This window comes from Erpetoichthys calabaricus, chromosome 4, assembly GCF_900747795.2.
Source record: "Erpetoichthys calabaricus chromosome 4, fErpCal1.3, whole genome shotgun sequence".
NCBI lineage: Eukaryota > Metazoa > Chordata > Cladistia > Polypteriformes > Polypteridae > Erpetoichthys > Erpetoichthys calabaricus.
The window spans coordinates 172,989,723-173,061,811 of record NC_041397.2 but is presented as its reverse complement, the minus strand read 5'-3'; the positions used below and the strand labels follow the sequence as shown (position 1 = coordinate 173,061,811).

At 36.0% G+C, this 72,089-nt stretch overlaps 2 protein-coding genes across 2 annotated transcripts; one reads left to right on the top strand and one right to left on the bottom strand.

The window, feature by feature from the left end:
- Nucleotides 1-20,791: 20,791 nt before the first annotated feature.
- zic2a (zic family member 2 (odd-paired homolog, Drosophila), a) lies at nt 20,792-24,703 on the bottom strand. Its single transcript, XM_028799954.2, has 3 exons — nt 23,586-24,703; nt 22,182-22,345; nt 20,792-21,834 (listed from the first exon to the last, which is right to left on the bottom strand). Exons 1-3 carry the CDS (start codon nt 24,559-24,561, stop codon nt 21,640-21,642), a joined length of 1,335 nt encoding a protein of 444 aa, XP_028655787.1. The 5' UTR covers nt 24,562-24,703; the 3' UTR covers nt 20,792-21,639.
- Nucleotides 24,704-30,642: 5,939 nt separating this feature from the next.
- zic5 (zic family member 5 (odd-paired homolog, Drosophila)) lies at nt 30,643-36,380 on the top strand. Its single transcript, XM_028801299.2, has 2 exons — nt 30,643-32,109; nt 34,674-36,380. The coding sequence occupies exons 1-2, from the start codon at nt 31,074-31,076 to the stop codon at nt 35,117-35,119; spliced, it is 1,482 nt and encodes a 493-aa protein (XP_028657132.1). The 5' UTR covers nt 30,643-31,073; the 3' UTR covers nt 35,120-36,380.
- The last annotated feature ends 35,709 nt before the right edge of the window (nt 36,381-72,089 follow it).

Below are 72,089 nucleotides of genomic sequence, written 5' to 3'. Positions count from 1 at the left end.
TTGATAAATACACAAAGGAAAGAAGAAAAAAAAACAGTAGATAAAGCAATAATCACTATCATGCATCTACTGTACCTTACTAATAACTATGCATATGCACAACTTTGCCAGGAATGATTCAGATTATAAAAAAAAAAGGAAGACCAATACCATCGCATCACACACTATTGTTGTGCAGACTATTGTTCTTTACTGTATGTGCTTGTACAGTAAAACAGTTTTGATTTTAATATCAATGATAAATAATAATAGTAAAATAACTAATATATAGTTTATTTTTCAGGAACTTTCCCAGAGGTTCATCTGTGCTCTTACAGTCTGCTGCCAACCACATAAAGTATAATTGTCCACTCACTAGTTTTAAATTTTAGTCCTGCATCACAAAAAATTGATTTGGAACCGGCGGGAATGCAGACTTCTAATCTGAGGCATGGGAGACCTTAAGGTGAGCAGAATGTAGCACAAATGGTTGCAAGCCCAGATCATTGGTTATAAGAGCCTGGTATTGACACTGCTGTCCCAATTCGACTCGATCTGATTCACAACACCCCAATTTGATTTGATTCCAATTTACAATGTCCTGATTCTGTTCAATATTTATTTTATCTTGAATGAATTAGCATGCAAATATTTGAAGTGGTATTTTTTTAGAGATTACTTAACTATTAACGTAACATTAATGTAATGTGACAAATTTCAGTAATACTTTATTTGAAGGGTGTCTACATAGTGACTTCATAACATATGCTTAAGCAAGGAATGACATTTAAGAAGAAATACTTTATTAGTAACTAGCAAAATACCCGCGCTTCGCAGCAGAGAAGTAGTGTGTTAAAATTTTTATTAAGAAGAAAAGTAAACCTTTTTAAACTGTGGCTTCGCCTCTTTCGCTGACGTCGCCTGTCCGCTGTTTTATAAACGAACGCCATATAAGGCCGTCCTTTGTCCTTCACAGTCAGTTCACGTGATTACGTGGGAGGCGTGATGACGCGATACGCAACCCCCGCAACCCCGCCTCCCACAGCCAGTGAGTTGCAGTCCATTACTGTATATGGCCAAAAAAGAGGTTCCAGTTATGACCGTTACGCTTTGAATTTCGAAATGAAACCTGCCTAACTTTTGTAAGTAAGCTGTAAGGAATGAGCCTGCCAAATTTCAGCCTTCCACCTACACGGGAAGTTGGACAATTAGTGATGAGTGAGTCAGTCAGTCAGTGAGTGAGTCAGTCAGTGAGGGCTTTGCCTTTTATTATTATAGATGAACACTTAACATCAGCATTTGAAAGATGTGGAGCAAAATATCAGTGCTCTTTAAGAAAGAAGAAAAAATAAAAAGTTTTCACAGCACTGCGCTCATTCAAAATTCATTATTATTTACCTAACATACAGTATGTATTGCCACACCAGAGTCCACACATTTTATGTGGGGGCTCCTTGTTTTAATACAATGGAATGGCATCTACTTTATAAAACATCTATATCATCTTGAGAATAATATTATTTTAAAATAATGAAATATTGCTTCTTAAATAATAAATGTTATTCCTCTTCCAAACCTATTCCTGTGTTATGAATCTCCATGTAGACACCCTTCAACTAAAGAGTTATTCAAATTTATTCCCCTAGTGGACATTTAAAATAATCTTGAATTAGTCAAAATTAAAGATACAGTGGAAAGACTTATGTCTTTCTATAATTCTACAAGTTACACATATCTTCATTTGCTCACATGTAGCAGTCACGTTAATCAGTCTTGAAAATGCGTCCTCACAATTCCTCCTCAGACAAAAAGGAAGTGTTTTAAAATGAGGATCTAGTGCTGATGCTTGTTGACAGTGTCATTGGCTTAATGGAACATAAAAAAAAAGAACCGGCCATTGTGACTGAGAACTCTGTTAATATGGTCTTTGTGGTACAACTTATGGAGATGCTTCACACTGGCTGCTTTATGTGTATGCTCACTTTAGTATCAGAGTCTGCTCCGAAAGTTGCAACAACTGCCCACTTGCTTGGCCAGGTGAGGCACATTGCAAACTTTTCCCACTGTAGCAGTACAGTTAGCCCCATGCTTAAAGAGAGCAAACGTTTATCGGCCAGCACACAAACTTGTGATTGATGTAGTCATGCAATGGATCAGCACATTGGAAATCCTAGAAAGGTTTTTGGAATGACAGCTAGCCATCTCGGCAGCTCTGCATACTGTATAGGCAGAGAGGTTACTCCTGGTGTGACTGGCATGCAGCACACTTGTCTGCAACACAACCTCAACAGTTTCCATGTTGTTCCTAATGTAGTGACATGGGATTTGTCATGTAGGAGTCTGCTGCTCCGGATGCTCAACTGTTAGGACTACTATCTCCAATGACCTAAGAGACATGGCAATGTATTGCTTAAGATCTTCATAAAGCCTGGTTACAATATCTTCATTTATTTGCTTTCTGGCTGGTACAGCATACTGCAGTTTGAAAACCTGTATTGTTTATTGAAAGCCCTCATATTCTTACAAATAAAAACTGCTATAGATTGTTATTTTTTGAGCATGAGGCGAATTAGAGCTATCCGCCATCTCCAGTGTAGATTGTTTAGGCTTAACTTGTTTGGATGTTGACTAAGATTATGTTCATGGGTAAGGTTGGGATAAATGATTTCTCAAATTTGTTTTGTTACAATACTTCTGAAATACACAGCTTACATATGGCTATGCTTTTATCCAGTTCTTTATCGACCTACAGTTTGAATCCGTAGGAAGTCCACACATCTGCTTTAAATGTCTAAGGCACTGATTTCAGTGCAGGAGGACCCTTCTCATTCTATGTGAGGTAGTAAAGTGCTTTTTCCGTAGAAAGCCTTAACAGCTGTATTAGTAACATCTACTGGATTGTAAGACAAAAATTAAGATAAGCAAAAATTTACATATAGTAATTGAGCAGGATAGAGATTCACAAGATTGATCTTGAAACTTTAAGAACTGATATTGAATCTTTTAAACAATAAATAACGATTAATCACAAAATCGATATTTTTACCTAGGCCTATTGGCTATTCTCATAACTGGAAACTTATGTTTATATACTTTGGCTGTAACACTTGAAAAATATTGATGAGTCTTTGAATGTTGGACTGCTGATTTTCTTAGCCTCTCAAAGGACAATCACCCTAATGTTGTAATTAAGAAATCTCAAAATAAGAAGCCTCACTCATGAGAAGTTTCTACCTGGATTTTAGATCCAGTTTGTTCCACTTTTGGAACAAAGATACAAATGTTGGGAAAAATAGTAGGCCAGAGTTTTTCAGAAAATGAATGGCATTGGTGCCTTCAGCATTTTCTCTTATGAAAAGAATGCAAGTATAATTTCTCTGGAATCTGTTATTAATGTTAGCTGCCTTACAGGGGGCGGGATATATGACCTTGTGTTAAACATCCTGAATTTTGATGTCACACAAAGTTATTTTGACTATCACCATCTCAGAACTCTTTGTTCTGCAAAATGTGTATGGACTAGGAGATGAAGTTGAAAACCATAAACAGACAGTGGTCAAAAGCCAAAATAACACAAAAACTAAAATGCCAAAGTCCAAATGTCAACCAAAAATTAGATTGAAAATATGGAAGAATCATAGCTTGCCCAAAGCCTTTTGCACTAGCTAATACAAAAAAGATCTTTTACTTGAATCCAGAAACCTAGATGTTACTGATAGGATGCTACCATTCCAGATAGAAAATGGCCCATGATGACATGCAGATTAAAACTTCCGGTCACATGGTGGCAATTACCCAAACAACTGTAAACAACAGAGCTGCAGTCATAAAGAAACACATAAAATGTCAACATGAAATAAAAATGATGCTAAAAAAAAACTATGACAAAGTAAGCAAATGGAAAGAAAATAAATTTAAAATTCAATTCTAAACTTATCAAAACCTTAAATTCATGACAGAACTCTCCTTCCTATGCATGGACTTCAGGCACACCCATCTGGCTTTCTAGAGTGGGTATGATTAAATTACCACAGTAATTTAGGAGTATAAAGATCACAATATGGGACCCAAGAACTGCCTTCATAGCCATACCAATTTCAGTGGACAACATTAAATACCCTAGTATGTATATTGCAAGGGCAGTATCTTCACTGAAAATCATGGAAGTCCAGGAGCCCTAAATTTAGTTTGGCATTGTCATTAGTTTGGCATTGTCGGATTCCTCATAAAAAGGCAAGTCCAAAAAGTACATGTGGTTATGAATACAGGGAGAATAGACTAGTGAAGAAAGCAAAAAAGCAGGTATTCCAAAGTAGCTACTAATCTGCATCCATGCAGTGCAATGGGTTACATGATTTCTCAGACACCTTTATCTAGTGTCATGATCTTATTATTTGTTTTCTGAAATACCTAGTGATTGTGATTGCTTTGAAAGACACTGTATACAATTAAAAAGCCTGGAAGAGAAAAGGAAGTCTTTGTGCCTCTGAACACATTTTCCTTCTTTCTGAGGTGAGAACCAGAAACCAACCACAGAAAGCCACACTGCACTGAGACATAGGACGCTCAGGACACAAGAAATCAATTCATCAGCCCAGTTGGTTTGAGTCATCTGACTTGAACACTGCCTTTTAATAGCACTGCAAGAAGTCTATAATTCAGTTTGTCTTTAGCCAGCAAGGGGGAGAGACTAAATTTTGCATGGCTCTGGGTGCTGACTCTGATTAAATGAGGCTACCATGCTCCTTGGTGAAAAGGATTTGTTGAAAAAAAGTATTTATAGCAGTGAAATTCTCAGTAATAAGATATTCTGGGCATTAAACTCTTAAATTAGACATTGAATTATAGAGATTGTTCTTAAGAACGAAAATCTCTTTGGGAAAAATGAAGTGGTTAAAGGTGCAAATTCCTTCCATGGTCATTCCAGTGCCCAGAATGAAATCTCAAATGGAGTTTGGGGCAGAATGACAAGGATCATAATGGGCACCACAGGATACTGTAGGACATATACTACTGAATACTCTACAGGGAATAAACAAGCTACATGGCCTATGGATTGAACAGCTGGCAGATCAACCATTTGGACCAAAGAATCCTTGGGAACCTTAACCATCATAGGAGAAGACAGGAAAGGAAGGAACATAACCCAAAGAAAGGCTGATGATGGGGAAGAATGACTGGACATCTGAATTGTGCCAGGGGAAGTTAACAGATACAGTATTGTTTATCAACATTTCAGGATAGCTTGTCTCCCATTTACATAGGGTACAGATGCAGTCTATACAAGGAGATGTAACACAGTGTCTTGACAGTGAAGTTAGTGCAGCAATTCACAACTTTCCTTTCAGTGGAAATCCTGAGTAGTAAACACCTGAACAGGAATGCTACATTGGTTCTTTTTGCCTGGCAGAGTAGCCTAAGTGGAACACTATTATGACCCATTCTTTGAATATTATCACAAAAGGAAACTGAGGATAAGTCGTCCTCTGGTTATTCCCCTGATAATAATTTATAACCCTTTTCAAAGGGTTGCTATGATTATCATAGAACTTCCTGAATACACAGCAAGAGACATCAGTACATACTAGTAATCACAAATTACACAATGTGATAGCCTGTGGCCTTTCCGTTGTGGATGGTACTCCCTGGGCTTTTGCTAAAGACAATGCATCTTTCATTAGAAAAATGAAAATGAGTCCAAAAGTAAATGCTAACCAACCATGGCACCTTGTGTCTACACTATTTAAAGAAATTGGGGAAATTACTAAAAATTAGATGCCTTCTCGGTTCCATATATCCTCCACAGATACTTGCTGTCTTGTTGAATGAGATGTTGCAGAAGATGGTGCAAATTGAACAAGAAGAACTGGATAATTGCTCCTGTGTCTCTTGTTATTTGCCAGTAGGGAGATTCGTCAAGCTTCCACTGAGTTTTCAAAATTTCAATTTGAACATAAGAAATTTGACAAACTGGCGGAGACCATTTATTTGCTGTAAGGGAGACCACTGAGTGTACTTTTAGATATTGCAATTGAGATCTGTGTAGCGCAATTAGATATACAGAGGATTTTCATCAACTACTAAACAGCTCTGCCATGTTTTATACTGGCAGCATAGCAACGCTGAACATGACATGGTCATTATGCCTGGTGACCAGTATAGCAACCAGGAAAGCAAGAGAATGAGAATGGTAGTACCCATCAGTTTCAAAATGGCATTGATGTGTAAACAAATAAATACTGAAATTCAGTAAATGAAATAGGAATAATCTATGGAAAAAAAACTGTTGCAATCACCTGAGTAACTTGACAAAGTCCCGGGAAATAGTTGGGGAGCCAACTGCACAACCCCATTTAAAGCATGGATATAAATAGACAAGTGCATAATGGCACTGCATGAACATAAACAAAAAATTCAGAGTATTGTCTCTTTCAAAAGGCCTAGGGCAACCTTTTTTCCAAATATCTCTTCTCTAGAGCAAGTCAATTTTTGAAAGCTCTGTCTTGGTAGTCAAAGAAAAGACATCCTGTGTTGGGGCTGTCTGGCTTTTATGAGACTGTGACTGGAAGGAGTGGGCCCTTCTCTGTGTGCATAATATACCCTCAGTGGGCATCTTCCTGGAGCTGCGGGAGGACAAGATAGACCCGTTAGCGACAGTGCCTCCTTGTGTCCTGGAGTGATATTACCTGCTTGGTTTGAGCCCTGAAGGTGATCCTCAAGTAACCACACTTGACACTATAGAATCTTGACAACTCTCAATGTAAGTTGTGTGATAGATAGGGGTCGCTGTCGCCCCATTGAACCCACCAGACAGATGTCCTTGACACACGTGTAAAACACAGAAGAATAATCTTTAATAATTTCTTCTATAATAGTGCCCAAAGCACCGCACCTTTCACAATTCTTCAATAAACAATACACAATCAATAATAACAACCATCCAATCCTCCAACTCCCAGCAGCTCTGTCTCACTCCCACCCAACTCCGGCTCCATCTGCTGGGGTTTCCCAGAGTCCTTTTAAAGTCTCTGACCCGGAAGTATTTCTTCTCCGGGTCATCAACCAATCTTCTTTTATTAATTGCTCCGGAAGTACTGCGGGTTTCCGTCCTCATGACCCTGAAGCACTTCCGGGTTAACGTCCTTGTAATATCCCCCTGGTTCTTGGTGAGCTCCCCCTGGCGGCACCCACGGCACCCAACAGGGCTGAGGATACGGACTCCATGTCCCATGCTGCCCTACGGGCATCCAAGGAGCCATTTCTATCCAGGGGAGCTGCCATCTAGTGTTCCGGGGGATGTAGTGTCCTGCCAAGTCTGCTTCTTTCAGTTGAGGGACGTCCCTCACAGTTGCTAACACACTGGGAAATTCATATAAAGTCAGAAAATAAATGGCAGGCATATTACATAGTCAAATGACCAGATAAACACAAAAAAGCATTTTTATAATATCAATATTCAATGCCCTTGGATGCCACATAATGCCATTAGAAGTCAGCTTGTAGAAATAGACTAGAAAATCTCTATGACTGGTAGTGGCAGACTGATTAGTAAGCATCAGGTAAAAATAAAGTAAATAAAAAATTGACAGATTATAAAATTTTCAGAATATTATAAGACACAACCTGATTGATGAAGCAACTTAGTAATAAACTAATAGAAACCTCACATAATTTGTGTTGTTTGTGTGGGATCCATACTGTGTCTCTTTCACATGCCAAAAATGATGTGTGTTTCAAAGGAATTTACAAGTAGAAATAGAGGCAAAACCCAGTGTATCTGAAATGCCACACACCATAGAGCTCACCTTGTGACAGAAATTTAGCATTGCGGCTCACTCATATTGCATCATCTTGGGTACCTCTTGGCAACTTGCCCACAATATCACTTATAATGCATCTGCAATCACAGATAATTTGCACATATTTAGGGAAGGATACTGATTTCTATAAACAGTTAGGAAGCTTGTTGATGGATTTTAATTGTAATATATGTGTTGTCAGTAACCCCAATCATATACAGAAACTCACAAATTCAATGAAAACGTTTTTTAACTGTTAGTATGTCATGTTCTACACTTTGGTGAAATAACTGTTTGAACATAGCACACAATGTCATCTTAGCAGCTTACTGAGAAGGTATTAATTTCTAGTGCATTTCCCTGAACATTCTGGGAAGAAGTTATCGTGGGAACTTTATAATTTTTGCATTGATTCTGGTTTAACTTTTTTACAGATGGTTAGAGTATAAATGTTCTGCTTTTTTAAAAAAAATTATATATTTTACAATTCTGTCCTCACTAACCCTATCAATTATATTTTAAACACCTTCTTGTTGTGTATTCTTCTTCTGGGGTATATTGTTCTCTCTGCTGAAGAATTGTTCAATGTCTGAAGAACATGATGTGATCATTTTTTTGTCTGCAAACATAATGAGACTCATACAGATTGAAGTGTTTGGTGAGAAGATTAATGCCTTTCTTGGGCACTTGCACATGTGTCCATCTTTTCAAGAAAGCCAGACAGAGTCTTCCAAAGTCTTCTTATTGGTAAATGTTATTTGAGAAATCTACCCCTTTGTCTACTTTCCCTCTTGGAATGACTCTATAATAAATTTGTGAAAGATTGTACACACCTTAAAGGAAGCTGGCCTTCACATAAACCCTGTCAAATGTACATTTTGACTATAGAGGGTAATTACATGATTATGAAGTTAATGTCATCTCAGCTCAAATGCAGACTTTCTGTCTGAGATGCATAGCCTCATGGTGAAATGACTCAGGTTATAGGGCCTGATTCTGGGAGGGGGAAGCATCAAGGTTTGCTCCCATCGTCTTTGTGATATAGAGACATAGATCACAGGAACAACCTAGGGAAAGGGACAAGGAACTCTTGATGCCTCAGAGTTTTTGTTTTTCCCATAGGTGATGACTAGGAAACAGACAAAAGAAAAGAAAACATTACCCAAAGGGAGACAGTAGGCTCATGGCACAGGTACTGCCCAGGAAGGTCAATGCAATTGATGTGACCTGTGACAGAAAGAAATCCACAAGTGAGATTGCCTCCTTTCAATGAGAGCGACAGACTGATGGATCTCTAACCTGCTGCATGTGTCAGCTATGCTATAAACAAGCTGTCAGACTCCTTGAGGAAAAATCTTGGAAAAAGAAATTTATACAAATAGAAAAAAAGATCTGGAAGATGCATGGTAAATCCAGCATGACAGAGATCCCAGGTATTGAACTCTTAAAGACTAGTATCTTAAAGACTTCTACCATTGAATTTAGAAACTATTTTTACGAACAAAAATTCCTTTGAGAGAAATGAAAGTCCTTTGTTGGTTTATAATGAAATGGCTAAGGCTTGAGCTCCTTCACTAGTTGTCCGAATAACCCTGTTCCATCACAGAATATTGTTTGATCAAGAAACTAAATATAATTGTTCTTACAAAAACTTTTTGGTACGCTATCTAATAAACACTTAGCTCTTTTGGTCATTGGGTCATGTGGTTTTTGTTATTTAACTAAAATTTTCAAACAAAATGTTGAAAAATATTCATCAAGCTCTAAAATGTAATGTATTATTCACACTTTATTTAGAGCATGATTTTATCCTTAAATGCATCAGCACTGTAAAAAGGTACAAAAATAGAACAAACTACAAATTTGAAAGCAACTTTAAAATGGAGCCATGCTGCTTCTGAAAGCACAGATAATGATGATCTTTACAGTGCAAACCACAATATGCACAAAACTGGCTCATTAATGAAATGTATATATTTTTTAACATGAAACAGCACCTTCATTTAATATTGTATTTACAATATTTTTCTGTACTCTTTTGAAAAACTAGAATACTCCATATAATAAGTTGTTTTTATTACTTAAATTCCCAAGAGTTATAGTAATGCAAACTTCCCAATAAAATATTTAAGTTGTGTAATATTTCATACACTTAAATATGGTCAGCATAAGTGTACAATTGTTCATATGAATATCTTTTGAAACATATTTATAAACACTAGAATATCAAGGCTACTTTTATGAAAGAGGATTGGACTAGAGGAAGTATGACAAGTTCAAATTAGCATTAGTGCTGAGTAGAAATATTCACAAATGAAGCAATATGCTGACAGATTACAAGCAAGCATAGTAGTGTTTTGCATGAACCATACAGTGCATCCGGAAAGTATTCACAGCGCATCACTTTTTCCACATTTTGTTATGTTACAGCCTTATTCCAAAATGGATTAAATTCATTTTTTTCCTCAGAATTCTACACACAACACCCCATAATGACAACGTGAAAAAAAGTTTACTTGAGATTTTTGCACATGTATTAAAAATAAAAAAATTGAGAAATCACATGTACATAAGTATTCACAGCCTTTGCTCAATACTTTGTCGATGCACCTTTGGCAGCAATTACAGCCTCAAGTCTTTTGGAATATGATGCCACAAGCTTGGCACACCTATCCTTGGCCAGTTTTGCCCATTCCTCTTTGCAGCACCTCTCAAGCTCCATCAGGTTGGATGGAAAGCGTCGGTGCACAGCCATTTTAAGATCTCTCCAGAGATGTTCAATCGGATTCAAGTCTGGTCTGTGGCTGGCCCACTCAAGGACATTCACAGAGTTGTCCTGAAGCCACTCCTTTGATATCTTGGCTGTGTCCTTAGGGTCGTTGTCCTGCTGAAAGATGAACCGTCGCCCCAGTCTGAGGTCAAGAGCGCTCTGGAGCAGGTTTTCATGCAGGATGTCTCTGTACATTGCTGCAGTCATCTTTCCCTTTATCCTGACTAGTCTCCCAGTCCCTGCTGCTGAAAAACATCCCCACAGCATGATGCTGCCACCACCATGCTTCACTGTAGGGATGGTATTGGCCTGGTGATGAGCGGTGCCTTTTGGCAAACTCCAGGCGGGCTGCCATGTGCCTTTTACTAAGGAGTGGCTTCCGTCTGGCCACTCTACCATACAGGCCTGATTGGTGGATTGCTGCAGAGATGGTTGTCCTTCTGGAAGGTTCTCCTCTCTCCACAGAGGACCTCTGGAGCTCTGACAGAGTGACTATCGGGTTCTTGGTCACTTCCCTGACTAAGGCCCTTCTCCCCCGATCGCTCAGTTTAGATGGCCGGCCAACTCTAGGAAGAGTCCTGGTGGTTTCGAACTTCTTCCACTTATGGATGATGGAGGCCACTGTGCTCATTGGGACCTTCAAAGCAGCAGAAATTTTTCTGTAACCTTCCCCAGATTTGTGCCTCGAGACAATCCTGTCTCGGAGGTCTACAGACAACTCCTTTGACTTCATGCTTGGTTTGTGCTCTGACATGAACTGTCAACTGTGGGACCTTATATAGACAGGTGTGTGCCTTTCCAAATCATGTCCAATCAACTGAATTTACCACAGGTGGACTCCAATTAAGCTGCAGAAACATCTCAAGGATGATCAGGGGAAACAGGATGCACCTGAGCTCAATTTTGAGCTTTATGGCAAAGGCTGTGAATACTTATGTACATGTGCTTTCTCAATTTTTTTATTTTTAATAAATTTGCAAAAATCTCAGACTTTTTTCATGTTGTCATTATGGGGTGTTGTGTGTAGAATTCTGAGGAAAAAAATGAATTTTAATCAATTTTGGAATAAGGCTGTAACATAACAAAATGTGGAAAAAGTGATGCGCTGTGAATACTTTCTGGATGCACTGTATGTTAAATCAAAAGTTGCAACAATACATGTGTATGGGGATAAAAAAGTAGCCATAATATCTTCTGTACACATAATAAGTCAACATGTTCTCCAAAATCTGTAGATAGCCAGTATCAGTGTACCAGAGAGAACATGAACAAGATGTCATTGACCTACTTCTTGAAGAAAGTGGGATGAAGCATCATTATTAATAGGTGACTCAAAGAGAAACATGCAGAAGAACATGAGCAATCATCTTAACCCTCTAGGCCTGAATAAGCAGAATGCCCAGTGCCTCACACAGCTTTTAAAGTGCTTTGTCTCCTTCACCTTCTCAATGAAAATTTGAGTACCTTGAGTTCCCTACCTACACTAACTCCTTTGTTCCAGAATCAACTGTCGTGTGTCATCAGTTTCAAATAAGGATGGAAATGACTTTTTGATTAATTAGTCATCAACATTTTGTCTGCAATAAAAAGCAGAATATTTTATCAAGAGATAAAGAAAAACAACGTAGTAAACTAAAGCATTCACTTTTTGTGCATTCCAGCCACATCAATGCATGCAAAAATGGCCTTTGATGAACTACTTTCATGCATATTTTGAAATTGCATATCTTTTCCCTTCACTGTTTCCCTCACTCACTCCAAAACAATTGAAATATGTTTAAAAATATAGGACCACAACCATGTCTTAAAATCATGGTCGCATTTACCCTTGACTCCATTGTCCATGTAGTTGCAACAGTTAATATTGAAAACATAATGATGGATCAACCCTCAGTATTACTCTTGTTACCAATCGAAGTAGACAACACCAAATATTGTGTTTATATGTATTGTACATTTAATTATTTAAATACATAAACTCAAGGTCATTTGTTAAATGAAATGAAAAGTTTCCTAAAAATGATTGAAGCTGAAATGCAAAGATACCTTCTGGAGAATACAGTTATTCCTCTACTTTTACATTTCCTTAAAAAATAAGAAATGTCTTATCATTCCTGTTCATTTTAATGGTTAATTGAAGTCAACATTATTCTTTCCAGGTGTTGTGTGCACAAAGAAACAGTGATTAGAGTTGGAAAAGCTGTCAATTTTTCAACCCTTTTTTAGGTAAAATATTTCAATATCTGGTCAAAGGTCTCCACAAGTTTCTCAGATCCTAAAATGATATTTAGCATTTTTCTGTACATATTAGTAGTTCACATATAAATATGAACATTCTTGTGCCAGCTCCTTGTCTTCTGTCCTTGTCTCTCTTTTGCTCTTTGACTTCATTTTGCAGTTGATTTCTTTTTTCATTATAATTATACACAAGAAGTAAATCTGAAAGTGCAAGGTCCATGAATTCAAGACTTAAGCAAGTCTGAACAATTGCTACTCATTCCATTAAGTTAGTACTTCTTTAAAGATACTTCATATAAAGCAAAAATTTCTTTCTATAAAATTATTGAATAGCTTGTCTAATTTCAAGCAATGTTGATAGTAGAAGATATATACCATAGGAATTATATTTCTCACACAGAAAATGGAGGAGTGTCTATTTGTTTCCCTTTGTTTCATGGCAATCAGTTCTGAAGGCTTCCAACAAGTTTTGCTGTACTGATCTAATTTCTGCATTCAATACAGAAATCAGATCAGTACGGCAAAACTTATTGAAAGCCTTCAGAACTGATTGTTATGAAACAAACACACACACACAGATATATGTGTGTGTGTGTGTGTGTGTATGTATGGGTTTGCAAAGAGCATTAAAAAATTACCTAACTGTAAATATATGCTATAGTCTCACTGGGTGTCTAAATGTATCTGCTAATTTACTATCATTGTAGTTATGCACTGTTTTACTATGGTATGCAGCTATCATAGGGCAGTAACACAGACTTAGCCTAAAGACATGGTGCTATCTGGTGAATAAAAATAAGCAGTGCTGGCTAAGTAAGCTAAAACATCTCCTTGAATAGAGAAGTAAATAAAAAATAAAACATACCACAGCATAAACTGGTAGAACTGTAGGGTCTGTGTTCATTTTTTTAAAAACTTGTCTTTTCTATATGAAGGTTGAAGGTAGCAGAAGCATGTGGCAACAGTTCTGGGCATTAAGAGCCTGAGTGAGTCTTAATCTTTTGAAGGACTTACATACAAATGGTGTAGTCATTCCTACTAGGCCAATTTTGAGTTGCATGTTAACATGTTTTTTTATGTTTGATGGCACCCATGGAAACAGAGTCTAAAGTGTACAAACAGTACATTTTTGGAGTGAAAATAAAACATGTAGGTTTTTCTTTGATTTTGATAAAAGGTTTCTAGAATGGCAGTTATTTACGCTTGAGTATATTGGCTGGCACATTTAATATTTTATTATTGTTTTGCTGTTAGTTAATGAAAAAGCAATGAAACATTCTAAATTAAAAATTAAGCTAAAAGACGTATGTTCCAATAGCAGCAAAGATTTGTTAGTAATTCAGAAAGAGGCTGGAATGAAACCATACAGCTATTGCAGCCGTTAAGGATCTTAGTATAAAACAACTGATTTGTGGAAGTACTTCAGTATGGGAACAATTTTTTCAGTAAAATCTTGTGACTTTAAAACATATAACTATTTATACACCTTATGAAACTGCTGATAATAACCCCTTCTAAAACATCTGTATCCCATCAGGTATCTGGCACATTCCTCTGTGAATGATAATGTCCATTAAACTATAGGGTTAAAAACATCAATATTTCTGGATGCTTTACATAAGCAAAATATTTTTTAATGGCATCAAATTGAGCATATTATGAAATAATCATTTATTTTTTTGTCTGTAAAAAATGAAATATGGTAAAACAAGCATTCATTCAGTTCGGAATATTTACTTTTGTAATATCTGTTCATCCATTTTCTGAATTCTTTTATACTACAATTTTTACAGTAAATTATAATGTAATAAGATAACTCATTGTAACAAGTGTGAAATATAATTTAATTTTTACTATGATTAAGTATTATTTATAATGTTGTTTGTAATACAGTTCATTAAGAACATCCTTTACCCCCAGTCAAACTACCAAAATATGCTTTCTGCTTGTAATTGCATTTTATTGTGGTGCTCACCATTATAAAAAAATACACATTTCATGCTCACATTTCTTGCCAGTGTAAGTCAATAAAAATTGTTGTTAGACTTGGCATTTTTGATGAGGATTTTTCAGATTTTAAGTATGGAGCTGTCCAGCTTTTATGTCAGCTGACTCTCGCTTAGCTCTTTTTGTAGCAGCAGGCACCGAGTATACTTGGCACATAAACAGTATCAGAATATAAAGTATATAATCTATTAATTTAAGTAAGCTAAATTCTGTGTATAGTAATCTTTGAAAAGGCCTGGTGTGATGTTTTAATTTTCTAAATTTATTAAAAGAGTAAAGAAGTATTTTCACAAACATTCTGATATTTCAACAAAGTTAATGCATAATTAACGTGAAAATATGTTTATTTCGAAAATTAAACAAAATCAGGAATACTGATTAGGATGAACTGTAGGACGAACATGCACAACTAAAAAAGTTAACTTATTCCAAGCCTTTATTTATTATAGTCATGAATGCTTTCCTATTTTCAGTTGAACAATTTTTTATTTTATTTTGTTTTGTTTTGCTTTTTATTTATCTCTGTTCTAAGATAATTAGCCAAACATATTTTTGTTATTTCAGCACACTGAATATTCAGTCATGGGTGCTTCAAATTAAAACGTAGCAATACTTCTAATAATACATGAAACAATCATTAAAACTTAATTTTTCATTCATGGTAGCTTTAGATTATTCTCGGATAATGAAATTTGGACAAAGTATCTTCTTTAAAGCATTGTGCAAAAGATATGCAATTAAATGTGCATTATTTTCGTAAGATATTATTCCCTTTAGATATGAAAAAATAAAGTTACATTTTCTGTACCTTTGAAAAAGTGTCCATGAGGATTGCAAGATTTGTAATATATACATATCTGATCATATATGGTATTAATGATAAAATACATGTTTGTCTAAGTGATCAATCGTAGAGAGCTTGGAGATTCCAGTGTATTCCCTTAACATTCTTCTTCCATTGTGATTAACTGGTTATAACTTTCCTCCATATTATCGTTTAATTCTTCAAAGGAGATTTCTACCTTCGATAAGAGGGGATCCTAAAGTGTCATTATTCAATGTACAATTGCATTTCAAATAAGTGTCTTGCTGTCTTTGTAACCTTTTTGTCCAATAATATTTTCAAATAGACATGCTTGAACGTTTCATTAAAGTCTTCTGATTTTTTTTTTCTTTTATTTAATTCCAAAGCCTGGACTAATTTCTGCTGTGACATACACGAATAAACTGTATTTCGTAGCACAGAAACCAACGCTTCTTGAGTTAGGTTCAGCTTTAACGTTCCTCATGTCTTTTGAGACTTCAACGGAATAGTTTGTATTTATTTAACGCAAAACTGTGTTTTGATAAAGGTTTTGTAGACGTCTATAATAAGTTAAATTGAATTCAGCAATCCTTTGCAAACTTTATAGATTTCATTAACTAAAAAGTATCCATAAAATACACCTACTCATCAGAGCATGACATGACTAGTCAAAGTTAAACGAATATCTTTATCTTCCGTAGAAATTGTTTTTAGTAATAATCAAATCACAGTATTCTCGAACATTCTTCATTATCAAGCATATTCGGGTTTTAATAAAATGATATCCGAACATTTTAATACAGAATTCCCATTTAAGTCAAAGGTGAAGCCAAGACCTGTGTTTGGAATGATGCTAGTTAATAATAATGAGTAAGAAAAGAAAACAGATTTCAGTTTTTTTATTATTTTTTATATAATGTAAAAGTTAATTCAACAATAATATGTACGTCATGGCTCAGCTTTCATTATATAATTCATTTAAATGAGGTATACTAGAGTAGTTCATTAATTAACGTACTCAAGTCTTTATAAAATTTCGAGCATTTTTGATAGGCACGGGTCTTTTCAACCTATTTGGATTATTTGGATTTTTTTTTTCTAGTTATCATAAAGCAAAATTATTGTAACATTTTTTGATAATCAATATTTTATTTAAACAAAGACTCTGTGGGGTAATATATATATTCTGATAATAATCAGAAGACTTTCAAAATATTTCCTAATTACTACGATTAGATTATTTCGTAATACTTAAGCAACCTGCATACGTGCTTAAGCTGAAACGACGAAACAAACAATTCATGAAGTCCAACTACGAACTATTTTAATACAAAATGCAAACTTTCAAATAATCCCAAGACCATCCAAAGACGACGAGTCCTCCTTTATGTTTGTGCGGGGTGCAAAAAAGAATAACGGTATTTCTTTGAACTTTTAAGTGTTTTGTAACATATGTGAGTTTGTACTCGTCTTGTTAAATCATAAAATAAACGCATACTGATTCAGTCAATTGTACATGTAACTGTTTTTCAGTTAGTTTTTTAATAGCTTAATCGCGAACAACTAAATTTTAAAATGGCTTGTATTTATCGCCATAGACATTACTATAAGAATCAAAATTTATTATTCGTTTGTGACATTATTGCACGTATATTTATAATTTTGTTCTTTATGACACGTTGTTTTATCATACGACAGTAAGAAACACTATTTTACCCGTTTTCAAAGTGTAATTAGCATGAGTTTCAAGTCTTTTTTTAAGTAGTTACGTAATTAATTCACTTAGCTTTTTGTTTGTTTTTTGTTGACATTTTTATTGTTACTGTAGTAAGAGTAGAACGCTCGAAGCTAGAAAACATTCCATAAAATAATGCAGAACAATACTGTGGAGATTAGAAGTGAGACCCTCAGCTGCAGGTAAAAAAGAAAAGGTTATAGTGTCAAGTGTTATGGTACCTACCCTCATAATTCAAGCCATAAACTATGCATCCTTAAACGTACCCAGACAATAAATCAGTCTCGAGAAGTAAATCTACAAAAGTTATTAACTGTGACCAGTCTGTTTGCTGAATGATACGTTTATCACGAGCTAAAATGAAATTAAATCGGGTCCCAATAAAAAAGAGACGTATGTCTAAATTTATATGAGTATGAAATTAGTTTTACACCAACATGTATCAAGTGCTGTTTTCTCCTGAATATTTATAGTCGATGTGAACATGTTTCGTTTTATATCAGTGATGAATTTTTTATTTAAAAAAAAGTAACTACTCATAACATAATGCAGCAAAAGAAGACGAAAAACGTTTTTTGCACGGTTAATAATTATGCAAATTTATGAAACCAAGCGTAAGAACTTACAAAAACGTCAAGGTTTCAGACTGGACACATTTTTTGCAGAACTCTACGAGACTGTACTGGTATTGTGTTGCTATTGATACGCTTTCGGTAATTGTAAGGAAACCAGTTACGGTACTTACAAGAGTCACTCTCAAAAGTTTATACCAAGTTGTATGAATAAATGAAAATGCTCAAGATTTAAATAAATGTTAACCCAAAAAGGTCTTCATAATTACTATCCAGAACCAATTCTAATTGGTATTCATGACAAACGGCTCTGCTTTTTATGTTTATCTTGCTTGATGGATCAATATCATAACAGCATGTGCCAGGAATGAACAGGCATCTAGGCACTGCATGGTGCTGACCTTTCACTCTCTTTTCACAGGTCACATAATTTCCATCCTAACATGCAGGCCAAACAATCTCCTGCACTATCAGACGGACACAAGCTTAAAAAGTTTCGTGCACTGACAGACAACTCGGCAGTGAAAGGCCACAGTTAAAATGAACGAAGACTGAAAGGAGAAAGATTACATTATTTCATCTAAAATGAGTTCTTTAGCAATATCAAGTGCATGCGTATAAGTTTATTATATCATTCACTAACTGAATGTTAGAATGCAAGTATAGTCATTTTTCCATTAGTGATTGACTATTTCGTCCAACTGTAGAAATAACATTCATTAATAATAGGTGAAATTTATATTTCTTTAAATTCAACTCTGTGTAAAATGAGATTCGCAAGAGATGTAAATGTACAGACCATTGTTTAATTGAGACTAAGGGCACAGCCAGGTGATAGCGTTAGAAAAAAACAACGTGCGCCATGAGATTTATTTATTTATTTATTTTCTCTTTTGTAATCACATTTCAACAGGAACTGAAACGACATATAGCTTTTCAGCATAAGAAGCTTCAGGAAAGAAAATATTCTGAAATATTGCAATTGTACTTCATTTTAGAATCGTCGAGTACAGAAGTGATGTACTGACTAGCGAAATGTATTTCCTCCAGTTCTTACGTAAACGGCAAGTTATCCAAGAATTGACATTTAACAGCGACGATTCTATCCTTTGATGACGGTAAGTTGGGTTCTTCAATGTTGTCATCGTTTCTATCCCTGCTATCCCATTCGGTTTACTTCTGAAAGTTCTCTTATAAAGTAAGATTGCATTGCGGAATCTCTATTTTAAAGGTTAGCGAAGACTGACCAACAAATAGTTTAGCATTTACGTGTTTCTTAGCAAACACAAACGTACTTTGACTTTTACTTGGTAATTAATAATTGTCAAACCTGTATAATCTGAAATAAAAAGCCTAAATCCAATGAAGTCTTTTGAAAAATATTACAACAGTTGAACAGCGTATCGAGTTGATTAATCTTTTATTCGCCTCCATCTTCAGTAGGCCAAGCCTGATGGTTAAATGTTGTAAGAAGAGTTGCGACGCACTGTTTCAGCTTCAAGTTATAATATGTTAAGTCTTGTGTACTTATTTAAACTGCGTCAGTTGCTTTAAAAATGCAGCATGCAGTAAATGAACTCAGTGATGAGAAAGACAAATTCGCAATTCGTGTCCCTAGCATGGTCAAGTTCAAGATCGACTGATTTGCTCAGTTCACTCATCACTGTTATGTTTATGGTTTAGTACTAGTATCCTAAATTGAATGTCCTTCCGCCAACCTGACATTTAGTTCACCACAACTTAATGTGCTGAAAACGTAGGACATTTCCCTTTTGAATCTTCGGCTGGAAAGTGAACAAAGAATCCAGGGATTGTACTGTACTTTAACACACTTATTCTGGCAGAGGGTGTGTTATTGTTTTCACAACTTCCTAAAAGCCACTCAGGAAAATGCAAAAGCATGTGGACACCAATTTTTGTTTCACAAATGCTAAAAGAAATAAAGCGCACACACACACACACACACACACACATATATATATATATATATATATATATATATATATATATATATATATATATATATATATATAGGAAAGAGGTAGTTTGTCAGATATCACGTATGTAAGTCGTTAGGGTTTGCATTAAGGAAGTGGTCCATGTAAAAGCTAGCTATTTTTCCCCAATTAAAATATTCAGTTGTGTAAGGAAACTTCGTTCATTTAAATCTTTTTTGCTGATATTACGAAGCACGTGTTTTATTTCTGAACTGAGCAGAGAAAGCACACTGGTTTGGTTGAAGAAATACACCCTGCCCTGTTTAACCACGACAGGGCGCTAAGAGTCTTTCTCAGTCCTCCAGGCATTTTTTCGGTAGATACCGTGACGATATTTAAATAACGTAAAATCATGCCTTTCTTGAGAGAAAATACCTGATGCCGTTTTATTAATCTATTTTTAGATAAGTTCAATAAGGTCTGTACGAGTATGCATATATTGCTTGGAAATACGATATTTACATTTGTGACTTGACGCCCAAATGCGTGATAAATATTTGTTCAATGTCATTACGTATTTGTCATTTTATTGTCTGAAATCGAAACAGATCATTCTCCTCTGGCTTATTCACTGTCTTTCAGCCTTCAAAACCCCAAAACTATAACATAACGAAACGATAGCGATATCTTTATATTGATTTTTCTCAGGTAATATGATTCCCTTAAATGTTAGTGATTCGTGAATGTGATTTATTATATAAAGGTTTTTTAGAAACAAACTATACGTTAGGACCATATTTCCAGTGGTTGTGAAAGGTTTTGAAATTAAATCTAATATGTACAATTCCACAATTTAATGTGAAAGAAAAAAATGGTATGAAATTTGAATCGTGATAACACATAATTGGAAACAACACGTATTCAAAAAAGTTTACAACGAACAAGCAACTATAACAAAAACACTTGCAACACATTTTATTATATTTCTGTAAGCAGTAAAACTCTGAAAACTCAACACATGAAATGATGAAAACACGATTTAAACTTTGAAAAATTAAAAAAAAAAGCATAACAGTTCGAGTTTAAATCACAATTGTACATATTTATAGTTAAGAAACGTTTTATAAATATTGTTTCATCTGTAGCAAGTAAATACCATAATTTAATTATAAGTGGATAAATATGGCAACGGTTATTTACAAAAAAGGGCTGAGATACAGAAATTTAAACGACACAACGTTTACTTCTCCCACAGTCCTCCGACAAGTGTTCACAATTCGGACTGGCAAAGCACACACAACCACAAGTTAAATCCAGCTAACAAAAAATATACATTCACAAGCAAGTACTGTGTGTCTGAGTTAAATGCGTTAACTTTGGCACTGTTTCCAGTTAATATCTGCGCTGCTTACAATCAATTTGCCTTTAAACTGAACCACAATATTTAACATCATAATACAAAAGAAATAATATTTTCTTTTAGGGTATGTGCACTACTTTAAGAGTCCAGTTAAAGAATAGCTACCATTGAAGGAACATCGATACACCAAAATCAACAGTCCATTACAACCATACTGGAAATTAAAAGTTCTTCATTTACAAATTTGCCTTGATTCCCAGTAGATGTTTTCCTCGGATTTATCTTTTAGCTATTCGCATACAATTTTTCACCATTTCAGTCGCATTGTTTCTCGAGCGTCCAGATATCGTTATTTTCCATCTCTTCATGAACTGTTCAGTTTATTGTCTAATAAAAGTCTTGGAAAACGGAAATCTCATTTTAAGAGTCTGCCCCATTTAGACGTACCATTCACTGAAATTTGAAGATAGGCCGGTGTGACCATTGTTACTGTGCACTGCTGAAGCTGGTGAAAGATTTGTGTTGGTTTGAGTTTCTGTAGATGGGGAGACTAGGCCTGGGGGTGTCGAGGATTCGTAACCAGAGCTGCCTGCAGGCGAGGACTCTGAGCCTTGAGGAGAAGATTCGTGGACCTGAGGAGACGAGACCAAAATTGTTAGCACTCATGTATAACTGCAAAATAGCCAAGAGTGTATGTGTACGCACATATGATACAAATAATGTGTGAGGCTTTCCTACACATATTCTACGAGGCATATCTGTAATTTTCAACTTTCTGCGCATACCTCGATTTTATTTTTTAATGACTTACTTCCTAAACACAAATTAATGTGCCTTTGTACATGAACCTATGGTAATGTCATTGTTAAAATTCTTATTGTTCAAACATTTCGACGTGAGGTAACTTGATTCATTTAACAACACGTATTTGTACAGATACAAGTATCTTATTCTCATAAGAAGACTAGCAGCTACTTACCTTCATATGTTTTCTTAAGGAGCTTGGATGGGTGTAAGACTTATCGCACATTTTACACAGATATGGTTTGTCTGAAGTATGGACGTGCATGTGTTTCTTCCTGTCGCTGCTGTTTGCGAATCGTCTATCGCAGCCTTCAAATTCGCACTGGAAAGGCTTTTCACCTAGTCGAAAAAAAGGAAATCAGGCAAAACAATTAAGAAACACCCCAAATCCTCAATTGTAGACACTTTATTAAAAGGCAATGGCCACATGTTGAAAATTAACACAGTTTTCAAACGAGTGAAAACTCACACAATAAACAGACCAGTGTAGTAAATAAATTTTAAATAATAATTAGATCTGAAATGATATTAATGAAATTTCCCGCCAACTTCATCAGCACAGAGGGCCATTAAATAAACTCGCAAAACTCGAATGTTCAAAGTAACTAAAGCAGCCAGATTTTTTTTTATCGACGTAGCACTGGAAAAATGCAACGGTGAAAAGCGCAGTTCGGTAAAACTTTAAACACTGCTAATTATCAGTAAACCGATAAATTAAATGTGTCTAATTGATAAATAAAAAATGCACGCTCTTTATCATTACGGGCTTTGTTTCATTAGCGCGATAAATCGACTTCCCCCATTCCTGAAAATGCGCGATTCGTCATTTATACAGGACAATGTAACAACATTAGCACCTACGTTGTTTTAAAACAGTCATACCGAACAGAATAATTGAACTGAGCAAATAGACCTATCCATTTTAAAATGTTGTTAATGGCTCGTCTGGCACCTCCGAGGACCCTAAAGTGCGAAGAAACCGAAAAGCTCTTTAGTTTATTTTTTAGTCCTAAAAAGAAAATATATCTAAAATTGCTTTTTTTCTAACAAATTTATAAATGAAACATATATATATAAACAAAAGCGTGGACGTTAGATTCCTATTTGGATTAATGATAATTGGGAATTTTTCTTTCTTAGTCTCCCATGAAAATAATTCCTCGTATTCATTTGACCAGCCTTTATAAAATACAAGCCGACCAAATACTCCTGAATGTTTTTGTAACTGTTGCTAAAATGATTGATGTATGCTTAACTAACATAAACGTTATTTTAAATGAACGATTTGCAATTAAATATAACTTCCCAGATTATAGATTAGTTTACCCTTTTAATAAAAATAACCCATCAGCGTCCATTTTCATCCTGAATCTATTTTATTTTTAAACGCCTTCAAATAAAATGTGAGTAAGAAAAAGACAACCAATTACTATACACCACAAGCCGCGACACTTTTAATATAAGCCGCGCGGGGAATGAAAAAGAATACAGACGGATGAAGTGAAACGATTAGGTAGATCTTACTAGTAATAGTAACAATATCCCCACCACTAATGTTAACACAAATGCTAAATCTTACCTGTGTGGGTTCGCTTGTGAATCTTTAAGTTTTCCGATCGGGCGAAAACCTTTCCGCATCCAGGAAAAGGACATGGGAAGGGCTTTTCTCCAGTATGAACCCGAATGTGATTTACCAGTTTGTATTTGGCTTTAAACGGTTTGCTTTCTCTGGCGCACTCTTCCCAAAAACATACGTGGGTTGTCTGCTCTGGTCCCCCGACATGCTCGACAGAGACGTGGGTGACAAGCTCATGCATGGTACTGAAAGTTTTATTGCAACTCTTCTTCGGGTTGCTGAGCTGTTCGGGGTCGATCCACTTGCAGATGAGCTCTTGCTTGATGCACTGTTGCCTCATATACCTGAAAAATGCACCAGGGTGGTGGTGATGGGCTGCCATATTCATACCCATATTCATATTCATGGACCCATATTGGTTGTGCAGTTGGGCTGCTGAATACGGATCGGTCCTTGGACTCGAGACCTGATGATATTGATCCGATCGCCCGAAAACTTCACCCGGTAGTCCAATTCGCATTTGTCCGTTCAAGACGTTAGGAGAACCATGGGACCCGTGCTGATCGTGGATCCCGGGAAATAATATATGGCCTTGAGTGTCTGTATGGGAATGATGCAGAGACCCTGCTGTGGGGCCGAATATTGTGTGCTGGCTGCTGGCCGGAGAGGAGTCTCCGAAGCCGCGACTGCGAAAAAGAAAGTCCCTGGTAGAGTTGAAAGGCGAACTCGTGTAAGAGGTAACATGTGCTGCATGCGCACCCAAAGCAGCCGCTGGATAACTTGGAGCTTGAGACGTAAAAGCCGAGCTCTGTCCTGGAGAAAGATCGTGGTTCAACTTAAATGCCCCCATGTGCGCTGAGTCGACGAAGCTGTTTTGCGCTAAACTCAGGTCTCTGTCCTGCATTTCGCTTGCTGAGTGATGCCTGGCAAAAGAGCCAACTCCTAAGCCGGGAAACTGGTGACCAGCGTCCAACAACATGCTTTCTCTGTTATGATGCTCCCTGGCGTCTTTTCTTCCCAGTCTATCTCACGATCAACCACTACCAGAAGTCTTTCAATGTGTAGACTGAACAACTTCAAAATTCTAGAACCCAAAAAGAAGCAAAAAGAATACTGTAAATAATTACCTATGTATACTGTCTTCGAAATTCACAAAGTAACACATTTAGCTCATGAGAGTCAGTCTGATCTTCGTTTATATCATATTAATTGCCTCTGCTCTTTTTGGAAGCTGAATAATTCATTCGCACAGTGAAGTTGCAACTCCGAAAGCCCGTGAAATCATTGTCTGTTCTTTTCTTTAAAATCGTTCTGCAAAAATCAAGAATTTTCTTGTAAAACGTTCCAGTTTTAGAGAGAGGTTCCTCGTCGCATCTGGACTTGTTTTCGGATACTAGTGTTTATTTCTCCTCCTTGTCTCTGTTTATTTCTGAGAGTCTCTTTCTGAGTGAACTGACAGTACCTCCTCTAACGCCCCCTTTAACTGGAACCCGGTCATTCTTATGTCCAGCTCCTATTGGCTAGTTAGTCTCATCAATCCCAGGTACCCCTCCAATCCCAGGTATTCACTCGCCAACTAGGCTTCATACGCCATTTTCCACTTATTATTACCGCCTACTTTTTTGGGGTAGGGGATTTATTTGGGGAAAATACAACCGATCTAGATCGTTTCAAATCGGATTTTAAAGCCTTTCAAGGACACTTTTCCAAATCAATGGTTAAAACTAAAATTAAAATCTAAACTATATTTTTGGCGTCTGTGTTGGTCATATATTGTACACGCGGTTTAATAGTAATTGTAAATGTGTACGATAACATACAATGCTGTAAATCGCTGGTCATTTTTCTTACGCGCTTTTATTCCCTTAGTAAGTGTTGTTAATTAAAAGTGTGATATGTTTAAGTATACATTTTAAGTGGTCTGATTTTAAAATAGAATTTGGGTTTATTAAAGAGAAACACTTTTTTATTAAAATAAATTTAAACAAGCGTATGAGTGTGTGTTTAATATCTATCTATCTATCTATCTATCTATCTATCTATCTATCTATCTATCTATCTATCTATCTATCTATCTATCTATCTATCTATGCGGCAATGAATAAATTGTAAAACTAACGTATCTAAAGGATTAAACACAAAATTCTAGCATATACGATATTGCTTTTTGGGGGAAAAAATCGTCGTAGTTTATGGTGCTGTTTATTCGACCCTTACCGTCTTTATAAATTAACTTACGTCTTTCTAAAACGGCTTATAAAATTGCTGCTATCAAAAAACTATTAACACACCATGTTGTTCTGTTCTATGGAAATAGAAACAGATTTTAATGATGGGATTTTCATGCATTTATCTTTTTTAACCAAGCGTTTGAGCAGTCCACGCGTATATTCATTTGTAAACAGTGATTTCCGTTAATTAAATTAATATCGCACACCGAGCCGTCACACACAAACTCGTATTTGTATGCTTATAAATTGCATTTAATAAAGATTACATACTATGTAATAACATAAAAAAGAACATAAAAAGAAATGTTTTAATTTTGATTGTTAAATGTTACTTAATATTGTAAATATCTATCTGACTGTGCATACAATCAAACGTACTATATGTACATAATTTTAATTTAACGTATAATACTTACCTGGTATGCATTAGAAGAATTATACATTAAATTAAACATGTTAAATACCAATATTGCTCTATATTACTATCATATGATATTAAAATTAGGCTAATGAGCAATATGAACGTTTAACACCATAGACAAAATATTGAACAGTAAGGCAGTAAATTGCTGGTATGAACGGCTTAATTTGTTGTAGTATATAATTGTATCTATGGTAGTATAGATTCCATTCATGGAATATCGTTCTTTCCTTTACGCTGTTTTCTGCTCTTCTTGTATACCCGCTACTTTTTAATGTTTTCTGTCTGTTATGTTTGCAACTCTGGACTCCCTCTGTTCTTTCAGGACTGTGCTCTACCCTCTCTGCTGGAAACATAGGAGCTGATCCAAGTTCAAAGTCACTTCTGCCGACCACTCTAACAAGTGCTTTCTTCCCCCTGAAAACCACAAAACCCTTTTCCTCTATGTCACTAGATGGAAAAAGAAAATGGAGTGAAAGAAACTGCTAGTCGCCGTTTTAACAAGTAGTAGAAATTCCTGTTTCTGTGGCTTCTTGGAAAAAAGACAGAAAAAAAAGCTACAGACTACCAATCAAAGTAGCAGGGTTTCTAAAAAAGGCAGGTTAAAGGATGTGAATACAGTATACTTCCAGCCTCAGATGGAGAAACCCTCTTCTTGTCTTCAAATATGGTAAAGCGTGTTACATTTCTCGCTTACATGTAATCTATCTATCTATCTATCTATCTATCTATCTATCTATCTATCTATCTATCTATCTATCTATCTATCTATCTATCTATCTATCTATCTATCTATCTATCTATCTATCTATGCCTTTGTTGAAAAAATGATTCAAGGTGAGAAACACCGACAGTGTATCCTGATGCTCGAAACAGCATTATTTACTTATCGTTTATTAATTTTTACTGTCACCGGCTGAAATTATAGTTGAGTTTTGGTTAAATAAATGTGGTTAACTGGGTCTTAATTACTTCTTTTACACAATTCGAAAGAATACAATAACTATTAATCGTCTTTTACAAACTCATAAATCCAGCAAGATCATCAACATGCTACTGCTTTGCATGTTACTTTGATGCCCTTGACCTAGGAAACTTCAAGGGCAAAAGACCTGTGACCCTCGCAGGACCACATATGTTGCCGCACAAAGTGTTTGGGTAAAGCAAACTTTTGACAAAAATCTATTCGGTACCGCGGGTATAAAATCTGTCTGCTAGCGCAGTCACTAGTAACCTATATTAAAAGGAACAATGACATTATGTCCACGTAAAGCGGCATAGCATTATGAAATCTACGTTTAAAGGTTGTATGTTTTAATTCTCACGATAAATGTAGCTAGATAACATTAAGTGTTTACTATCTGTTCTAAAATGATTTACATATACCACTGTTTTATTTTAAAGAAAAAGAAGATGCAGATGACTAAAAATACATCGTTTTTGCAAATAAATTTATGGTTTTGAAGAATGCCTTAAAATAACAGAGGGCTAAAATTCGTATACTATTAGTTACACTTTCGTTTGATTTGATAATCCGATTATTAAACACATATAATGACTTATTAAGAAGGATATTGAAAATTATGTGTGATTTAAGTTTAAATGATACATTTATTAAAGCATCTATAAAAGAATTTCAAGGGTAGGATTTGACGAATAGGTGGTAGAAATCACACTGATCATCTAATAGCTTTATGGTGAAAAAATGTAATGTGATATCAAAATGTAAAACTGAATCGGAAGATTGTTAACCAAATATGTGTAGGGGATCCTGTACATTTTTGTGCTGATATGTACAATCTTTTCCTTTTTCTTATGAAATGAAGGTTTATCTGAAGTGATCCTTAATAGGAGAACGCAATCGGAGATATCCGTCTCAACAATACTACTTTCGTTTAGTTTTGTGATTAAAAAAAAAACAATTTCAGTCAATTTTAACAAAGGTCCGATGATCGTAAAATAAACTCTAGTTCGTTTACCAAACTCAACAATTGTTAATTATACATTTATAAATCCCGATACTGGTTCTGGTTTTCCTAATCCTTATAAAAGTTTTATATGTGCTCATTTTCAAAGTTGGACTGATTTAAGTTTAATCTAATCATAATGTGCAGTATTTATACCTCTGTGTGTTTCTTAATGCGCTTTTACATTGTAGGCTGCCCCCCCCCCCTTTTTTGGAAATAAAGTATAAACAAAATTCGAGAACAATAAATCGTCACTGTAATACTAAAAGGTTTAGTTAAATTTAAACTTTTTTCCTCCCTAAAACAACAGATTGTAAAATTTATATTTTTGATGTTTGTTTTGTAAGTTGAACTTCATAATGAAAACAGTGCTTGTGAGTAACGGTAGCGGTTGTTACTTCAATTTATTTCGGTACTATAGTTCTCTTTGACATATTTAATATGTTTTATCAATTACGATTTTGCAGTTTGCCTTAATAATACCGTTGTGCAAATGTAGAATGTGACAGCTATTGTGAGACAGAAGGTCAGTTCTCGGGAGAGTACGATAAGCTTTCGTTAATGGCAGTTGGATAATAAAGGAGATCTTCAATCCTTCATTAAAAATTTAAAAGGTAAAAGCGAATACTTTCGTATATGTGAAGTACTTTGGACATACTTTTCATTGTTGCCCAGTCACTTATAAAATACAGGTTATTACGGCATATATTAACCAAAACGTCACTTGTTATTAGAATTTAGTTTTCGCGAGAAACGTAGTTTTCTTGTCATGAGTTCTGAATGTAATGCGTTTATGAACGTTCATTTTTTTCTCTGTACATAAATATTATACTTTTTCACGATTAGCACAACATTTATAGTTTTAAAAAGTTTTAATTACTGAAATATAACCGTGCAATGTGAAGTTTAAGTTGTTTTTTCTTTTCAACTTTCAGAAAATTTAAATCGATTATAAAGATCTTTACGTATTAAGACATATTAAATCGATGACAGATACGCATCACGCTGTGCTGAACACGGATTGTACAAGGAGGCGTGTACTCGAACCATAAAGCAAGGCCGTAGTGTTGTTCAGGTTTACAACTTTCCTCTTGCATTCATGCATTGAGTCATACACGTAGAATGAGAGGAAGACACTAATACAACCAATATTTTCAAATGGGATAACTTCTTTTATCCAACAAAAGTACTTAAGACTTTTTCCTTTCCAGGTTCCTTTGAATGACTAATACTAGCATGCTTCTATTCATTGTTATATTCGTAGTATTAATTTTTAAATACAGTAAACAGAATTATCTAGCATGTGTTTAGTTTCTCTGTGATTTTTTGGTGTATAATGCAAATTGTGCTTTTCAATAGTTATTTTTTTCTGAAACATTGTTATCATCCGTTATGATTAGTATTTGTTCTAGAAACATCCTCTTCTTAAAAAAAACACACAAATGACCACATTTGTACTGAGTACTGGTCATAGCTACCGTAGACGAATTGACGTATTTTTCGCCTTTTATTGCTAAAAATATAAACGAAAATATTCATATTAAAGACAACAATATTGTGGGATGCCGCTTTATAAGTACAGCATAATAACTGCGCCTTCGTTTTTTAACCTATACATCAAAGCATTTTTAAATTTAAATTATATATGATATATATATATATATATTATACGCGAACACACACCATTATATGAACTACAATACAGGGGGGTCAAATAACTCATTTACTTCATTGATATACATAAGTGACATTTACAAATTGTCTATTCATCCGAACGTATTATCCTCAATTTTTTTTTTAATCATAAGATTTTAATTATTATACAGTAATTTTATTTCAGGATGACATTTTAGATGCGCTTTGGTCTACCATTACGTAGGTGTTTATTGTTTTGTAAGATTTTGTATATGATCAGTTTTTAAACTTAGACTGTAGTATTCTATCTTCTTTTTATTGAAAAGCTGCCTTTAATTTTATATTTGAACATAATCCTTGCCCATACTTATCGATTTTTAAAACTGTTCGAGCTGTTAGTAGTACAATTAATTATTCAATAGATACATATTATGAGCCTTTGCATCGATAACGTTTTGTACTGATAAATCATCGTGTATGCATTCATTGCACAGCCTTTAATACAATGAAGTGAGCATCTTTCTTCTTTCCTTATATGTACATAGTCTCTTTTATATATACTCTAGAATCTGGCTTTTACTCACGCTGTATATAGACATACACGTACATTAAACAAAATGAGATCTGTTTTCCGGTGAAGAAGCAGTATATAAAAATAAATGAGTCTTAAGTCGGTTGTCCTTATAATTGATGTTTAAAGTTAAATTATGTGGTGGATTTGGGGTGCGGTTAATGTGCTGTTTATTTAGTAATTGACTTCAGTGGGTTTAATATCAAAGTACGACGAACGTTTCCTTTTTTCCATCAACTATTTGCACTTGGGTAGTCATGGCCATGTGCACAGTGACGGTAGAAATGCACCACGTAAACAGACTTGCTGCTAACTTTGTCAGTACAACTTTTGGTGAGCGCGGGGAGAAAGCGTGTGAGGGGCGGATCCCTGCTGTGTCCCTCCGTTGAAAGACAGCCAATCGTTTCTTAGCTCGAGCTGTCAGTCTGCAGACGCCGACCAATGCCTGCAGTGCCATTTCTAAACTCAATTCCCCACTGTGTTCTCCAACTGTTGTATGTTCTGCCAATCGCTTGAGGACAGAGTGGGAAAAGGAACAAGCGGAGTTAGAGGCAGGACAAAAGAAGTTCTATAGACCGTTATAAACATATAGTTATTAATGTTTTGGAAGGCGTGTAGTGGGAAAAATCAACACGAGTGAGCGTGGATGGACAAGGCTATATAGATATGGAGCCCCCTTTGAGCAAGAGGAATCCGGTTCTAAGATTAGCGGATCTGGCAGCGACTCAAACCCACCCTCATCAGAATATGACAGGCTTCCAGGGGCTCGGGGGGCATCACCCTCACCCCCACCACGCTCACCTACACCCTGGGGAAATGGGCAGCGACCCGGGAGTGGCGCTCACTCCGTTTGGACCAGAGCACATGGCTCAGACTAATACTCTAAAATTTAGTCCATCTCAATCCATGCAAAGCCACCCCGAAGCCCAGACAGCGGCAGCTTTTGGTTCTCCTCAGAGCACAGTGGGCTTCCCCGTGGCTCACCCCCACTCAGGCTACACTTCCAGCAGGGACTACATCCTCAGGAGAGAACTCTCAGCCTCCACTATGCACGCACTTGGCGACCAGCATAGTTCCGCCTCCCCTCACCACCATGGCGTGTTTATTTCCACAACAGGTGCTTACGGCCACACGGAGAGTGGTGCCCATCCTCTTTTTACCGGACTTCACGAGCAAAGCACCCCAGGTGCCCATCACTCTCTTAACGGGCAGATGCGCTTGGGTCTTGCAGGGGACATTTATGGCAGGCCTGAACACTTCAGTCACAGGCCAGAACATTATGGACCGTCCACACTGCACGGCTACAACTCCATGAACTTAAATGTGAACATCGCGGCCGCAGCTCACGGAGCCGCGGGGGCGTTTTTGAGGTACATGAGGCAGCCCATCAAGCAGGAGTTAATCTGCAAATGGATTGACCAAGAGCAAACTTCAAAGAAGCCTTGCTCGAAAACTTTCAGCACCATGCACGAGCTGGTTAACCATGTCACGGTGGAGCACGTCGGGGGACCTGAACAGAGCAGTCATGTTTGCTTTTGGGAGGACTGTCCAAGAGACGGAAAAGCTTTCAAAGCAAAATACAAACTGATCAATCATATACGAGTTCACACTGGAGAAAAGCCTTTTCCGTGTCCTTTCCCAGGATGTGGCAAAGTGTTCGCTCGCTCAGAAAATCTGAAGATTCACAAAAGGACACACACAGGTCTGTATCTCCTCTCCGGATAACAACAATTGCAGTCGAGTCAGTTTGTACAACACGAGACGAGGCCTAATTGCATCATAGCTCTGTTTGTAGAGATCACTTATCACAATAACGGCTTTTAGTGCATTTATTGAGAAAGGGACAAGATAGTTATTCTGTCCTGGACAATTAAAGAGGACAGTAAAGAATATCGATCGCGAATTAAATACCTGATGTGTTTTGTAAGATCGGTAAAAACATAAGACATTCAGACATAAAAATTACATAAAGATAATATGCGTATTTGTTTTATTCTTCAAAATAATGTCCTATTTTACTTAATCGCTGGCTAAACATTGTTGTCCTGGAATTGTTCGGACATATAGCTCCACAGAATGCCTCTAAACGTTTTTGTCTCTTTATAGCACGTATTAGCAAATACCTTGGATAGTCTGTCAAAACTGACGTCCTTCAGGAAATAATAATCCACGTGGAAGTAAACAGATAGGCGTGAGGAAATAAAAATGTTTTTCAACTTATACCGAGTGCACTTTCTGAAATACAGTTATTCATAGAAGTGAAAAGGGCATTGTTTGTGGGCAGAATGTACGCACTCAACGCACAAAGTTAAACGCTTTCAGAGCGTCACTTTCTATTCGTTTCCAGCAAAATCACGATTCAGACGACCCAAGTTTAAACAAGTATTAAAAAAACATACATGTCATTTATAATTCAGTAGATTTTTTTTGCATTGCTTATTATTTGCTCGCAAGCAAAATTTGAGAAACAACCAGCGAACCTGACAAGTAGGAAATAAATAAATAAATAGTGAGTCTCGGACATCTTTCACTTTCTTAAGCTAATGTAGAAATAATAAAATAATGTCCTTAGATTATTGATATTATTTAAGAGGTGTTGTGTGCACAACACATAAGATATATTTTGTAAAAATTTAGTTAGTATTCTAAATACATTTTAACGTGTGTGATGTTTTTATTGACAAGCGTACATTTAGAAGCTGATAAACCTTTGGTTTGTACTACCATTAATTTAAATTACTATCTTTGGCAGATTGAACGGTTGAGAGTAGGCCAATTAAGTGATTTACATGCCCGGAAACAGTTATCCTCAAAGGAATTCAGTTGATATAAAAGTAGTTAAATACAGAATAAACGCACTTAAATCGGGCTTGTTTTTTTATTTTTATGCCGAAATCCTTTTAACCAGAAAATAGAGGGTGTTTATATATATATATATATATATATATTTTTTTTTTTTTTTTTTTTTTTTTGCGAAGGTTTGAATACATCTAAAGCAACCCGATCACTGAAACTTGTCTCTAGTTAAGCAAACCCATACTCCAATGAAGGAAATCAAGTTGTATATATTCGTGTTAAGAAAACAAAATCCCATTTGCTGAGAACACACACTGCCTGGGCCACTTTAGTAACAGCAGCTTAGTATACACTGTTCAAACACAACCTTTTCGTGTCAAGCAATGGTTACCCTCGATCGACAGAAACTGTTTTATTTTTTCGATTTGAGAGGTTCTTTAATACAATTAAGCATATATTCACAATTTGCAGAAGTAAAATATTGCTTGTTTTGTTTCTATGGGACTGTTTTGAGTGTTTCCTGAATTTTTTTACATCAAAGGTGGGGTAGCTTGACATAAATCTGTTCCCATCATTTACATTTTTTTTTTATTTTCTGAACTGACTGCTTACTGCGTTTTGCCTGACGGCACAATCCTTTGTCATTGAGTTAAGATAAATGATGGACATGGGTAATAGGTAAAATTTAACCCCTCATCTGACCCATGTGAGATTGTCGATAAATCATAATACAACTCGACCTTTTTAAATGCAGATAAATAAACGACGGAAATGCATGCTGTATATGTATAAAGTTCTAACTGTAGGCCGTCTTAAAATTAAAATGAAATGAGATGTGCTTTAAACACATAAAGTGAATGTGACTACATAAGATAAGATATGTTGTTCTTTAAAAGATACTTACAAAATTAAGGATTCCAACGCGAACAAATAGAAATAAAATGAACAACTTTTAGATATGGAACTCATATTGTTTCTATTCTGTTTGTGCCTGATTAAAGTTATTTATACAGTGCAAAGTACACTTTGTTTATACATGGATCAGTAGAGGGCCATTGCCTGCATTTACAAAGAAAAAGAATGAAAGCAAATTTCTGCAAGACAATTTATACATGTAGAAGAAAGACACAAAATGTTATTTCTCGTTTTACTCCTTCTTTAGAAAGTTTTGTAAACTAAACTTGGCTTTGGCCAATGAAAAAGTGTATTCAACTAATGCTACTATTAAAAAATATGTAAGGCAGAGTCAACTGTGAAATGTTACTTTGAAATGCAATGTAATGTCAATGAAACTCTGCGTGTATTTTTCTCAAATAATTGTTTTATTGGATTTTTATGCTACACCCCACCCCATTAACTGCATGCTTAAATTGTTTTTATTTGTATTTCTTCCTTTTCCCCCTTTAACCAAAAATGTTGATTAACCATAAATGCATCCAGTAAACTGAAGTGTTTTGTATACATTTCTAGGAGAGAAGCCTTTTAAATGTGAGTTTGATGGCTGTGACAGAAAGTTTGCCAACAGCAGTGACAGGAAGAAGCACTCTCATGTCCATACCAGTGACAAACCTTATTACTGCAAGGTGAGGGGCTGTGACAAATCTTACACTCATCCTAGCTCCTTAAGGAAGCACATGAAAGTTCACTGCAAGTCTCCTCCACACCCTTCTGCTAATGCAACATCTGCATACCAGCCTTCGTCCCTTCCTCATGGAGGTCCAATCTCACCAACTACAGACTCACCCAGGAGTCGATCTACCACTCTTTCACCACAAGTCACTAATATCAATGAGTGGTATGTTTGCCAGGGCAGTGGCACTCATGTTGGCCTTCACACCCCTTCTACTGAAGCACCAACATCTGATTCTGAAGATGAAGTGTCTTATAGGAGTACAGATCCAAGAACTATGCTTTGATAATGACTTTTTATACAAAAAAATGTCTGTGACTTTCTGAGAATATGTGCTTATATGAGTGTGTATGTGTGAATATTTCCATATTGGTTGTTTAAGTAAATACTTCCAGTGAAGAATGAGGGTTATGACATATTTACAGTAATGGACCATATAATGATAATAATCTGGAAAAAAATTATGGAAAGACAATATTTGTCTTTTTGTTTAGCTTCGTGTACAGTTCCCATATTTACTATTATTGTTGTCTATCAAAGACAGCTTACAATCAAACTGAGCAGTGCAATATTAATAATTTCCTAATTAAGCTAAAGAAAATGTGTTATACAAAATTATCTGAGAACACATGGTTAAATATTGAAATTCAGATCCTTCTGATCCATCGTTAACATGTACACCTCCACCCCACATACACACACACACACTCACACACCTCCACAACACTGAAATGGAACAAGCGGGTTTGAGAATGCTAGGTTTTTTTTTTATATATGTATCCATGTCTGCTATAAAACAACTGAAAGTTATGTAAAAGGAAATAATAGTGCAAGCTAGGAAATAAACTCAACAAGCAGTAGTTTTTTTTACTGATGTTGCCCATGTATTTGGGTTAGACCTCTTCCACTTCATTTTACTCAGTATGCCATTTAATGTCAAATGACAAAATATCCAATGAAATGTAAAAAAGCCCAACAAAATTACTTTTTAAAATATATTTTCCATCAATGGCACATGGATAATTATTGTATCATGTTAGGAGAAAATTAACTTTATGCAAATGTTTCAAAATTTAAATATACTTAAGTGTACGAATTTCTCTTCAGAGATCAAACCTTTACATGACAGTATATGTATATAATAAGATTGGCTGTACATTGTTCACATATTACCTAATGTTACTGTTTATTGGTAAGACGTAATTTATTTGCTGATGTAACATTGTCCTACAGATGCACCAAAGAGGTATAATATTCATTTGGTGGAACTTTGTGATGTTTTTTTGTGGTTTGGAAAAGAATATATATGTATGTACATATATATATATATATAAATATTTTTTCTTTTTACTTGAATGAATTTTGTAATGTTAAATTAAGACTCTCCTTTCGCATGCCTATGTACATCTAATGAACTAAAAGAGTCATATTAAAAGTGCATGGTACTGTTGGTTTGGGAAGAAAAAGACAGCTGTGGACTGTGAAGATTCTTTGTGGTTTAACTGGTTTTGTGTTAAACTTGAATAAAATTGAATCTGCCCCTTAAAGTCATTTAAACTGCTTCTTGTTTCACCAGCCCAGGTTGTAAAAAAAAAAAAAGTTGTAATTTAGAGTATTGTGTGAGCACTTTTGAATGTTTTTAAATATATATTTTTTATCTGAAGACATACTCAAATGTGTGAATGAATTGAACGAATGTGTCTATTTTCTGTACGTAGTGTGTGTTAATGCTTTTCTTATCTCTGAGATTTTTATACGTAATCAATAATGACTAAACTATAATAAATTGCATATGTAAATAGGAAAACATTTATTCAATATTTTAGGGCAGTCAACAAATATAAAAGTTGTTTAAAACAATAAGGAAAACTTCAAAAAGTGTTCGGTGTTTGGTTCAGACGAAGAGAGATGCAAACAACAGAAGGTTTTCTACTATATAACGGCAATAAAAATGCCACTAACGTGGGAATATATGTAAACACAAGTCCTGTAACTGTCACGATCATTAGAAACATGACAGTCGTAATCTGAAAGTTGTTGAGCAGAACGTTTTCATAACGAGTCGTGAATGAGTGTGTTGGTGTGCAGTGAAGTTGAAAAACGTTTGTTCTGTGCAGTCGGACAAATAACAACACACAAAGTAGAATAACACTCATGTAAATGAAGGCGCCAATCAATGGGAAAACTTATAGCTCTCTAATGAAGTCTCTGGTGAAAGGCAGGACAGCACAAAGCCATCAAGGCATGAATCATTCATGGGAAATATAAAAGATAAAAGATACCTGACAATACGCAGAATCTTGTATAGAATATATAAAACAAGTTTTCCCTCTCTTATTTTCTGCATTAAAACACACAATCTTACTTCTTTGCCCAGCCTATTGAATTAAAATTGACCAGTGCAAGTCTTGCTCCACTTCAAAGTAATTTACTCCACAGCGGAAGGCTTGGCGTTTGGACAATCTTCATGGTGTGTTAAGATTTCTATGGCAATTGGCAAGCAAGACGTCCCAATTTGAATATATCTCGTAGAAAACCACTTATTGCCACTAAACTGGACATCATCAAAGCAAGGACTGCACCTTCCCTCGTGGATAACTTTTTTTTATCATCTCCACTAACCGCAATTATCTAGGGGTTGTTATCAGTTTGATTTTAAGATGTCTAGGATATAACACATTTAGAAGTCTGGGGTCGTTTCATATCTGTCAAGATCATTTAGTATGCAGTGTAAAACTAAATAGTCTAAACCCTCAAATGACACTTTCTGCCTTTGTCTCCCCCTCTCTGTCTTTCACACGCGCACACACACACACATATGTGCGTACAATGATAAAAGTCAATGGCGGTAAATGCAATGATATGAGATTGCATTTGAGATCAATATATAAGTTATTATTAACACTATCATAAACAACAACAACAATAGTAATATCAATAATAAATGCACTTAAATGACTGGCGTCCCGTCCAGTATTGGCCGAAAGTCTGCATTCAGTTCTCCCCTGAAAGATGTGAGCTCAATTACCCCGAAATGTATAAGCACATTAATTAAATAAATATATGAATGGGTAATAATAATAATAATAATAACATTTTACTTTTAAAAAATACAAACCCGAGACACCATGTAAAAATATCAAGCTCAAGAGCATGCGGCCTCCATCCAGAGATGTTTGAAGAGAAGAGACAATAAACATCGGTGTATTGCGGTATGTTCACATGTAAATAATTTAATTATTTAGGAGTAATACTACTTTGACATAGCTATATATAATTGTTCAATTCCTCTTTCCAAACAGCTGGACCTCCTAATATAAAGGTTAACAATCGCACCTCCTTTGAGCTCAACATTTTTACTGTAATAGACAATGAGTTAACGCTTGCTTCTTCCACTTACTACAAATTAATTAACTATAATTTACATTCTAAGGGGATTGTTCGAGTATGCCCAGGCTAATCAGTTTAACAGGTACTTTTTACAGCGTCGTTTTCTACAAATGTACAGGAAATCAATAACAGCCGAAGATCAATGTGTTTGTGTGTGGGGACACAGTCATAGTGATTTTGTACATGAAGGTGTGGCAACTTATAGTGTGTAGTATGTGACAGTGACGTAAACAGCGTGTCCACACCTTAACACCCAGCCTGTTAAACTAGGGGTGTGGTGTAGTAGAAGGCACGAATAAAAAGGGCGTGACAGGGGGATAGATAAGCAGGCCAGGTTAGATATGCTACTCCAGCAGCATCCACAATGACTGGCTTTTACCTCCGTTTTTACTGCCCGCGTTAAAAAATAATACGAAATGTTAGAAAAGGGGTGCAAAGGAAGCGCATCCCAAGACACAAAAAGACACAAGTGCCTAATCAGGCAGCGCGAAGTTCAAAGGCAGCGTCTTTGAAATTCAAAGTGCCGCTTTTATGGTACATCAACATGGAGCGTTAGGATTGCCATGGCAATGCGCGGACCAAAAGCAAGCTGCATTCAAAATAGTCCAGCTCAATTCGAGACACTCTATTAAGATACAGTTGCATTGACCTTTACTTTCATGCCATGTTAGTTCAGTCAATTTTTACTTCATCAGAATCTTTCATATTTTGAGCACCCTCCCCCAAATTACAACCATTACTTAAAATCGCCAAGTTTTACACCCAGCACTAGATCCGTCCGAGCCCCCTCAAAGAAGAGCTCGTTATTTAGGAAGAGAGCACGGATTGTTCTTTGTTTATTTAATACAAGTACTCTGTGAATGGTGAAAAATAAACACGATGAAAAATAACCAAACAGATGATTCCTCCAAGAGAAAAAAACGGGGGGCTTAATAAAAGGGTGAAGCAGTCACCGTTGAATGAGAAATCCTTTGAAGTGGAACTTATTATCTGAGGAATACTTTTTGGTTGTCCTAACGACGCTGCTGAATTGAAAAGCCTCTCCTTTGTCAGCGATTTGTTCTCCTTTGCTGTGATGCCCGTAGAAATTACTTACATGGACTGTCTTTACATGCAGCCTGCAAATCAGTAACTTTCTAACTCAGACTTGCAGACGCCACTCTCCTAAAGACAAAGCGAAAACCCGCATGCGAAATCGCCGGCCTCTCTCTCTCTCAGGTCTTTTTGTCCAAGACGGGACAGGTTTAAGAGCCAATTTTTTATCATCAGGGAACGACATGCATTCGTAACGCGGAGTGATAAACAGTATCAGCAGACACCATGATAGGAAGAAAGTGGGTTGATTAAGTGAGCTCAAAACACTCGGGTGCGATATTTGCCTCTTTTTTAGATTATGATGCAAATAGATTATTTGCATCGCAATTTGCAATGGAAAGATTTCAGATGTCAAACACTGAAGTGCAAAAATTTAAATGATCTGATTTCATATATATATTTGAACGGCGTTCTCCGCGACACTAAATTGGGCTAAATCGGGTTTGAAAATGTTACATGTTGCGTTACCTATTTATCATGCGAAACGCTGCATTAAGAAGATAAACTTTAAAAGGAGATAAAGTGTTTAGCCACTTTGTCTTCGAAAAAGTTCATACGCGCAGTAAATGCCAACTCATCCACCAATTTCCTTAGCCAAGTAGTCATCATTCCTTCCCAGATATACACGTTACGGGTCCATATTAATATCACGGCAAAAGATCAACGAGTTTGGCTTTCACTTACCACTGGGGAAAATGATTAAATATGCGGGCTTTTAGTGGGATTCAAAAAAATGCATACTATACTGGGGGTGATATGCATCCATCACAAAAAAAGGAAAAACAATGCACACACCTTTGGCATGTTCTTATCTATGGGGTTTTCTTTTGCTACGAGCACCATGGAAAATAGTGCATTTGTGGTGAGAAAGAAGCACCAGTACTAGCTTTGTAAGCTCAGTGCATTAAATATTGAATGACACCAGGAAAAAGAGGTTGTCAAGGGGCGCCCAGCCTGAAAGTCTTTCTTTAACTTTTTTTCTTGTGTTGCCTGTTGGACTGCTTAAGCTGGTATTAATTAAAGCTGCTTGTAACCGAGTTACGTTCAGGCTTTGTCTATTTTCTCACTTTAATAGTGAAAGGAAATCTTGTAACGGTAGATTTATCTGCTTTTTAGTTATATTCTTTCCCTCATTTATGGACATGGGGATTTAAGAAATAAACAGGGCCAAACTCTAAATTGTCTTGTATGATTCCATACATTTACACATTGCTCATCATTCAAAGCTTTGACTTTGGCTTACATCCGAAAAAGTTAAAAGGCAGGAGATTAGCTAAGAGGACAGAGGGGAGATGGGAACTTTCAGAAAGATCCCAAAGTCAGCTGTTTGGATGGAATTTATGTTTGGAATGGGCCCAAAATATGCCACATATCGTATGTTTTATTATTATTATTATTATTTTTATTATTATTAAATTTGTTGTTGTTTGTTATTATTTAACAAAAATTCACCTCTTAAATAGTGTATATTCCTGACAGAAGGTTACCAGTTAATTGTTGCGGCCGCTTTTTCAAGTGTTTCAACTGTATATGTTTTTTGCCCAGAAAGTATTTTTCAGAGTAACTCTTAAATGTGACACTTCTGTCAGCATTAGCAATAGCATTCGAATACGAAGAGTGCTGTGTGATTACGTGCTTCAATTGTTTCTTTAATTTCATTTAATTGTACCTAATAAGACGCATCTCGTGCTTTTCCACGCAGACTAACACATTCCCTACTATCAAGTGACAAGCAAAAACAATTTATTTCTTTTATTTTGCGTTCTGAGAGATGTATGCATTTTACTTACACAAGTGCACCCAACTACGAAACTTCAGCGGAGACTATCATGTATTTCCTCATAGTTATAGTTTTTAATTGGGGAAATTGCGCAAAGCTCCAAGACATTTCAATTGAGAAACGAATTATAGTTTTCGTTCAGATAGTTTCTTATGATTATGTACTTTTTATAATAAACCTGGTTATATTCGAATTAAGGTGAAAATAATATTTAAAGAGCTAGCATCTGCAAACTTTATTTTAGCCGAGAAGTAAAATCAAAATTTGAAGCTCGACGAAAAGTTTAAAGAGAGATGTCTATTGACTGCAATTAAATCAATTAATGGCCATTTAATTACTAGAGGGTGTTACGAAACACAAGTGGTTTTTTTTTCAGTTCAAATATTAGGTTACAATAATTCACAAAATAATTGTTCCAAATGGCATTAGAAATTAGAATAATTATATGGTTTGTTTTCTGTTGAAATTGAAATATGAAATATAGGGACGAAAGAAGAAAGAGAAAGGGTGAGAGAGAGAGAGAGAAAGTGAGAGAGAGAGAGAGAGAGAAACGTGTTGCTTTCTTTTAAAAGCTCCACGCGGTCCTTTTGAAAAGGGGGGAAAAAGCTGCACTTCGTATAAACTGGGCACACATTCATTATCCAGGCACTCAGCCAAAATCTTCTAAGCACCCTACCTGGCTTCTCAGCTTACGTTTCCTGAATATGTGAGAAAAAAAATTACACTCCAGTTGCAGTTCTACATGCTATACTCCTTTCGAACAACTCCCACAACTCTTAGAATTCAAGACTCGCTGGATTCGCAAAGTTTACAGAAGTAAGGATGGGCACTTTTTTAATAAAAAGAAAGAAAGAAAGAAATGTACAGGGTGAAATCCATTGTAAGTGTAGATTGTTAGTTTCTTTCTAATATAACATGATGAGTGACTAACCCAAATGAAATGTGCTTCTGCGTAAAGGTTTTGTCAGTTGGGGTGGTTTGCATACTAAGCTGTCCTGAATGGTTGAAATACTTTGTGTGGTATTTAGAAGTGCAAGAGTAAGACAAGGCTAGTGTCTTATTAAATTAGGAATGGGTGAATAGCTGTACTCGGTTGTAAGTTTTGGGAGCGACTCCGTCTTCTTGTCCAAGTCCGATCGGAGCAGCTGTGACTTCACCTATTAGCCCCGATGTCTTTCCGAAGAGATTGGTGGAGTTAAACATCCGACAATAGGCGCGCTGGGGCGTCCCTTGCCTGACCTATACCCGTTTTTAATAGTTTCATAGGAACTTCATTAAATCAATTACTTAGTGAGCACATCATAATTTATTTGTAATTAGCTCTGAAGAGCTTGATTTTTGCAACAGACCACAGAAGAGAGCCCAGCGGGGTTTGCTATGTACTACAAGCACTTTTTGTTTGCTTTTGACTTGTGGTATTATTTGCCCGCTGTAACAAAAGTGTAATCTGAACATCTCAATCAGGTACTCACGTCTTACAGTTTAAAAGTAACAGACTGCAAGAGAAGAGCGTGTTTCTGCAGTCTTTCTGAGAATTTCGTTTCAAGGGTGAAGTAAAGCTGCCTTCGCTGTAATTTGTCTTAAATAAATGGACTCAGCGCTAAGTAGAGAATGTAAAATCAGCTGTACATCAAACGATCAAACAGTCCTAAATTTTCAATGTATGGTAGCAATGGTTACTATTATTAGTAATAGAAGTATCACTTTAAGAATTATGTTAATAATAATGATGATAATAATAATAACAAAGTAACATTGCGACTACAACGAAGAGGACAAACAGAATACACTTGCTTTCATTTGTGCTGCTTTTCACGTGTTATTGTTAAGCGCATTATTTAACAATGGCGGGGATCCAGCCAATGCAATTTTTTATTACACATGACGTGCAAATGAAATGTGGTTGTCAAGATTCGTTTCGCCTTTAGATCTTCAGAAGAGATTAAATGTTAATGTGAGGCGTGACAAAAAGAAACAAAAAATCAAATGGCAGTTAGTGGCCAGCTATCAGTGGCAATGAATACGTCTCAGAAGTAACTTTATTTGGAAAAACTGCAATACACCGGCGCGTGATTAACAAAAATTATTTTCGACTATGCAAAAGTACATATGACTATGGTGTTCACAGGGAGGAATTGAAAGAAACAACGGGTGAAATAGCAATCCATTATTGTATCATTCGGGGCTACAGCTATTTAAAAAAATATGGCATTGATTCTCATCCGTCTATTGCATTCTAGTAGCTTTTGAAGATCCGCACTTTGGGCAGGCTGCAAGAATCATCCGAATGCAGTGCAGAAATCAGATGTATGCGTGCTAACATCGCACTCAAAGATAGAAACTTTTAAAAACATACTTTTAAGATTTGGCAAAAGAGTCATCCATGCATCCAAGTGAAAATTATTTGATGCCAGAGGAAAAAAATATGGACATGTAGTGTGTTAAACTTTACGTGTTGTTTTTATTTCTCCTATTTACATTCTTTGTCCATTTTTCTTACTGTTTCTGTAGAATTGCTAATTAACATCCATTCTTTGACACATGCATACTGGAAAGTTATCATTTTATGTTTTGAATGTTTTTTAAGTTGAGCTCTATTTTAATTGATAATATTAAAAACTTCAACTCGACAAAACAGTAAAAGCTGCTGCAGAGAACCACACAAACTATACAATATTGTGATTAAGATGTACTCAGCATTTCAACATATTCCAATGTAATTTGTTTTTAATCTCTGCAGTATGTGGTATTTATATATTTTCTGTGTAATGTACATTCAGAAGAACATCCCATTTGTAAATTCTGTGGCAGCCTAGGCAATAAAGCATTTCAGTATTGCAATATTTTAACATGTATAAATAACTGTTCAGTTCATTGCTTTCATGCAAAAGTGGACACAAAGTAATAATGGAGAAAGTTTAACTTAATACAATTAATAGAGAACACTCTTTAAAAGCAAATGTTAAATGATAGTAACAAACAGCTCAGTAATTCTTGGTAACTAAAGACATCAGGTAGGAACTAGAGTATGTACTGTGTGATTCCATGAAGAAGTCTCTTTATTTCCTACATTGTTATTAACTAAAGAGAGTATACACTATAATACTTCCTAATATATGATGTTTCAGTTGTTCAGACTGCTTGTTTTCTGGAGGAGTTACACCTCAGGACTTGTTTAGTTAACAACAAATGGTGAAGAGTATTCTAGCATTGAAAAAGAGAATATTATTACGCTTTACTAAATAGTTTTATGTTTGTTCTTGCAAAGATCATCTGAAGAAAAAAATTAGTTTGTAGTGTGTTACATGAATTTAAAAGGCAATAGTAGGATGAAAGATGACTTGAATGGATATGGTAAGGCCTGGGGAGCCCTAGGTGACCTAAAGGTGCTACACATCATTGCAAAATAAAAACAGGAATTAGCTGCCTTTGCTCAGGCTTGTTGCAGTGTTTGATCATTTTTAATGTGGGTGTTCTCAACTGAGACTCCAGAAAAGAATAAGTGATTTGATTTTATTAGTATGCTCTTATACTAGACACAGGTGGTGCAGTGGTAGTGCTGCTGCTTTGCAGTAAGTAGATTGTGGGTTCACTTCCCGGGTCCTCCCTGTGTGGAGAGTGCTTTGAGTAGTGAGAAAATGTATATATAAATGTAAAGAATTATTATTAGAGCTACCACTTTATCAGTTCTTCTATGAGGAGTTTTTTATCTTCTCTCTAGGTTTGTGTGGTTTTCTTCTGCACAGTCCATGGCTATTTTTTCTCCTGTGTTAGATTTGGTCTAATGCAGAACCTTCATGACATGATTAGACTGCTAAATAATCTAAATTGTTTTCAATTATATTATTCCCTAAAGCAATGGTCATAAATATGGACATATATAATAGGTTTATGGGCATGACTAACACTTTGTACACTTTAAAATTGTATTTAAAAGAAGATATCAACTTCACACTTAGTTGCATAACCACCTTTTTATAGAGTGAACTACTCCTGGGCTGTGCGTGCAACCCAAGGAATGCTTCTAATGTGGTGGAAGAAAAGAATTCAAGAAACCTAAAAAAGTGGTCTTAGAGAGGGTACACATAATGTCAAGTGAAGGTCCTCACCAGGAAGTTTGCTTTGGTTGTCTGTCTTATACCTCTAGATTGACAACTTGGGCTGGATACTAAAAAGTGGTCTGGAAAGGAGGGCTGTGGTTTAAGGTATAGTTATGAGGGTGCTCTGCTATTGGGCCATGATTTTTGGATGCTTTGTGTTGTGTTGCAGAAGTACAGGTCATCCTCTTCTATAGATTATATTATTTTAAAAATGATCTTGAAGTGAAAAACTGTGTGGTTACTATGGTTATGGAATAGGTAAAAGTTCATTTGAAGTCTTGGATTCCTAGCCTTTTACAATTAGCAGCTAGGAATCAAGACTGTAGTTTGCCTTGGCAGCACCATGAATCAATGGTCCTGGTGGATATGTCAGTTTGGCTGTGACCCCAATGCTCTGGTTGTAAGGTTCAAACGATCTTCTCTTGCATGGTGCATCCAAATCTAAAGCTGTAGGACAGTGGAAGATGGTATGCTACCAAAAAAAGAGGTGACCAAAGACAGAATGTGATACAAACCAAAACTGAGAAATGAGGAATGAGAGAAGGAATGCAAGCAAGTGACCTCCTCAGATACCTGATTAGGTAATGTAGAGTGGATTGAGCTCAGCATATGGTGAAATGGCAGATGAAAAATTTACATTCAGAATTGGATTAAACAATTTTTTTGTTTTTTATTGACATAGTCCGCCACAAAAAAATATTAAAAAAACAGATCTGTGCTGTGCATTCAACTCAGCTATCTGGGGAATGACATTTATTGCTGCTTTATTTCACCTAGTTTGCAAAAGCAGTTTTGTATTTCAGAAAGTATAATTTGGTTGATTTTTAATGTTAGCAAACAAATCCATTACTTTAGTTGAATTGACTCTTTTGTATAATCGTTATAAATAGGAATTCTAACATCATAGCTGCACCTTTGAAAAATGACAATTTTACTTACACCAATGGTTGTTATGGATTATTGCCACATAACTATATGCTATGAGCAGGTGTTGCCCAGCACAGATACGTTTTGCTGTATCCTCTCTTTGCTTATTTTGGTAATAAAGTTTCAGGCTCAATGTTCCTTGGAGGTAGGGTTAGACTAGAAGTCCCCTAAACGTGAAAACAGTGTCAAGGAAGTTGGTAGTAAAAAAACAAAACAAACTGTTGCATATATTTATCTTACCAAATGGTCTCTACTTCACAAACAGATATATTTTGCTTCTGTTGGTTAATGATTAGGCTCAGAATTAGAAAGGATGAAACCTTGGATTGCAAGCAATGGCTGCAGTTTCATATTTTATTTACTAAAGGATGAAGCTTCCTATCAAGATACAAATTCACAAGAAAGGTCTGTAAATATTTGGGAATGGCAACAGGCACTGTTTGAGAAGCTTATTGACAGTTTTGTTTTTTCTTAATTTTGTCTTCTGCTGTGATTATCTTTTCACCTAAAATGAAAACTGTAATAACTGTAAATGTAATTGCAAACTCCCCCAAAAAAGCAGCAGTCATGACTCAGTTTTTGTTAAAATAATGAAATCACCTTGAACAAGTCCAGGTTTGGTTTCTGACTGTGCTGCTGGGAAAGGGTTTGCACCCACAGCAATTCTGAATTGGATTAATTGGGTTTGAAAATAGATTGCTGAATATTTTTTTCTATTTATTATATAGCTGGGCATATTTTACTGATACAATTTTATATATATATATATATATATTATATATATATATATATATATATATATATATATATATATAATATGATATATATATATATATATAATATATATAATATATATATGTATGTATATATATATATAGTATATATATATATATATATATATATATATATATATATATATATATATATATATATATATATATATAATATATATATATGTATATATAGTGTGTTGTGGTAGGGAACCAATTTGGAACTGCTAGAATTGTTGGGGTACCAGCCTGTTAACCCTGTTTAATAATGACAAAAAAAAAACCAAAAGGACATAGGACATGCACATAGACTCTATGAAACATTCAGCCAGTACAGTGGTCTCTGATCTTCCTTAGTCTCGTTCAGGACCTCCTTCTAGTCTTAACTTCAGGCAGCAAATGGCCACCAGCGTTGGGGGCTGTCACCTTTTATACCCATCAAGAAAAGTAAGGGCTAATTTAGGTTCAAGACAGTTATTGCAATTTATATTTCCAATTTCAATGTGAAATTTTTACTTTCACAGTATATGGCAGCTGGGTACAGTTTGTAATGCTCTATTAAATATATTTTGAATGGTATTAAATAAATGGTAAAATTGTTTGCTTTTTAGTGGGTCAAGATAAGTTACATTTGGAAAATATTTGTTCTTTTAAGATTTGAGGATATACTCAATCTATAATTGTCTCCAGTTTACAAATCTGAAATCAAATTAGTTCTTATATGAAGTCCTGGTCCTCTTCCTTTTGTGTTATGCACAAGTATGTCAGTATATCAGAGATTGAAGTTGATGGAGTTTTTTTTATTTATTTATTTTTTTAGCCACATCATTGTGCTTTTGGCCATAGTGTAACACAAGTAGATCGGAAAATGCAATAGTCTAATGTGAAAAATTGTGAAAGTTAATTTTCAGATATAATGAAAGCCTCAAGGAGGAAGCAAGCAATTTAAAAAACACACAAAAAATAGATACATTTGTAAAGTAGAGCCTCCATCACTTAGTCAGAGCTCGTGCAAAGACTACAATTCAGGATTAGAGCGTCATGCTAAACTTCATTTGTAACACAAAACAATGTACACACATCAAGGCTCTCAACAAATCAATTAAGAATAACTAAAATAACCTCAACAGCATTAATAACACTAACAGCACCTGGCACACTTGACAAAATGCTAGCAGAAAAGACAGTTTCACTCATATCTTTCTGTTTAGGACATGTATTGCTTGAGGGTGAGGCATTTTCTCTGAATCCAGTTGTTTGTGTCCTATTGCCAGTATGCTGTCTGACAGAGTGAGCAGATTGAATGGATGTGAGCGGTGCTGACCGGAGTCATTGAAGTCCTTGACAATGCCATTATGGTAGTGCTTGATGTTCATGCCTATATAGCAGAACTACTGTAGTATTTTTCTCCGGCAGATGTTATGCTAAACTGGAAGGCATTTTAAAATTACTTTCTGAATGTTACTTTAGTTAAATTTGACTGAAGCAGTGCTACTTTCTATGGTTTTCTGTTTTCACAGTGCAGGATAGGAATTTATCTGGAAAGTGTTATGAAGTTGGCAACAAGGGAGCACTTAATATGAGATAGCCAACAAGTAATATAACTACTGTTATTATAACGTTGCCCCATAGTTTTGCTACATAGTATTTGAGTTTTAACTATTGGAACAAGGAAGTCAGTGAGCCTAAGCAAAAACCTGAAATTTGTGTAATGGCTTCATTATAGGGCATCATTAGCAAAATTACTGCTGTTTCTTCTTTGTGCTTAAAAATAGAGTGGACTTTATTAACAAGCACATGAGGAAGGGTTTTATGTCCTGCTTAGCTTTCACAATGAAAATACAACAAAAACGATCAATAAATATAACTACATTTCTAAAAGTTGAAAATAAAAAAGCAACACAGAGAAAAAGTAAAGGTTGAGTCTCAGAAATAGATAAAATAGAAATCAGGCAAATGTGTTAATCTAAGAAAAGACACTATAAAGTGTTGCAAAGAGTAGGGCAGTTTACTGACATAATTATGCCCAGCAACCATGTGGGTCCCTGAGGCCAGTGGGGGGCTGAGCTGACTTTTAGAGAGAAGAGGGGTGACAAACAGTTGGGGCTTCACTGCTAAAGGTCTCATAAAAGCCAATGGTCTGATTAGCAGGGCATCAATGCATGTTTAAAACCTGATTAATCCATTACAGGCTTGCAAGGGAACCTATTCCGAAAGGATCAATTGAAGCCTGGAACCATCCCTAGAAGTATCCATCCATTGCAGGGCAATGTGCTTCACACACCAGCTTCTGTCCTCCTTCAGTTTAAGCTGCTTACTGCTGGGGTATAGGAGGAAAGCAGATTATCTGGAGAAACCCACTGCCAGACACAGGGAGAATATGTAGAAGGAACACATACAAAAAGTACCTGGGCTAGGACTTGAAACCAATGCTTTGGTTGATGAGGCAGAAATTGCCATTGCTACACCATGAAATTTGAGGGGAGAACAAACTCATGTGTTGCACATGAAAATGAAAATATAGGGTTCAACCACGTCTCTAGTTTGCTTAGTAATAAAAATAATGGCACAATATTTTGAATGGTAAACCACAGGACAAATTCCCTTTAGGTTTTGCAAGGTTCACACAGGTGTATTACGAAAGAAACTGTCTGTTTTATAAATTTTACTGCTCTACTGAGATATTGTTTGAATGTTTTCTTTATGGAATCATTAATGTTACCAACTTCAGGAAAATCACTGGCTCAGACATTGTGTTCCAGGGCCTTACAGTATATATCAGACTTATAAGTTAAAATGCAATGAGTTTGTTATGCTGTTGTATACTATCTTGTAATCAGTTTTCTCCATGTGCAGAATATTACATGATTTCAGAATACTCTAGTACTTCATTTAGTGTTAATTTAACATTGGTAATTTTGCAATGTAGTAAACACTGCCAAAACATCCTGGAATCATCTATCTATCTATCTATCTATCTATCTATCTATCTATCTATCTATCTATCTATCTATCTATCTATCTATCTATCTATCTATCTATCTATCTATCTATCTATCTATCTATCTATCTATCTATCTATCTATCTATCTATCTATCTCCATGTGGCTCAGAGATAGTGCTCCTGCCTTGCAGTAAGCAGAACATAAGTTCACGTCTCAGGTCCTCCCTGCACGGAGTGGTTTGAGAAGTGAGAAAAGCGCTACATAAATGTAAAGAATTACTATCTATCTATATAGAACTCTGTCTCTCTTGATGGCTGAGAAATCTCATATCTTTAGATGCTAGATATCAGGACCGAATACATATTGGTGTGTACATATGCAGTGAAAAATGGTCTTCTTAGCTCTTTTCCTATTTCGTACTGGTTCACAAGTTGCATTCTAATGACATCTGGCCATGTCCTCCTGATACAAGAAACATAAGCACATATTATGTATGAGATATAATGAATAAGCTGGCACACACTTCTCATTGTAATGTGCTAGATGTGTTACAACACAAGTATGGTTAACTGAAAATACCTATCTTATAACTGGCCATTTTTGATGTCACCTTCAGTTATTCTGTATGGGATTGATTGGGGTTGGCTTATGGAGCAGTAGAAATAGTGGTGGCAGTAGTAGTAAAAGCAGTATTGTTACATGTACAGCGTACATTATGCAAAATTTAGATAAACTAAAAAGTATAAAGTAAAATGAGATAAGCAGTAGAACTCCAGACTAACTAGCACAACTAGCCAAATGCAAAAGAGTAAGGGATGTTTAACTTAACAGCACCCACTAATATTAATAAATTTCTTTTCAAAAGATTCAGACAAGTGAGTCCAGGATAAAGTTACAGTTTAGCTATTAACATTCAGCTGTGCAGATTACCAACCCCTGTCTGAACACAGCTGATGATACTGTGTAAAATTCTTCAACCTGCTCAATACCCTCCCATAAGAGAGAATTTGTGCCAAGAGTTCAATTTCCTAGTGGGCTGAGGTCTGTCTCTAGACCTAAAATGTGAGACTCCAAAGTTTTGCCAGATCATGTATTCTGTCTGAGCAACCATTATTGAAAATGTATTACTATCAGATACAGTCTACAGTGAAACAATTACAAACTGAGATTTATGTCCTCATGAGTTCTATGCTCTGGTGTGCAATTACATCTGCTCATTCCCTACTGTCGATGAGATGTGATGAACCAATGTTGTGAGCTTGCTTCAAAGCCATTCCCTGCCTATGCAGTACTCTGGAAAGCATGAATTATGACATACTGTACGTGACTGGCACTCTCATGTTACATTTGGATTTGTGGAGATACATACTGCCAATGAGAGATGATGCATTATGCAAAATTATGTGTATATTTTGTTATTAATTCATTATTCTTTATTTGCCAATTTGTTTCAAATTTTGTCCCAGGGACTAGAAAAATATTTCTAGACAAATATGCATTCTTTACGTGTTGATTTCAAATGCTTGGTTTATGAACAAGGACTGAAATGAAGGGCATTTTATAAATGTATTCAATGACAGGGTAGGTCAAATACTTTGTGCTTGGTTTCTGAGATCCTAATGCTCTGCCTTATCTTTCACATTTTTGCATTTATTGATGCATCTTCCCATAAAGTAATGTTCAATAAATAAAAAGCAAAAACAAACAAACACAAACATATTTGAAGAATGTCATGAAAAATGAACAAGAGCATACCGTTATTGTGTTGTCTGGCTATTTCTATCATGATGATTTTACAAACACCTATAAGGCTACATTTCAGTCAAAACCAAGCCAAAGGGAAAAATTAGACTGCTATATGCAAAAAAAAAAAAAAAAGTGGAGCTGAGATTAAAAAATGGCTTTGTAGATGGACTCCTGGAAATAGCCCTTTGTCTATGGCATGTAATGTTCCAATCACAACAAAAAAAAATGGTGCCTTTCATGTTAGTCACTATGATGCATTGTTTTTACATAGATTTAGAATTGTACATTTTATACCTTTGCCATCCTAGCAGGTAAAGTCACCTGTGAGTGAGAGCTGATGCTTGAACCTGCTGCCAGCCTACCTTTTTTGCTACCAGCCAGGGTCATAATGTGTGGCAAAAGACAATAAAGGCTGTCTGGTTAATCAAGAAAGACAACAGATAACAGATATCATAAACAACAATTTGAGTCTGCTTTGGTGATTTCCAGTTTGTTGGAAAATGAATTTAGTGACATCACAATTTGCAAGCTAAATTCTTGAGATGCCAGATTGTGTATGTAACTCAGTATAATTTTATATTAAAGCATAAGCAATTGGTCTCACCAAAAAGAAACAAGTAAAGGAAGCTAAATGGAGGCATTCTATCCTACTCTGTCTTAAATACATAATACAAATACATCACATACCTGTCTCCGATGTTTATTTAAAAAAATCTGATGCTACTATCCAAGTAAAAATGCTGAATAATGGACTTGATTGTACGCACTGTTCGGTAGCAGCTTTAGTGATTTTGTCATCCTGTGCCCGCAGGGTATTTATTACATCGCATACCTGTGGTGTACATTGAATTTTTACGACATTCGTTACTTTCAGTGCTGTTATCTATGTGGATCAGTAATGCTGAAGTGTGCCCTGGGAATCAAGCAGAAAGATCAGGGCAGGCCCATTAATGCATATTTAGAAAAGTTAAATAACTGAATTCACAAGTCTACAGCCCACTGTGGATATGCCTGTATCCCTTGGGCTCACACTTGTAGAAAGAAATGAAACTAACACACCTCTCTTCTTATCTGGGCAGACTTTGTTTGTTTTAGGTTATGGGAGTGATTTTGTGCCATTGAGTCTAAGAGAAATGTTGAGTGGTTGTCAGCAGTGTAGGTTATGTAGAGGTCACTTCTGTCACAGTTAGTTGGAGCACAAAAGTTGCCGGTAAAGGAACTCAAGGATGAAACATGGATGCAAATGAAAGGATGCGCAAAGGAGAGAAAGTGGTGTGTATATGTGTTGACACAGATGTATTCAGCAGAGAAAAGTAATTGTTTCAATGATCTGGCCTTGGGAATTAGAACCTAGAGTGTAAATACTTTTCAACTTGAAATAAAATCAAATCTCACCATTTTCTGAACCTGCTTCTTCCATAACAGTGTCAAAATGCTGCAGCTTATTCCAGCAGCATTAGGCATAAGGCAGGAAAGCACTTGTTGTGAGGCAGCAGTGATAACCACTGACCACCACAGAGTTGCCAATGAAGTAAAATATTACAAAAAGTACATCTATCCCAGCTATTTTATAGTTAGATGTTTTAGTTATTAAGACACTTAGAAACACCTGTCTAGTAGTGAATTACTCTCTCATTTTTCTTCAGAGCAGTCAAATTGTTCAGTTTATGGATTCATGAAGGTGTCATAAGTGTAGCACAGGCAGTATGGCTCAGACTAATCTGTTTTTTTTTTTTTATAAAATTGCCACTCACTCCATGTTGTCTTGCAAATGCTTTATTGATTTAAACTCTGATGACAAAGATGTACTATGCCGAATGTTGAATTTGCATTTGTGATCCTGGAAATATTCCATGACTTTCTTATCTTTTTGGCGTGGAGTATTATCCTGTTACCCAACTTACAGGTCAGTATAATAGTGACACGAGCAGGTGCTCCCAGTCAAAAAGTATGTTCAGATTTCTTGTGGCACTCAAGAGACCCAAAAGTATGCCACAAAAACACTCTCCTCAATATCACTGCCAGCATACTTGGGAGACTTGAAACTCTGTTGTTTTGTCAATTTTCATATTCCACATGTAATAAAGTACAACAGGATTTGTATTCTAATACATCTGTATCTGCAACACAGCAGTGCTCTGTTGTTGAAGCCCATGTTTGAAGCCCATCTCTTACTCTGAACAATTCATGTCAGCCTTTGTCAAGGCCATTCTATTATGGTTAGCTTCTGACCACTGTGCTGTCATTAGTGCCAGTTATCTTATAGCCTCTCAAATGTCTATATGGTTCTATCAGGTTTGCCATATTCCTAAAAAAAATTATAGCCCAAGGACGGCTTAAAAATAGAAAATTTGCCCCAAAAAATAGCCCAATGTCCAATGCCTGGGGTAGATGAAATGACACACCAGAAAGCAGGGTCAGGGGGTGGTGATTGGTAGCAGTGTCAGAGCAAGTGGGTTAGGTACATACCATCAAAACCCGAGGGTGAGGGGAGTCCCCTTAAAGATATTTCAGAGTGTTAGAATGGGTATATACCATCACACAACAGGGGGTTTTACAACAGTAAAGAACATATACAAGTGTGAAGAGCTGGGGAAGGGGAGCTAGCTGGGTGAAAAACATGGTAAACATTTGTTGGGGGAGAGGGAGAAGGGTTTGAAAACTAGCCAAAAATACTGCATTGCTTTTAAAAAATTAGTCCAAGAAACCTGAACCCCGCAAAATCCCACAGACGGTGATCAAAATTATCCTAATTAGGTGAGAAAACCATGGACCCAGCAACACTGCATTCTACCCTTTCTCTTTCTTTCTCTTTGCATTGGACACATACGATCCTTCAGTACTTGCCTGCTTGCTTTAAGTGAAGTTATCTGCACATATGACACCTTGACTAACTGAGCAGTCTGACAGTGGAAGGGCTAATGCAGTGGTCATATCTCACATACCACCACTGTGTTCTCTGCATTTTACACTGATTTACAAGTCCATATTGATTGATTTAAATGTAGTAATTATGTGGTACATAGGTTGCTCTGCTGACTAATGGATCCAGTATTATCAGTTCAAATCTTACACCTGGTCAATGCACATTCTTTCTGGGTATCCTCTGGGTATCCTGGGTTTTTGTTCCATATCCCACTGATGCATAGTTTAGGATATTTGGTGATTATAAATTGGCCATGTTTTGGGGTTTTGCTTAAGTAGGTCCTATGATGGACTGGTGCCCTGCACAGAGCACTCTGCAGTATCTTATTTATGTTAACAAAGACAGAAACAAAATAGTGAAATTATTTATGAGAAATGGGCTTTAATGAGATATCCTCCATTAAAGCACAGACATCCTGCTATTTGTATGGAAGTATCAAAAATATAAGTAATTTTAGAAGAATATATATATAGTGCAAGCAGAAAATGATCACATAAGACACAAATGAAAAGGGACAATAAATATTAATTAATGAAGTAAAAATTTGAAAACGAATTGGTGGTGCTGTATAGGTGACATGAAGATTTCTGAAAAAAATCATCACTTGGGTAGGATGGGTCAGATGCAATACTGGAAACATCAGGCAGCAAAGTGAGAACCAACACTGGATGGGGTACCAGTCTACCATGGAGCACATTCACACACACACACACACACACAAAGTAGTCTAAATGAACACGTTCAGATTCAGGAGTTAAAGCAAATTTCATGCCTTTGGAATGTGGAAATAAAAAGGGAATGTAGAGGCCACAACAAAACAGACATAAGGAGAACATGCAAACTCCATGCAGCATCCAGGATAAGATTCAGACATACAGTATGACTCTAGCACTGTGAGGCGAAAGTGGTTAAATAATGAAAAATGTAAAAAATGAAAAATATTTTAAAAAAATTATACAGTGAAAGAATCATAAGTCTTTATATATTTTTTACTGTACACACAAGTTTATTGAAAACTGATCAGTGATACAGTCCTGCGGTGGGTTGGCACCCTGCCTGGGATTGGTTCCTGCCTTGTGCCCTGTGTTGGCTGGGATTGGCTCCGGCAGACCCCCGTGGCCCTGTGTTCAGATTCAGCGGGTTGGAAAATGGATGGATGGATGGATCAGTGATACAGCAGGAATATGCAGAGCGCAAGGAACATGGGCCATTGAACAGCTGAAGTTGCAGCAGAGTTCATGCAAAAATATGGTTGAGGTTTTAAAATATTGTGTTTCATTTTTGGAACTGTTTTTTAAATGATGTTAGGTTCACAAGTAAAGTTTGTATAGACAAATAATACTGTAGTTTTATAGTTTCTCCTGTGAATCTGGAATTTTCTATACAGTATTCCATCAATTTTTATCTTTGATTCTTAATATTTTGCATTATTATTATTATTATTATTATTATTATTATTATTATTATTATTATTGTGACTGCTATGGTGATGCTATTTGCTTGGAATAGGCACCACATGTTTGTGTTGTTTTGTTGTGTTTAACATTGTTTATTATTACAATTCCTATATAAGATGGTGGCACACAGATTTTACCATTCTAGCACTGAGACCATTTTTTATCAAAATTGCCTACTGTATATCACTTTAGCATTAGAAGAAGCTGAAATGTGCTTCCAAGAAAAAAATCACTTTATTATTTCACTTCAGTTTTATACAGCCATTATCATTTAGTACAGGATCAGAAAGCTTTAAAACAGGTACAATCCAATTACAGACTTTACAAATGACTAATTACATAATGCACACACATAAATATACAGCTTAGTTTAAATTTAGTGTTAAGACTTTTTTGGACCATCTTCTCAAATGTGTTTTGTGTTTTGCAAATTGGGATTTATTTGTTGATTTTTTTGTATTTTGACTCTCTGCTTGGCTTTTGACGAAGATTGTGTTTGTCTTTCAGTAGTGCTCCCATTTTCCAGTAGTTTTAACGTCCACTTTCACTTTCTCATTTTGAACAAGGCCATAACAGTGTACTCCTTTTATTTATTTCATCTCCTGTTTTTTTGATCCTTTTTATTACCCTTTGGTGCACCCTTTCACCATGGGGACCATAACTAATGGAAAAAGATTTATGGACTTTGACTAGTAAACATTTTCCAAGGTTGCTTTATTAGAGCTCCAGGCTCCTGGGTTCATACTCTGCCTTGGCCACTAATTGGTCTGAAATTTGCAGTTTCTTGACTTCCTCAAGTGAGTTTATTTTTCTGTGGATGCTCTGATTTTATCCCAAAGACTGATGACTATAACTCACCTGTACATGAGCTAAAGAATGCATGAAGGAATATAAATGGGTCTCCCCGCTGATGTCTCATCAAGGGTCATAACAGAAAAGTGGGGTGCGATTTCAGGATATGTATGAATGGATTATTACTAATTGCAACTCTTTATTGATGTTTCTTTATAATCCATATATTTATACAGTGGTGTGAAAAACTATTTGCCCCCTTCCTGATTTCTTATTCTTTTGCATGTTTGTCACACAAAATGTTTCTGATCATCAAACACATTTAACCATTAGTCAAATATAACACAAGTAAACACAAAATGCAGTTTGTAAATGGTGGTTTTTATTATTTACGGAGAAAAAAAAATCCAAACCTACATGGCCCTGTGTGAAAAAGTAATTGCCCCCCGAACCTAATAACTGGTTGGGCCACCCTTAGCAGCAATAACTGCAATCAAGCATTTGCGATAACTTGCAATGAGTCTTTTACAGCGCTCTGGAGGAATTTTGGCCCACTCATCTTTGCAAAATTGTTGTAATTCAGCTTTATTTGAGGGTTTTCTAGCATGAACCGCCTTTTTAAGGTCATGCCATAGCATCTCAATTGGATTCAGGTCAGGACTTTGACTAGGCCACTCCAAAGTCTTCATTTTGTTTTTCTTCAGCCATTCAGAGGTGGATTTGCTGGTGTGTTTTGGGTCATTGTCCTGTTGCAGCACCCAAGATCGCTTCAGCTTGAGTTGACGAACAGATGGCCGGACATTCTCCTTCAGGATTTTTTGGTAGACAGTAGAATTCATGGTTCCATCTATCACAGCAAGCCTTCCAGGTCCTGAAGCAGCAAAACAACCCCAGACCATCACACTACCACCACCATATTTTACTGTTGGTATGATGTTCTTTTTCTGAAATGCTGTGTTCCTTTTACGCCAGATGTAACGGGACATTTGCCTTCCAAAAAGTTCAACTTTTGTCTCATCAGTCCACAAGGTATTTTCCCAAAAGTCTTGGCAATCATTGAGATGTTTCTTAGCAAAATTGAGGCGAGCCCTAATGTTCTTTTTGCTTAACAGTGGTTTGCGTCTTGGACATCTGCTATGCAGGCCGTTTTTGCCCAGTCTCTTTCTTATGGTGGAGTCGTGAACACTGACCTTAATTGAGGCAAGTGAGGCCTGCAGTTCTTTAGACGTTGTCCTGGGGTCTTTTGTGACCTCTCGGATGAGTCGTCTCTGCGCTCTTGGGGTAATTTTGGTCGGCCGGTCACTCCTGGGAAGGTTCACCACTGTTCCATGTTTTTGCCATTTGTGGATAATGGCTCTCACTGTGGTTCGCTGGAGTCCCAAAGCTTTAGAAATGGCTTTATAACCTTTACCAGACTGATAGATCTCAATTACTTCTGTTCTCATTTGTTCCTGAATTTCTTTGGATCTTGGCATGATGTCTAGCTTTTGAGGTGCTTTTGGTCTACTTCTCTGTGTCAGGCAGCTCCTATTTAAGTGATTTCTTGATTGAAACAGGTGTGGCAGTAATCAGGCCTGGGGGTGGCTACGGAAATTGAACTCAGGTGTGATACACCACAGTTAGGTTATTTTTTAAAAAGGGGGCAATTACTTTTTCACACAGGTTTGAATTTTTTTTCTCCCTAAATAATAAAAACCATCATTTAAAAACTGCATTTTGTGTTTACTTGTGTTATATTTGACTAATGGTTAAATGTGTTTGATGATCAGAAACATTTTGTGTGACAAACATGCAAAAGAATAAGAAATCAGGAAGGGGGCAAATAGTTTTTCACACCACTGTATATATATATTTATATTGTGGACCATCAGGGGGCGCACCAGCTGCCCCGACCTGACACAGACAGGCAGAGACAAAAGTCCAGGACACAACACATGTTCATTTAGAGCTGGGGAAGCGCTTTTGCCTTGATCCCCAGCAGCAACACAGTATAAAGCACAAAACACTCTTCTTTCTCTTTCTTTCTCTCGCCTCCACTCCTACTCTAGCAAGCTTCGTTCACCTCCTCCCGTAGTGGCTTCTGGCTCCTTTTATAAGGCACCCAGAAGTGCTCCAGGTGCTTGCTGACCTAGATCTGGCAGCACTTCTGGGTGTGGTGGAAGTGCTGCAATTAAGGGCTCAGCAGTACCTGCAGCACCCCCTGGCTGCATCCACAAAACCTAACTGGGCTGCACCAAACTCCCGCTCCCATGAAGCCCTGTGGGAGTCCAAGGCGCCTCTGCAACCCAGGGAGGCTGCCACCTAAAACTCCATGGGAGGTAAAGCTCTGGATACCCTCCCTCTCCTGGTCCTTCCAGCGTAAAGGCAACCCAGTCGGGCAAAGGTTCCGGCTGTACACCATAGAAGAGAAGGTCTGTGATACGGTTTGCATATTTGCAGCTGGAGATCCACAAAGGGAGAAGAAATGAATCACGTATCATAAAGTAATTTTTATTCCTGAGCTTTCAACCCCTACCAGGGGTCTTCATCACAGGATAATGCTTAGACTTACAAGAATCAAATATATAGCAACACATTAAGTGGGGGGGTAGATGAGGTGACTAAGTCATAATGATCGGGGGGGGGGGGGGGGGGGTTGTATAGTTTAGATAGATAGATAGATATTTATTATGTACATGTTCTTCTTAAGTTAGCATATGCTGGGTTTATGTCCAAGTGTCTGTTGATGGCATTATATATATACAGTATATATATGGATATTTCTTTAACAGCATAAATAATGATGAATGCTTCTGAATGAAACAGAAAAAAAACAAGAAGTACCGAATAGATTTAGTAGCGTCAAAAAGTCAGATAGTGGTAGTAGTAGTAGTATTGTCACATGTTGAAGCTCTTATTATTATTTTTATTGTACTGTTACTGGTGAAGTTAATGGAAAAAATCAGAAGACAAAAAGACACAGACATTTAACAATAAATTAAAAGAAATAAATACAAATATGCAGCTTGACTTACTTGATAAAATGATGCCGCACTTCAGATATTTTGTCAGCACCAAGTGTAAATGATCATAAAGTCTGTGGAGCCAAAGTTTTACTGCAGCAAAGGTAGTTTTCCATTTCACAGCACATGTTAATCAAAAGTTCAAATTTACCAACATAATGTTGAAGTAAACCACTGAAACTGTTTAAGTTTTATTAACAGAGTATTCAAGGTAAGAAATAAAGTAATTGTGGGCAAGAGGCTGGAAATTTTTTTTTTTGGTATGAAAGTTTGTCCACCACAATTAAAACTTGTTAAAAGAATCCATAAACCTGTCTGGTTTATGCAGATAATTCCATATTAAATAAAATACCTCTTGATTTAGTGGTACAAAGAGTGCAGTTTGCATATACTAATTGAAATTTGGGTGGATCTGTTTTATTATAATTTTGTGAGTGTCATTGCATTTCTGTAAAATGTAACATGTGCCTACTCTGAATCATTCATGAGGTAGAAGGATTTTTAATTTATAGCAATAGTCAAACAATGCTTGATGTTTTTTTTTAAGCAAAGTATAATTTGTCCTGAAGACTAGTCAAAGTATTTTTAGATGGATTTTGGTCAGGAAACTGACCTTGTAGCAACAGCGAAAGTTTAACCTGTTTAGTAACTCAGCAAAATTAAGTACTAAGGTATTAAGTTGCACGAGCTGTGTATTGTAGATGCAAATGCTGTGAATGTGCGTCTTCCTTTAATGGCGACATTGCTGGCTTTGTTCTTTGCTTCCTATTGTTTCATTTAATAGTAACCAATAGTTAACTTTTAGATTTAAAACTCGTCGAGGTTAGTGAATTTTGAGATTAATCAATTTCACTACAATGCATAGTAATTTGTTTGATCCCATGTGAGTACTGAATTGAATGCATTGATACAGATTTATGTGAAAATCCACTCAAACATACAATTTTGAGTCAATGTGCTCAAATTAAACACATAAAAATAGAATACAAGGGATTTAATTGTTATCATGGCTTCAAAGTGTATGGGGAGCATAAAGCAATTGGTTCTTTTTGTTTAAGTGTCCATCGACCATTGAAATGTGACAAACACTGAAGGAATTCTAATTTTATTTTATTTTTTGTAATCTTATCTTTACTCTAATAGAAAGACAAGAAAGAAGTGTTGAAAATTATAAGAGGAGTAAATAGGGTAGATGCAATCTACTACTTTGAATCCATTCCATGGAGAGAAATAGAGGGCTCAGATCAATGTTTTGCACAATGCTAGGAAGAAAAAAATCTGTATACTAGAATAAATATGCAAATGTCATTATTGAAAGAGTAATATAAAGGAGGTAATGTACATTTTACATTTGTATATTGCAGCACAAAGCCTTTCATGAGTGTTTTGTTGCATTCAAAAGTTGATGCTGTACTTTGCTTGTGTTATTTATAGCCCTGATACTTTAACATGAACATCATTACAGCTTTTATTCATTAAGTGACTTACTATTGTAATTAATGCAGTGTGTGGCAAAGTCAGTGGCTAAAGGGATGTATTCTGCTTTTTAGGTGGATAATAAACTGTATAATAATGAAAGTAAAAAATAATGCTAGCCTGTGCATCACGGCTGCTGATTGCTGTGTTGCCTTTCTTGCTGTAGTGGATCAATCAGGGTATGCTTTAAATCCTCTGACACACTAACTAATAACCATTTCTACCTTATGCCAAATTTTTGGGAGAAGTAATTCATTTATGAATTTCATATAATGTTGTTAAGCTTATAACATGGTGTAGACAGATGGAACTATTGACAATAATTTACATAGCTGCCATTCTTACTAAATATCTGACAGGAAGAAAGGTTAAAATATATATCGGTAATGTCTGACTATGAGTTCTGCCAAATAGCAGAACTCATAGTCTGTAATAGCAATTGCAAAGAAGTTAAAATTGTTTGACAAAATAAAAATTACACATGCACCAAAATTTTGGCAAAACTGTTATTTTGCAAAATTTAATTATTGTCCATCATCTCTGACTTGGATGAATCATGATCAGTTTCAGAAAATCCAAACTGTTAGTTGAGAAGGTAGTTGGGTTTCCATTTGTGAGTATAGACTGAAATGGGAACATTATTCATAAAATGTTAGTGAAGTCTTTCCACTCCTATACCATGAGGTTTTATACTATATATGTTTGGAGCACAGACATCTTAAACTTATGCATGCTTGCTTATGCTTTGTGTTGAAGTAGGAGAAATATGTACTAAAGGAGTTTGGGAAAATAAAGAGATTTTTTTTTTTAATTCTACATTCAAATAGAAGTGGTATGGAATGTCAAGAAATTTCATAATGAATAAAAATAATAACTGCAGCTCAGCTTTAACAGACAAATACCTGTCAAGAATAATTCCAAAACTGACTGAGAAAAAAATAAATAAAAAGATGTAAAATGAGAAGCTAACATGATCAAGAATGTAGCTGGACTAGAATAAAACTGAGAAGCTGTGTAGCTGATGTTTGCAAAAAAAGTATAACTGATTATAAAGCTAATTTAAATCTAGTGATAGCCTGAAGAGCATGTTTTGGAAATGATAATAACCTTAAAAGTAATAAAAAGCTAATTAAGAACTGTGTGTTAAAACTGAGGTGACCCAGCAGATTTAGTAATCTCCCTATCACTGAACATTTAAAATGTAAGGATGAGGGTGGCAAGGCACAAGTCATACATGAAGTGAAGAAACAAATAAAGTAGGAGTTGCGGAACGTAATTATGGAATTGCAAGGCGTGATTCTTGGTCATCTGTTTTCTCGATCTTTCGGCCCTCACTGTAAAGTTTAGGCATCTCAGCAATTCCGTTTAATGCTCTGATCAAAGGGAAGATGCAAACCTTTAACCACATGGCAGAAAAGCGCAAACATGCAACTGGTTGCTTATAAAATTATTATGTGTCACTTGGGAAGATTGCTTGCTAATATACCACAAGAGATCGGTTCTTTTTGCACTGACACTAATTTGTGGCTTTATCTGCTCTGATTGGCCGAAATGACTTTGATTCTTAATTTTTGATGTGGTACTCATTGACCTTCAGCATAAAAATTACCCAGTGGGATGCTCACTCTCTTTGACATATTTATGTGCTCATTTTCCAAGTAGCTTTATTACAGGAGCTATTTGATTTAAATTCATATGGTTGCCCATGCCTGCCTTCAGTCATTGTATCTAGCCCAGTTTTTGTGTAAATATTGGCTACCCCATTACTTTAAATATAAAGTTAGAACATCTTTCCTCTCGTTTTTTGAAACCCTGTTCCGTAAATGCTAGAGTGCTCTTGCTGCTTGATGAGATGCTCTGTTTTATGTCACATCTAGTGGTCTCGGGCAGCGGGATACTGAAGACTAAGAGCTAACTGTTGTTTACTTTTTCTATTGCATCACAACCCAAAAATGATTGCACTGAAAATTATCACCCTTTTGTGGTGAAGACTGGGCTTCCCGCTGTGCAATTAACAGGTTTCTTTACTTTTTAATTAGGATCACTGCGCCACTAAAAAGTAATTATTCTCACCTTACTGAAGATGGGAAAATCTTCACTCTTCAGCTTGGTCCACTTTCCTTTTACACAAAACTGTATATGAAAAGTCAAATGGAAAGGAGAAGGAAAACAAATAGGTGGCGACAACAATTCACAATTACTTCTAAAATACAGGACAACTGACTCCCGAAATTGAACAACCCAAAAGCACTGCATTTTGCATAACATAAATGTTGTTTGTTCCAAGACTATTAAATATTAGTGATCCATCTTCTGTGACCTATGAATAAACAACTCAGATCAAATGTACGATGAGAAGTTTCAGTTTATTCATCCTCATCTTCATTCATCTATTTAAAAAGCTGTGCTGTCTAATAGTTTGAGGAAATGTGATGAAAATATACTATATACTGTATACTACTATACTGTGCATTTCTGTGTACTAGATTGAATTTAGCAGAAAACGGGGAAAGACAATAAATACTCTTTACATGTCCAACAATTTTAAAAATGAATGTAATAATAGTATGATGTATTGATGTATTCTCAAGGAGAAGCTAACAGAAGGATTGCAGTGTTCACAGATATTACAAGGAGATTAAGTTCCTTTTCCTTAAGACTACTCTTTTGGATGTATTTCTGTTATCAACATTAAGAATTCATATTTTGATAAACTTTGAAGAAAGCCATTTAGTGCACTTCAGAATTCTTCACTCATCTGTTTAGTGGTAGACACCCACCCATCTATTTTCTGATCCACTTGTTTCATTACAGGGTTGTGGGCCATCAGAGCTTATTAAGGCAGTGTTGAGACCCAGACGGGAGCAAACTCATACCGGGCCAATGCAATATCACAGAAATCTAGGAGGAGAAGTAAACATATTGCACTACATGTCAGAAGAAACTGTTGAAAGGGAATATTTATTTCATTCTAAAGTGACCATATGCTGTTACTTTTTATGATGTTCACTTGACTTCTAAACCCTCAATATGTGGTAGAGCATTTCACTGTACTTGTCTAGAAAGGCACATTCTGATTAGTTTAATATGTACCATAAAATAGATCTGCTTACCATGTGCTCTGGAAACCTGACAATGAGACGTCAAACAATTTTCAATAAACTCTGCAACCATAACAGCTGTGACCTGGAAAATGTAAAACTTCGACAGGAAATTTTGAAGAATATGGGAATGGTTTGTTTTTTGGATAAATGAAGGAAATGTGTCTCAGGTATGATGTTATAATTAGAATATGACCCAGAGGTTGCAAGAAAAAAGCATAATGGCCTAGTCAACAGATGCACTCAACTGTCAAAGTTAAATAGAATAGAAATGAACTGGGGGGGATGAAAGACCCCCCTGCTCAATCCCCTCCCATTTGTTTCCTGTAAAAGCCATAATTTGCTCTGTCATTTAAACTTTCTTTCTCATTCTGTCAACGCCCACCTTGTAGCTACCAGACAATCTAAAGAAATAACTGAAGTGGCCAAGAAACCCTTCCTCTTCTAACTGATTATAATAAATACACCCAACAAAATACACAGCTTAATTTTATGAAGGGGAAAGAAAAAATATTTTGTCCTTATCAACTAAATCAAATCAGTCTTTCAAGGCCTTGTCCTTAAGCACTTTCTCAAAACATTCGACAACGAATGTAACTTGTGAGTAATCTTATGAAATGTTAGAGCTGAAAATCTACCTTGGAGTTTTATAGCTTGAACAAGGTGGGTGTGAAGGCCAATAATTTATATCCCCATAGTCCTGTTTAGCTCTGGCATTAACTGCTGAGAGAAAAATCACAGAGTGGACTTCATGTGGTCTTCATGTGAGCTACTCACGTGTGATTGCCTACATGCATAATTATGAAGTTAATTATTTGGAAAATCTCTATACTGGTCTTGAAGGATAAATTCACAACCTTGATATTTGTTGGAGCAAGTCATTCATTGCTTAAATTTGTTGTGTGTCAGACCAAGGAGGGAACCTGAGCAGCGTGAACTTTGGGATTAGGGCTTCCAGCTGAATACATACTTCTAACTGAGGTGTTCTTAGTATAAGAAATGCTGTAGAAGAATGTATTACTTTTATGTGTAAAATACTTTATTAGATGAGCAGCAGAGCTGGAGCAGAACCAAGAGAAAATGATGTGTTTAAACAGCATGAATCAATGAGTTTTTTAAAACTCTAAATTAAAAACACCCCAGTACTAGAATTGCAAAGCATCAGATTTAATGTGCCACAGTAGAATAAGTCATTAACTGATCATCTGAAACACAGGGGTGAGAAATTCAAATCAACAAATGCCACGGTAAAATCCCATAGAATGGTTGATGCTGAATGACTCATAACTTATTATTATTTGGTCAAATGTTGACACCAGCTCTTAGGCTTTTCAGATTTTTAGTGGTGATATGTTACAGAAGAATGCTTTTTTTAAAACATTCCTCTTGTCTGCTCTTTATGTGGTATAACCCCTAAAATGTATGTTTGGCACAGATTAGAAATGCTGCATATTGGATTTTAATATAGTGCAGGAGTTATGCAGTTGAAAATCAGTTATTATAGGCTGTGAAGTTTTCATATTTGAGAATGCATTTTTATGCATTATATTGAAGCCAGACAGATTAATAAAATATAGTAGTTAAAGAATGAAAAGGGCAGTTTTGAGTGGTGTTAACAGGCTGCCTGTTTGACAAGAGGTAGAAGATGGAAAATGCTGCAATGCAACATGGGACAAGCCCTACTGTAGTTTGGTACTAAAAAAGAGCAAGGCTCACTAGAAACCCGAAAAAAACCTCCATGTGCCAGCATAGGAAAGAATGTATTGAAAGAAATTTTCCATGAGTACCAGAGTGAGGAAACAGTCATAAGGAAATAACAGTAGTCCAATAAAGCGAACACAAACTATTAGATATGAAACAGAATTAACGCTGCTGTGTATTACTTGGAACAGATACCATACTAGACACCAAGGAGTGCTTGGGACTTAGGGCTCAGGGATGTGGGGACACCTGGAATCTCCAGAAGTTACTCTTGGCTACATAATTTAAAAGGGAGTTCACTGTTAGTGCCCCATTGAGCTTGACTGGCATGGAGGTAGTGAGCAAGGTGGAGGGACAATGTTGCTGGCATTTTGGGCACTGTGTAAGGGAGACTGGCAACTAGGACCAGACACTGTATAGTCTAGGCCAATGAGGGCTTTCTTTCTATTTTCCTTCATGTTTTGTGTGTTCTCCTGGTCATTCCTTATTTGTTTAGCAAAATATATAGTGGCATTCATAATGCTTGGAACAAAGACATATTTTTCCTTGATTTACCCATCTGCTCCAGCGTTTAACATTACAAATCAAACAATTCAGACATTATTAAAGTGCACAGCTCGGTCCTGCACCTCCTCACCAATCAAGCCCTTTTCCTTCAAATCTTCTTTTACTTTATCTATCCATCTCCATGTTGGCTTCACTCACTTTACTTCCATTCCCATCATTCTTTTGCCCATGTATTCATTGTCATCACCTGTCCATAGCACTTCAACTTACTTTTCTGTACATTCTTAGATATGTTTCCCACTTTTGTTGTACCTCTGTCCTTTTTTGCAACTCCATACATCCATCTCAACATTCTCATTTCTAACTTCTCCTGTACTTCTTTTAATGCCCATGTCTCAGCTTTGTACATCATTGTGACCTTGAACAAGGTACTTAATCTGCCATTGCTCCAACTTTAAAGAATATGTACTGCGTGCTTCACATTGTTCTAAACTTGTCAGTCACCTTAGATAAAGGTGTCAGCCAAAAACACAGTAATTATAACACATAAAAAGTACTGCTTCTCTATAAACCATGGAAAATGTCAACTTACAGGAGGTGCTGTGATGGTCTGACTCACAAGATTGACTGGTCCTCTGGTTTTGGTGTTTTTCTTGGTCTCCAGATGTTTTCCAAACATCAACCATCAACCATTATTCCTAGAGGTCATCTATTTGTTAAAGTTAGATGAAGATTATTTTTGCCTTTCTGAAAATGTTCATTAGAAACAAATATTCAAAATAAATTATAAGTAAGGTAGCTGAATTGATTCATTAAAACATTAGCCAAAAGTGCTAATTTATCTAAAGTATATCTCAACGTGCATATAAATCATTCTAATACAATTTATTTTAACAAACTTCTTATTATAGGTATCTGTTGTAAGATAAGTGGCATATCTGAGTATTGGCTGACTTTCAGTATTCCTCATGTCTGGAGTGAACTAGCCCCTGCCTTTTGTTTCTTTTTGTGGGTGTTAATAGAAGTTGGGATTTTAAGAGGACAATGGAAGGGTGTATCTGCCCTGTGATGAACTGGCTCTGCATCCATGGTTGTTTTGTACCTTGTCTCTGATATCCCATCCATGGCTGGCTCCTAGTTTCCTACTGTCTCTGGATCCCTACAACCTTGCAGTGGTAAAGCGAAGGAGGGCAGGCCTACATCCCTGTCAGTAACACTTTTTGATAAACGTTTATGGGATTCATAACTAAGGAAGAAATTAATTTCAGTATAATTTAGTTAATTCAGTACCATGTTTGTAGTTCCTAAAGAGAAATTGGCAGACCAGTACAAGTAATTCCTAAAACATGCAGTACATGATGTACTCTCCCCGTCTCTGCTGCAAAGGCTCTGATTGTCACAAACTGCATCCCTCAGATTAATTCACATATATATTTTTCTTCATTTCTAATAAGCATAGTTTTGGTGTGGCCATTATGGGGACTGATTGATGGTGTCAGTATTTCCAAATTTAAAATGCTTTTAAAATCATCTGATACTACTAGCGCTAATAAAGGTGTACCATACGCACATTAAGTTTTAAGTATTGATAACTTTTAATCTACTGATTTGTATGGTAATTGCTTTTTTAACAGATTAAGAGCAAACACTTTAAATAGCAAGGAACAAGTTACCAGTTATTAATGAAAGCACACAGTATATTGTTGTGTGGAGTTCACTGTGCTAATGCGATAAACTCATCTACCACCAAGCACTGCACTCACATTGATGCTAGTTCCTGCAGAATTTTCAGATTATTTACTAAATACTAAAAATACTAAAACAGTTCATATAACAATACTCAAATAAAAATATAAAAACTAATAAATTGTTTAAATTGAAACTGTTTGAATAACTCAGTTAATTTATTTCTGAAATATGTAACTAGGGTATAGAATCGTCTTCGTATATTACAATCCACTAAGATAGTTCTAAATACAGAAGCACATTTAATTATATGCCATCAACACATAAGAATTCAAAACAATGTATCAGTTCATTATTTCTTTATATCTATAGTAGTTATGTTTTAAAGTACTTATACTTTATATTGGTCTAGCCTTTACAGTCTCATTTAATTTGTTTTATGTTTGTCAAAGGAAACAACTGGATTTCATTTGCAGTAAAATCGGATTAGATGGGGTCAGTTTACTTCAGAGTGCTTTTCCACATTCACGAGGACCAGAATATGGTCACACAGCACGTTTACCCTGAGCACACATATCTGTTTAAGAGAGGAGATGTCCACAGCATTGTTCTGTAACAGGAGGCAAAAGCTACAAAGTCTAATTCCAAAAAAGTTGGGACAGTAGTGAAAATGCTAATAAAAACAAAAAATGGATAGATTTGTAAATTCTCTTCACTATGTACTATATTGAAAACATGACAATACATTACTTGATGCTTGTGAATTTGTTTGTTTTATTTTTTTAATGCACACTCACATCAAGTCTGATAATTGTGACACACTCCAAAAAAGTCAGGGCAGTGTTTACCACTGTGTAACATCACTATTTCTTTTAATAACACTTATTAAGCATTTAAGCACTGAAGGGAACGTTTGGTTAAGTTTAGTAAACAGAATTTTCCCTCATTCACCCATTCTGCAGGTACAATTTTATGAAGTCTTCATTGCTGTAGTTTGTGCTTCACAATGCGCCACACATTCTCTGTCAGAGACAGGTCATGACTGCAGGCAGACCAGTCTAGGAGCTGCTTACACAGTCATGTACTCGTAATCCACACAGAATGTGGTTTGATGTTGTTCTGCTGGAAAACATCCCTGTTAAAGAAGGCATCTAGATGGAGTGTTTGTTGATCCATCCAAAATTTGTACATATCTTTCTGCATTAATGGTGCCCTCACAGATGTGCATTGACCAGTGACACACCACCACACCATGACAGATGTTGGCTTTTAGACATGATGCTGATAACAGCTTGGTTGGTCCTTTATCTGTTTGGCCTGTTTTTTCCCTGAAATTATTTAAAACATTGACTCATCAGACCACAAAACACAATTCCACTGTGCTACTTACCATCTCAGATGAGACCGAGCTCAGAGAAGTCAGCGACATTTCTGTATAGTGTTGATGTATGGCTCCTGATTTCCATAGTAAAGCTTTAACTTGTGTCTATGGATGCAGAGGTGAATGGCGTTGATTGACAAAGGTTTATCAAACTTTTCCTGAGCTGATATTCATTACAGATGAATGACGGTTTTTAAGACAGTGATGTCTGAGGGATCAGGAATCTTACACACACTCAGAAGTCATTTTTGGCCTTATATTTTATGCACCAAGATTTGACCAGAATCTTTGAATCTTTTAATTATATTATTCACAGTAGAAGTTTAAATGCCCCAAATTGTATTGATTTGTTGTTCTGAAAGTGTGACATTATTCACTGATATATGTGTTTGGTGATCCCCAACCTATTCTTGCTGTTGAAGGACAAGGACTTTTTCAGATGCTCCTTATTGAATATAACATGATTGCCTCACTTCACCTCACCTGATCCACATCACATTGTTACTTCAAGTTGCCACATTGTTATTAGTCCCAAGCTACTCCTGTTCAATTCTTTTATATGTCACAGGCGTCAGTTTCTGAATAGAATGTACATCTTCAAAAGCAAAGCAGTTCATTAGACCAAATATGAAGTACCTTGTCTTTGTACTGTTTTTGTTTGAATACAAGTCAAGTAAATTTACAAATCATTCCTTTTTATTTTTTTAAGCATCTTCCATACTCTCCCAACTTTTTTTTAGAACTGGGGCTGTAGCTAGTGAATATTAATTGGCTGTCCTATTCTTCCAGGGTATTCTGGGTCACCATATTTGAGTAATAAAATATAAACGTCTGGTGATGTGTCTGTCATCATTGACGTCTATAAATGCAAACATTTCTGATGGCGAAGAATAATTCTGTAGCTTGGTCGATGTCACAGCACAGCCCGGTGCCACAGCAGGATACCATGAGGAAAAGAGAAAATTAAAGATAAAAAACTCTATACCTGAAAAGGTGTGTTAGTAGAATGATGGGCTTCTCATTTACAATTTATACCAGTTAGCAAACTGAATATATATATAATATAAAACACACCCTAAGCCTAACCCTAACCCTGCATTACATAAAAACAGAAAAACAACTTGCAGTATAGCATAGATACCATACTGAGCTCAAAGGCATGGTGTAAAAATAAACTTGAAATAAAATTCTTAAAGCTGCTGCATGTGATAATATAAGTAAATGACTAGTGTTTATGATTTCAGCGGAAATAATACAGAGTCTATCACTAATGGTTCCAGTAACACCCATGAGGTTCTAGTCCAGTGTCACAGGGGATCATTTGTTTAAAGTGCCACTGACACCAAACACCACTGCGAAGTTTGTGTGAGTGGCGAGATTGTACTAAAATATTAAAAAGAAAAAACATTAATTTTGTAAAAAATGCTGCATTTTCATAACCACCAAAAAACAAATACAAGCAATTACATAAACTGTCATGCCTTCATTTTACGAATGCCATCCCAAAAATCAATGCCACGTACTAGCTGACTGATGCATTTTTGCAAAGTGATTAGAGAAAAATGAGTGTTACAAAATGAGAGGAGGCCATTCAGTCCATCAGGCTTATTTGATGAGCTAGCTAAGTTCTCCTAAGATTTAATCCAGGTACTTTTAAAGAAAGTAAAAAGGGTTACTTAGGTTTACACTTGAACTACATTCTCTAAGCCATTCGTTTCCAATTCCTCCAACGTTTAGTGTGAAGATATGCTTCCTGTCTCCTTACATGCATTTCAAGTGCTCCAGTATATGAGTCACTATTTAATTGAAGGGATTCTCCTGGATCAATATTATGGATGCCTTGGAGTATTTTCAAGACCTGTAGTAGGCATTTATTTCTCAAGATTAAAGAGGTTTAACTTCTTTATCCTGTCAGAGTAGGGCATGCTGTGGGATGCTCTCGGTTGTTCTTCTCTGTACAGCTGCCATTTCTTTTAGCCATGTGCTGACCAGAATTGTCAGAAGCACTGCAGATATGATCACAGTGGTACATTACTGAGACTAAAGTGTTGTCTCCTAATTTATATTCAATCATTTTTACAATATAACCTAACATTTTCGTTGCCTTTTTTTATGAGTCCTGCATGTTGCTTAGACAATGAAAATGTTGTGTAAGCATAACCCTCAAACTTCTTGTCAGAAGTTTCTTCCTCTAGGACAGCATCACTATTGAAGTTCTTTTCGCTTGTGTAAAGCACTGTGCTATTTATAAATTTAAAACTCTTTTGCCAAGTGCTCACTCTGTTCTCCACATCTTTTCCTTTGCTCACTCCTTTTTCTCTTGGTGTCTTCCGCAGGTTTCACAAGTATATTAGAATTTGTGCTGTTAATACAAATTAGAAAGTGTAAAGGTCTGAATCCAATAGCACCCTCTCCCATATTCTCATTTTGTATTTCCTTTTTGTCTCCAATCTATTAACAAGTTACCACTAAGG

Coding starts and splice junctions, on each gene's coding strand:
- zic2a (XM_028799954.2), bottom strand. CDS start 24,561: ATGTTGTTGGACGCTGGTCACCAGTTTCCCGGCTTAGGAGTTGGCTCT. Junction 22,346..23,585: donor TCACAAGCGAACCCACACAG/GTAAGATTTAGC, acceptor TTTTTCGACTAG/GTGAAAAGCCTTTCCAGTGC. Junction 21,835..22,181: donor CCTTAAGAAAACATATGAAG/GTAAGTAGCTGC, acceptor TCGTCTCCTCAG/GTCCACGAATCTTCTCCTCA.
- zic5 (XM_028801299.2), top strand. CDS start 31,074: ATGGAGCCCCCTTTGAGCAAGAGGAATCCGGTTCTAAGATTAGCGGAT. Junction 32,110..34,673: donor TCACAAAAGGACACACACAG/GTCTGTATCTCC, acceptor ATACATTTCTAG/GAGAGAAGCCTTTTAAATGT.